We start from the raw sequence: 72089 nt of genomic DNA on the forward strand, positions 1-72089 counted from the left end.
AACTAGCTATTTAGTCTAGTGGGTGTTACCCAGGTGTGACTACATGTGAAATACAGAAACATAGTCAATATTCATAACTTCAGATAAAAAATGATACATGCATACAAATAGGACAATCATATTCAGCAAATCATAACCTTTCCAATGACACTTCATGTAACTTATCTTGTACAAAATGCATCATGATTATGCCATAACCATATTATAATAATATTACTATGACAAATATGGGATGCAGTCTCACAGTAATAAGCCATAAATTAAGTGTCTCTATTAAGTCCATGATTTTTAGTATCTAGCAAAGTTATGAATTTAAACTCCAAGGTTTGTATTTTGAAGGTGTTGTGCAGGTTTCCAATGAGGACTGAGAGGTCAAATATAGAATAATTTTTCTGTGAAGTGTTCACCCACAGGTGATAGGGTATTTTTGTCTTTTTATCAGCTTTCTGGGTGAGTTCATTTGCAAGTGTAGTGATTGTCTGGTTTCACCCACATAGTTGTTATTGGGGCATTTAGTGCATTGGATGAGGTACACCACATGTTGTGAGATCCATATGTAGGATGCATGGATCTTGAAAGGTGTGTTGTGGGGGGTGTTGATCATTGTAGCAGTAGTTGTCAATTGTGATGACTACGTTAACGAGGCTAACCGACAACTCTCTGACACCACCTACTATAAAGAACTCAAAGAAGACACCACACCACAATTTACCCAGGAATTTAAGGATAACATCAAATCCTTCCCCAGAAAAACTCAAAAGAAACTCTACAAACTCATCTCCCATGAATCCACCATAGGGACCTTTTTAACATGCTTCCCAAAATACACAAACAAGGGAACCCTGGCAGACCCATCATATCTGGCCCCAGCACTCCTACTGAAGGAATATCAGAACTCACAGAAACCATCCTCAAGCCATTCAGCACACAAAGAGCCAGCTTCCTCCAGGACACAACCTACTTCCTCCAGAAACTCAGCAACATTAACAGCCTCCCTCAATACCATTCTTGCCACCACAGATGTCACCTCCTTATGCAACAACATCCCTCACCATGACGGCATTACTGATTCCTCAGATATTTACAAGATAATGGACAACACTCAGATATTCATCTCAAACACATTGCTAAACTCATCCATTTCATCCTCACCCATAACAATTTACATTAAATAACAAAAATTGTGTCTCCAAACTGTTGAAGACCCATGGGAATAGCCCTGGGTACTAGGATGGCTCCCTAATTGCCAACCTCTTCATGGGCCACCTTGAAGAAGAATTTCTGGACTAATGCATCATGAAACCAATAATATGCCTAAGATACACTGATGATATTTTCATCCTCTGGACAGACAACATAAAATCCCTCACAGATTTCCACCACAACCACCACCCGTCCATTAAAGTCTCTCTAGAATACTCTCACACTAGCATCAACTTCCTGGACACCATGATCTGCTTAAAAAATGGAATCCTACAGCCAACTATGTACAACCGATCCAGTAACCACCCCAAACACACCAAGAAATCTGTTATTTGCTGCCAGGCACTCAGATACCACAGAATAGGTTTCAAGGAGAAAGTCCAGGATATTCTCCTTAACACACTTAAAACTGTCTTCACCAGACAAGGAAATGCCACTAGAGAAATAGATTGCATCATGGAATGAGCCACACAAATACCCCATGAGAACCTGCTTCAGTGCAGAAATAAAACCCCTCCGACCACACAACCCGAGTTGTCACCTAAAACCCCACACTGGAACCCATACAGGGTATAATCAAACAATTACAACCCATACCCAATGGGGACCACATCCTTAAAGAAATCTTTTCTGAAACCTCCTCTTCTGGCCTTCAAACAACCCCCCAGCCTCTCCAAGCTCATCCTCAGAAGCAAGCTCCCCACAGACCAGAATAAACCAACTTAAAGCAGCACCATACCCTGCCGGAAACAAAAGATACATATCTCATCTGCTATAATGATCAATACCCCATAAAACATACCTTTAAAAATCCATCGGTACTACATATGCCTATCACAACATGTGGCGTATCTCATCCAGTGCACTAAATGCCCCAATAGAAACTATGTGGGTGAAACCAGACAATCACTACACACGCAAATGAACTCACACAGAAAAATGTTAAAAGACAAAAACACCATATTACCTGTGGGTGAACACTATCCACAAAACAATCACTCTATACCTGACCTCTCTGTCCTCATCCTCAAAGGAAACCTGCACAACACGTTCAAAAGACAAACCTGAGAGCTTAAATTCATAACTTTGCTAGACACTAAAAATCATGGACTGAACTGAGACACTGGATTTATGGTTTATTACAACAATCTATAAATCACTAATCCCCCCCACCCCACCCCCATGACTGGAGAGGTGTTAACAGGCCTCTTTACCTTGCATGATTCCTTGAAATATGTGTTAACTACTTATGCTAAATCTGTTCCACCTTATATTTAGCTGTGACACTCTGGCTATGTCTACACTGCAATTAAAAACCCACGTTTGGCCGGTGCCAGCTGACTAGGGCTTTCAGGACTTGGGCTAAGGGGCTGTTTCACTGCGGTGGGCTCAGGCTGGAGCCTGGGCTCTAGGACCCTGCAAGGTGGGAGGGTCCCAGATCTCAGGCTGCAGCCCAAGCCTGGAGGTCTACACCCCAATTAAACAGCCCTTTGCCCGAGCCCTAGTCAGCTGGCACGGGCCAGCTGCTGGTGTCTAATTGTAGTGTAGACATACCTGTTACGCTGTCTGGAGTGGCTCACGATTGTGAGTGTCTATCTCAGGGCAGACACCCCAAACTGGTGGTAGGTTCTATAATTAGATTTCACCAAGCCAATAACAAATGTGAATTCTTGTATCAATGTAACAGTCTTACCATGGAGTCACAGACAGTCCCCTTAGACTCTCCAGTCTATCTTGCCACCCATACAAACTGGACTTAGGGCAGGCCTACACTACAAACTTGCATCAGCACAGCTGGGCTGCTGTAGCGCTTCTGGTGAAGACACTCTAAGCCAACAGGAGAGAGCTGTCCCAACAGCTTAATAATGCCACCTGTGCCAGAGGGGGTAGCTATGTCAGAAGGAGAAGCTCTCCCGCCAACATAGTGCTGGTTAAAGTCTTCATGGGGGGTTAAAGTCACTCAGCGATGTAGTTATACTAAAGTAAGTGTGTCATGTAGACCTGGCCTCAGTGATAAATGGTCACTTACATCAAAAATCACACAATATTCAGGTTCCTTCCAGTCCCAAGAGACCAGTCACTTACCCCCAGATCAATTGGTACCCTAGATCTTACATCAAAGACCACACCTGTAGCCAATCCTGTAATAAAATATCTAAAAGTTTATCTACCAGCAAAAAGAAATAAGAGAGGTTAAAGCAATCAAACATACACACCAATGAGTTACCATCTAAATCCTAAGAGTGACAGAGCTGTAGTGATCTGTCAATTCAAAGTGTCTTTCAAGGTAGACCCAGGAGGCAACCCCTGGGGATCTCTGGCTTCAGTTTAGAGTCTCTGGCCCTTCAGAGTTCAAACAGCCAAAAAGATGGAAAAATTTCCTGTGACTTTGTTTTATTTCCTTCATTCAGCTTCCAAGTCCACAGGACGAGCTTCCTTGCATGTAGCATTTCCCAGGTGTGATAGGGCCATTAACCAATCATTTGTATTGTGATGATTCTTGATGACCCATCTGATTTTGATAGTCCTTTTGGATGGATGGGGGCGGTCGGGAGAAGGCAAGGCGGGGTCGGGGGAGGGGAGGGGTTCCTGTGCTTGAGTTCATAAGTGCAGGGCAAACATTTTAAAGTTTATAAAGCAAAACTTACATATTTTCTTATAGCATGGAATACTGACATTACAAGTGAGATTAATTTATGCTATGCAGCAGTTTACAAGCATTTCATAGAGAAGAGGTGGGCAAACTACTGCCCGCGGGCCACATCCGGCCCGCGGGACCATCCTGCCCAGCCTCTGAGCTCCCGGCCGGGGAGGCTAGCCCCCGGCCTCTCCCCTGCTGTCCCCTCTCCTCCACAGCCTCACCTCACCACGCCGCCAGCGCTCCGGCCTGCCACTCCTGCCAGGCAGCACTGTGGCATGGCTGGCTCCGGCCGGGCGGCGGAGCTGCAAGCTCCTGCTGCTCTGAGTGGCATGGTAAGCGGGTTGGGGGAGGGGAGTGGGGGAGCAAGCAAGTGAGCGAGTGGGCGGTGGTTGGATAAGGGGCAGTGGGTCCCGGGGGAGCAGTCAGGGAACAGAGAGCAGGGGGTGGTTGGATGGGGCGGAGGTTCTGCGGGGGAGGCAGTCAGGGGATGGGGAATGGGGGGTTGGATAGGGGGTGGGATCCTGGTGGGGTAGGGGGTCCCAGGAGGGGGCAGTCAGGGGACAAGGAGCAGGAGGGGTTGGATGGGTCTGGGGTTCTGAGGGGGGCAGTCAGGGGGCGGAAAGTGGGAGGGGGCAGATAAGGGGCAGGAGACAAGGAGTCAGGATGTTTGGGGAAGCACAGCCTTCCCTACCCAGCCCTCCATACAGTTTCTCAACCCTGATGTGGCCCTCAGGCCAAAAAGTTTGCCCACCCCGTCATAGAGACTAAACACAAAATACATTCTTACAAGATTAATATCTATTTTGAGCAAAACAAACATACAGGTGACCTGGTCTGGTCTCCAGCCACAAGTTTCTCAACTAATGCCTGCAGTCTGAGCAAGAGCTGACAGCTGGCTGCCAGCATCACAATACCCTTTGAATACATTTCCCAGACCTGAAGAAGAGCTCTGTGTAAGCTCGAAAGCCTGTCTCTCTCACCAACAGAAGTTGGCCCAATAAAAGATATTATCTCACCCACCTCGTCTCTTTAATATCCTGGGACCAACACTTCTACAACAACACTGCATACAATAAAGCCAATGAGTCACATGAGGCATTCCAGTCATTTTAACCATTTAATTCCTTCTCCTCAGGCTTTTTCTGGGCCAAGTGTTTGAGGAGACTGTAAATGTAACATGGGATGCTCTGACGGGGATCCATGTGTTTTCATGATATTTCTCCAGCCGTTGGACTCAGGAATTACCAATAATACACAGTCTTTTTCCTTCTCTTCTCCATCATGCAATTGTTAATCAGAGAGCTACTATTTCTTTGTGGATGTCATGGAGGAGCAGTGCAACTCTCTGGGAGTGTCACAGTCTTTTTCTAAGTGTGGAGATTAGATGATCTTATAGACAACAATTTATTTCCTGAAGCTCACACACTGTACATTTTTAGAGCAGTGCAAGCTTCCTAAAGTATACATATCTACGTACTGTACCATGGTAAATTGCCTGCAAACTTTAGTAAGCCTGACGTGACTAAGACCATGTCTTCACTGCAATAAAGGTGTGTCTTACTTGAGATAGCCAGTTCAATGTAAAATCATAGTAGAGACAATGCACAGTTTTTTATCTCTAAGTAGCTCATCAAGGTAGTCTATATCCAGGAGGAGTATAGAGTTGACATGGGTTCGTTACATCAAAGTAAAAACTACCTGCACCTTGTTTCCACTAGGATTTTACATCTAGATAACTAACTTCTGTTAAGTATCTCATTGTAAAAAGATACCTATTTTTTGCAGTGAAGACATAGCATTGTATCTGCAAAGTGCCTAAGAAACTCAGATTCTGTGGGGTTTACAGCTAATCTGCCTATTAGTTTTTAGATTGTGTCCTCTTGCTTCTTTATGCTAGATAAACAAAAGGCCTGAAAGGGTTTTTGGTTTATTGGTTTTTTTTAAGTATTTTTTCCCCTTCTGTTTTTCTACCTTAGAAATATCAGGAATGTCAAATCTGCTCTCTGGTTTAGCTGCAAGACCTCTGGGGTGTTTTATAGAACATATGTTGTGAGCTCTAACATTGAAATGGAAAATGGGGTGGATCAAAGTGCACTAGGGAATTTTAGGGTGCAGCAGCAGGGTCCACATGGACACTTAGCACATGGCAGGCTAATGCAGGACAGATTTACACCCCAGCTTATTGTGAACAAAGTGTACATGTAGACAAACATAGGCTTGGTCAAAGGTTATTTTTCAGGTTAATTCTTATTACTTCAGCACTAGAATTACAGTCTCTGAGAGATTCTACTGGGACATTAAAAGAATGAGATCCCATTCATTTTCCAGCACATGACAAGCATGTCGTAGGTGACATTCCACTTGGCTATGACATCTGCAATCAACAGTCGGTTAACTCCATTTGTATACTGTGCACCTTAGAGACAATAGAAGTAAACCTTACATTTACAACTGTCTCAGGGAAGATCTGAAACTGATCTAAATCATGGGTATTTGCCAAGACAAATTTCAGTTCCAATGTATATTTTGGATATGGAGCAAACACAAATTCCAAGTAACATGAAGATTCACCAATTTCATAGTTGACTATTACTTGAAATATGTTGACCAGCCTCTGGCTGAATATGGATGGACAGATGGTTGTTCTAATAAAGCATCCTTAATTCAGTCACTAAAAGCTTTTATTTTGTCAGACCCATTGTCTCAGAGCACCATGTGAATAGCATCTTTGGCAATCTGCCTTTTATCATACATGCCCAGAATTTGCTCCAAAACAGGCTTTGCTGTTGAAAGTCTCACAGTACAAAATAACTGTTCTTGTGACTTCATTGTCTGTCTATCTGGTCTGATGTTAGCCCCAGAAAAGACCGCAAGGTGTTTCTTTGTGTCACCATATCTGTAGAAAATGAGTTGCAGTTCATGGGGTTTTTTAAAGAAAATTGGAATGATCACTTGCTGGAAAACTTTTTCACACAGAGAAAACATTGTTAGCAAAAAAAATTGTTCATAAACAGCCAGTAATGAGGTTTCAGTAGTTTTATGATCCACCCAAAGTACAAATCATCCACCCTTGAAATTGGAAGGATGTCCATAACTACAAACCCACCAGGGCACTTCTAATTCTCCTTGCCTCTGAGGAATTGATTTCCAAAGCCTCCTCTGGGATGCATGTTCTTCCATCTCACATTTTCCTGAGCTGTGGATGACTGAAATTGGATCGATATTCTTGAGATGCAGAGTTCCCTGACCCTTGACAGACCTGAATGTGCTGGACAGCTATATGCTTGTACATACCTGAAATGGGGTAGCCTGACACTTGTGTTGCCTTGAGAGATTGTGTTTTGCACTCCTTGCAGTAAACTTGTGCTGGATCAGAGTCATCAACAATCTCCCAGAGAGCACTGCACTTCTTTTTACCCATTTTGTCTTGCAATCAGCAGGGCCTTCATCCCACCTGTGAAATAAGGTGCTCAGAACTTCTTCAATATTTCTCCCAGTCTACATTAAACCCGCACAGTACTTTTTTGCTGTAACAAACTATTCAGCAAATCATGTCTTCTAAAGCATTGTACAGACCTTTTAGTAGTCAGCCATGGCTTATCTCAAACTGTAGAACCACGGTTAGTCTGAAGACCCTGATTCCATTCAATTATGCAGTTGTGTTAGTGGTATAAGCACTAAGACAACTGTTGTGACACTGCAACTGCCACTGGCATCTGTGGGAGTTGCAGGTATTGAGGACCATTCAGGATTTGGCCCAGCCATTTTATTTGTGAAGTCAAATATTGTCTATTATAACTCCAAGGAGCTCTCCAGCAAATACATTCAAGGTTTGACTCAAACTGACACATCTAATTTTCAAATAATGGGTCAAATTCTGTATTTGCTGTAGCAACTCCCACGTGCTTGAAAGGGAGTCAAGTTCATGCATCTGAGGGCAGGATTTGTCCCACTGAAAGTAAGATGTTGTTGGAGTTTGATAGGTCTTCTTTGTACACCCACAAACGGAAAAACAATTGTCAAAAGGTATCAGAACCACCGTTCCCCGCACACACAAACAGGAAAACTAGATTTAATTGCAGTTAACTCACGCAATTAACTCAAAAAAATTAACTGTGATTAAAAAAATTAATCGTGATTAATCGCACTGTTAAACAATAGAATACCAATTGAAAGTTATTAAATATTTTTGGATGGTTTTCTACATTTTCAAATATATTGATTTCAGTTACAACACAGAATACGAAGTGTACACTGCTCAATCTATATTATTTTTTATTTCAAATATTTGTACTGTAAAAATGATAAACAAAAGAAATGGTATTTTTCAATTCACCTCATACAAATACTGTAGTGCAATCTCTTTATTGTGAAAGTGTAACTTACAAATGTAGATTTTTTTTTGTTACATAACTGCACTCAAACACAAAACAATGCAAAACTTTAGAGCCTACAAGTCCACTCAGTTCTACTTCTAATTCAGCCCATTGCTAAGACAAACAAGTTTGTTTACATTTACGGGAGATACTGCTGACTGCTTCTTATTTACAATATCACCCGAAAGTGACTTTTGTAGCCGGCATTGCAAGGTATTTACGTGCCAGATATGCTAAACATTCATATGCACCTTCATGCTTCGGCCACCATTCCAAAGGACATGTTTCCATGCTGATGATGCTTGTTAAAAAAAATGTGTTAATTAAATTTGTGACTGAACTCCTTGGGGGAGAATTGTATGTCTCCTGTTCTGTTTTACCCACATTCTGCCATATATTTCTTGTTATAGCAGTCTCGGATGATGACCCAGCACATGTTTGTTTTAAGAACACTTTCACAGCAGATTTGACAAAACCGGAAGGAAGGTACCAATATGAGATTTCTAAGGATAGATACTGCACTCAACCCAAGGTTTAAGAATCTAAAATGCCTTCCAAAATCTGAGAGGGACGAGGTGTGGAGAATGCTTTCAGATGTCATAAAGGAGCAACACTCCGATGTGGAAACTACAGAACCCGAACCACCAAAAAAGAAAATCAATTTTCTGCTGGTGGCATCTGACTCAGATGATGAAAATGAACATGCATTGGTCTGCTCTGCTTTGTTATCAAGCAGAACCCGTCATCACCATGGACGCATGTCTTCTGGAATGGTGGTTGAAACATGAAGGGACATATGAGTCTTTAGTGCATCTGGCACGTAAATATCTTGCGACGCCGGCTACAACAGTGCCATGTGACCACCTGTTCTCACTTTCAGGTGACATTGTAAACAAGACATGGGCAGCATTATCTCCTGCAAATTATAACCAAACTTGTTTGTCTGAACGATTGGCTGAAGTAGGACTGAGTGGACTTGAAGGTTCTAAAGTTTTACATTGTTTTATTTTGAATGCAGTTATTTTTTGTACATAATTCTACATTTGTAAGTTCAACTTTCATGATAAAGAGATTGCACTACAGTATTTGTTTTAGGTGAATTGAAATATACTATTTCTTTTGTGTTTTACTGTTCAAATATTTGTAATAAAAAATAAAGTGAGCACTGAACACTTTGTATTCTGTGTTGTAATTGAAATCAATATATTTGAAAATGTAGAAAACATCCAAAATATTTAAATAAATGGTATTCTATTATTGCTTAACAGTGTGATTAATCGCGCGACTAATCACGATAAATTTTTTTAATCATGCGATTAATCGCGATACATTTTTTTAATCGCTTGACAGCCCTAATGGAAACACCTCACTTCTAACTAGGAACAAACGCTGGATAAGGGTTTGGGTTAGGATAAGACATATTCATGAACCTACCCTCATCTCGGCATTTCTCCAGACTCTGAATTTGGGCAGAATTAAAAATTAATGCTTTTAAAAGAAGCAAAGTGTTTTTAAAGCTCATTCCTTACCATAAATTAAAGATGGGGCTAGTTTTCTAATTCAATTTATGTAACCAGTGCCTATCACCAATACTGTCTCATTGTTTCCTTATAACCCCCCACCCCCACCCCATCCCCCAATCTGTATCTGTTTCTTCTCTTATACTTAAATTGTAAGATCCTTGAAGTTAGGGCCTTTTTTTTTTTCATTCTGTATTCGTACAGTCCCTGGCAGAATGGGGTCCTGGTCCATGATCAGACCTCCTAGGTGCCATGGTATAATAAGTAATAATAGAAATTCTGATGTTGAATATTATTATGTGCTATTTTCGTATTTATTTTTTTTGGCAGGCAGTGAGGCTAACAGCAAAGAACAAGTCTAGAAACTGAACAGCCTGTGCACTAAATCTCATGCTTTGAGAGGCACAGCCAGCTGCACTTACCAGCACAGCACCTGATCCTGCTCTGCTGAAGTCACTGGGAGTTATACCATTGACTTCAATGCGTGCAGGATCAAGCCCATAGCGTACAATTCGCTTACACCTCTCTAAGTGGTTTTCATTTATTCCTAATCTGCTACATAGTTATTTCAATACAGGATTAAAGCTAAAAAAACATTTGTAATGTACACAAAATTAATTTAATTCTTTACTGTCACACAGGGGTGGCTGACCACCCATATGTAGCACATGATGCTGCCTAGCAACATTGCCTAGCAATGCCATACTACTATCAGATAGAATCTAATTCTGTGTTGGAACAGCTAGCAGGGGCCAACTGAAAATGAGCAGGTTCAATATTATTTATATAGGAAAAATATTAGCTCCAGCACTACTTACCAGGTTTTATTTCAAATCCTTCTCCTTATAGTCCTATTTTTCCTGATTTTGCTTCAGGGGTCATGTTGTGTTTGGTATTTTTGTTTTGGGGAACATCTTCTTTGATGAACATGCCTAGCAAAAAGCAACAGAGGGTCCTGTGGCACCTTTAAGACTAACAGAAGTATTGGGAGCATAAGCTTTCGTGGGTAAGAACCTCACTTCTTCAGATGCAAGTAATGGAAATCTCCAGAGGCAGGTATAAATCAGTATGGAGATAACGAGGTTAGTTCAGTCAGGGAGGGTGAGGTGCTCTGCTAGCAGTTGAGGTGTGAACACCAAGGGAGGAGAAACTGCTTCTGTAGTTGGATAGCCATTCACAGTCTTTGTTTAATCCTGATCTGATGGTGTCAAATTTGCAAATGAACTGGAGCTCAGCAGTTTCTCTTTGGAGTCTGGTCCTGAAGTTTTTTTGCTGTAAGATGGCTACCTTTACATCTGCTATTGTGTGTCCAGGGAGGTTGAAGTGTTCTCCTACAGATTTTTGTATATTGCCATTCCTGATATCTGACTTGTGTCCATTTATCCTCTTGCGTAGTGACTGTCCAGTTTGGCCAATGTACATAGCAGAGGGGCATTGCTGGCACATGATGGCATATATAACATTGGTGGACGTGCAGGTGAATGAGCCGGTGATGTTGTAGCTGATCTGGTTAGGTCCTGTGATGGTGTTGCTGGTGCAGGAGGCTACAACCTGCTACAAGACAGGCCCAAAAAAGAAACCAACAGAACTCCACTGGCCATCACCTACAGTCCTCAGCTTAAACCTCTCCAACGCATCATCAGTGATCTACAACCCATCCTGGACAATGATCCCTCACTTTCACAGACCTTGGGAGGCAGGCCAGTCCTCGCCCACAGACAACCCGCCAACCTTAAGCATATTCTCACCAGCAATCACGCACCGCACCATAACAACTCTAACTCAGGAACCAACCCATGCAACAAACCTCGATGCCAACTCTGCCCACATATCTACACCAGCAACACCATCACAGGACCTAACCAGATCAGCTACAACATCACTGGCTCATTCACCTGCACGTCCACCAGTGTTATATATGCCATCATTTGCCAGCAATGCCCCTCTGCTATGTACATTGGCCAAACTGGACAGTCACTACGCAAGAGGATAAATGGACACAAGTCAGATATCAGGAATGGCAATATACAAAAACCTGTAGGAGAACACTTCAACCTCCCTGGACACACAATAGCAGATGTAAAGGTAGCCATCTTACAGCAAAAAAACTTCAGGACCAGACTCCAAAGAGAAACTGCTGAGCTCCAGTTCATTTGCAAATTTGACACCATCAGATCAGGATTAAACAAAGACTGTGAATGGCTATCCAACTACAAAAGTTTCTCCTCCCTTGGTGTTCACACCTCAACTGCTAGCAGAGCACCTCACCCTCCCTGACTGAACTAACCTCGTTATCTCCATACTGATTTATACCTGCCTCTGGAGATTTCCATTACTTGCATCTGAAGAAGTGAGGTTCTTACCCACGAAAGCTTATGCTCCCAATACTTCTGTTAGTCTTAAAGGTGCCACAGGACCCTCTGTTGCTTTTTACAGATTCAGACTAACACGGCTACCCCTCTGATACATGCCTAGCAAAGTGTCTCTCTCATGGGGCTTTCCTGTCAGCAAAAGACAGCCCAGGTTATCTCTGCATCAGAGTGAGTGAAAGGGCCAGTGGCACTGGCAGCTGTTGGACTGTAGGGGTACATCTACACTGCAGTAAAAAGCCTGCAGTAGCAACGCTCAGAGCCTAGGTCAGTTGACTCAGGCTTGTGGAGCTCAAGCTGTGGGGCTAAAAATAGCAGTGTCTGTATTCAAGCTCAAGAGGGAGCCCAGACTTCGAGACCCTCCTGCAGGAGCGCCGGAAGCTCCCTAGAAGCGGGGGAGGGACCACCAGTGCCTGAACCGTGGCCCTGTCCTCGCTCTACCTCTTCCTCCCAAGGCCCCACCCTCGCTCCTCTCCATCCCCTGCCCCCGTCATTTGCCCTTAAGGCAGTAAAAAGTGATGGTGCCATGGCCCCTGTTCCTGGCCCCTGCCCTCCCATCTTGGGGGGAGGAGGGTCTCAGAACCTGGGTTCCAGCCCATGCCGAAATGTCTCTACTGCAATTTTTAGCCCTGCACCCTAAGTCCCATGAGCCAGAGTCAACTCATCTGACCAGCCACAGCCAGGTCGAGGCTCTTTTATTGCAGTATAAACATTTATGAGCCTTTTGGAATCTGTTCCTACAAAAAGAGGGGTTGAGCAAGTCACCCATTGCACAGAAGCCACAAGGACCAACCAGCCTCTCCCTGAAAAGTCAGGGTGGGATAATGTGCCCAAAGCTAGATACCCTTAGACTCCAAAGGAGGCTTGAAGGCCTCTCTGAGCCTTCCACAGAACCTCAGCATATTGGGAGAGGGGAACTTGTGGAGAAAGTTGGTCTTGCATGTGGATTACGCGGAGGTTATTTCATTGTACCTGGACAAAAGTCTCTCAGTGTCATGTCCCATAGTTGTAAGTTCATCATTTATAAACTTTCACCTGTAAATCAATCTCAAAGACACTAACCTCCCCCAAATTTGAAAGCATTCAGCTTTTTTGTATTTGATTTACAAAGGGTTAAAAAAACCCAGCCTTTCAATGAGACCATGGCTGCAACCTCTCTAAAATAATGGACCAAACCAAAAACTCAGGTCTGACCATCCTCACACTCGGGGGAAGTTCAGATTCAGAACTCGGTAGCGTCAGTAATACAGTACACAGTGTCAAACTGGGTACATTTTCTGGTGCTTCCTGAGATTTGGCCAATCAGAAAACTGAATTTGATCAGAATTATCCAGCATCAGGTCATATCTTCATGATAATGATGCACATTTGGTAGATACTGGGATTCAGTTCACTGCTGGCATGAGTGCAACTCTCATGGACTACAATGAGAGTTGAGCCTGCTCACTCCAGAGCTAAATTGAGCCCTTATCATCCTGTTCTGGAAGCTTTTCAGTATTTTAGACAATTGCTTATTGCTACACCTCATGCAAATTCATTAACTTTTCTCTGTAGTATCAGCAGAAGCAATGTGTGAGCTAGGTTTGTGCATCTCAGTGAATAGAGCCTGCACTTAAAGATCACACCAGACAAACCAGAATGTCACCATATCAACATTAAAATTCTCAGATCTGAGTGTTTTTAAAATAAGTAGTGTAATTTAGACAGATTCCAATTCTGGCTGATAAAACCTCAGACATAACGTTGTGAAAGGAAATAACTTCCAAATTAGAAATTGGGAAGAGTGATTATTTATGTGAAATATCACAATGGATCAACACACCAGATCTCTGGAGATGAGAGTTCAAACACGGATTTTGTCATTAGTGAAATGGGTTTGTTGTGTTAATTGTTGACACCAGCTGACATCGCTCTGCATAAAAACACTATTCTACTACTTGGCACAATTCAGTATAACTGGCAATCTCAGATGTACGTGATTGGCATATAATAACAAGGAAGTTGCAGGTCAGAAATTAGCTGTATGCAGAAGGTTCACAAAACACCTCTGTCTGGTATGCCTCCCTTTTCACTGAATAAAATCCAGAAAACAAAGAAGATATAACAGAAGCCATATAACCATTTTTTCCGGTCAAAATCAGCCAATGGACACACACTTTAGCCCAACCCCAAAATTCAGCTTAATTAAGATTCTTATTAATATTAATAGCACTGTCAAACCTGCATATATGGTGCTGCACAAAACGTAAGTTTTCCAAACTACTATTAGTGCCCTGTCCCAAAACGCTTACATTCTTAAAGGAAAAGAAATGCTTTTACAAAACGACACCTCTACCTCGATATAACGCTGTCCTCGGAAGCCAAAAAATCTTACCGCATTATAGGTGAAACCGTGTTATATCGAACTTGCTTTGATCCGCTGGAGTGCATAGCCCCGTCCCCCTGGAGCACTGCTTTACCACGTTATATCAGAATTTGTGTTATATCGGGTCGCGTTATATTGGGGTAGAGGTGTAATTGCAGTACATATTTTATAAATTTTAAAATATATGGTTGAAATCATTTCTTATTTAAAAATACCCCTCCCATGTTTCCTGTCCAGACATTTTAGCATTCATCCCTTAATGGTGCTGCTCTGGGTTGGCCCAGAAACATAGTCGAACAGCACCCCACTTGTATGAGTAAAAATTCAATTAGATATTATATTGTAATATCTTGGAGGCAGGGATTGTCATTTGCTCTATGTTTGAGTATTGCCCAGGACAATAGCTCCTGGATGAGCAATACAGGCTTGTTCATAGTAATAATAAATGAATAAAATAATAATTAATAATACTAGTTGAAGTGATGTTACATATGCAAGGATTTTAACCAGATTCATGCCAAAATGGAAAACTTATGCTGATGTACACGTATGAAATAGATTGCTTGTGTTTCCTTTAACATTGTAATATAATTTGCTTTGAGGAAAAGGAAAATGGCCACTTTAATAAATGAGTTTACCATATGAATAAATACTGATAAACAGTTGAAAATGGCACCGTTTCCCTTTCTGTTACCAAAGTGGTAAGTATGTATACCAATATCATAAGTATAGCAATATTTAAGCAACTTCACTTCAGAGGAAACAAGAGCTGTATGATTTTTCCTGAAAAAATATGACAAAGCTATCTATCAACCTATCCCCGAATCTTTCAGTCTATCTATGTAATTATGTAGCCCTCAGTGCATCTGCTGAGCAAAGTACCAACTAATCTCTAACCAACATGACTAATGGAAAAATACAGGCTGTTAAATTTACTTTATGTGTACTGAACATGTCATGGTTTATTCTGATGAGGGCAAGTCATGTCACAGTTCCAGCTGCCCACATTTTTGTTCCTAAAGAAGAGATTGTGTATTTGGTAAAGACATCATAATACTGAAGGAACATACTGTGAAGGGTCTTGAGCAATTCATACAGTATGCTGTGTTACTGTCTGATAGGCTCAAATATGTTGCGATACAGTGGAAGGTACAAGAGACAATGAAAAGAGCTGACAGTTTCTTGTTGGAGGGCAAACTCCCAGTCTGATGTGATAAAAGAAAAAAAAGTCCTGCTGTTTCCAAACAAAGGACTGTCTCAGTATGAAACAGATTTCTTTAGCTAATGAATTCATGTACTCGAGCAACTGTCTTCTATGTAGCCCTTTCAACAACAAACATGATGAAAGATTATCCAAGGCAGTTTACTTATCAGTGACGCAGGATCAACATGCTGATTTTTCAGTTTCTGGAAGTGTTTGCTGATTTTTATCATGTTTAAGTGCATCTTACTTGAAAAAGTTCTGGCCAGGTGGTTGTGACCCAGCATCCGGGAGCTGCTCTTATGAGAATGGATAGCTCAGTAAAATAATTCAGCTGAACTAAAAACTATTGAGATGATGGTCACAAAATTCTCTGCAGTTTAGAGCTTTTAAAAAAGTTTTTATACTCCTTTACAAATATGCTGCATGTTTTTAAATGTTTTGCTAATACTTTGCTACTTTTGGTTCCTGATCTGGTTGACTTACTTAAGATACAGTAGTTTCTTTATTTTTTTCTTTATTATTTTTTTCTTTCTAAAACAGGTTGATCCCCTGATGCTAGAACCATTTTGCTGGAACCATGTTGAAACTGTGTTTACGCAAGATTCTCAAACATGGTCCCTACGTTTGAATCACTACTGCTGGATCCTGTACAATAAAATAGAGTAAATTAGATACATAGATTAGTTAAGAAATTGTTGAGATCATGGATTCTCTTAAGAAGTCAGAGTAGAAATGGAATACAAACTAACCACTAACCACACAGTTCTATATCTCCCGATCTCAGATTCCTCATATAGCATCAGACAGCTTCCAACCAGTCATTCTTCACTCCCCCTACTGCACACTGTTGTGTATTCTTACTGCCACAAAAGGAGTGCATCCCAGAAGGCCAAAAATAAATCAGTCCATTAAAATAAATCTTCCTAGGTTACTCTGTATTGCACATCTTCCAGTCACATTAAGACCTAATTTATAAAACAAATCTAATACTCTTAAGGGCAGAACTTGATGGCCCTATGTCACAATGTTCTTAAAATTATATGCAAGTTAAAGCTTCTAGAGCAGGGGTGGGCAAATTTTTTGGCCCGAGGGCCACATCGGGGTTGCGCAACGGTATGGAGGACCGGGTAGGGAAGGCTGTGCCTCCCCAAACAGCCCGGCCCCTGCCCCCTATCTGCCCCCTCCCACTTCCCGCCCCTTGACTGCCCCCCTCAGAACCCTCAACCCATCCAACCCCCCTGCTCCCTGTCCCCCGACCCCTATCCAAATCCCCAACCCCTGAGAGCCCCCCCCGGGACTCCCACCCCCTATCCAACCAGCCCCTGCTCTGCCCCAGCCCCGCTCCCACTCCACCCCTTCCCCTGAGAACTGCAGCAGGACTGCCCTGTACTCACCAGGCGGTGGGAAGGGGAACGACCCGTCCCCAGCCCGCTCCGCTCTGCCAGCTCCCAGCCGCGCCGCCGGTGAGTGCTGGGGGGTGGTTCCCCCTGCCCCCCCAAGACCCAAGGCTGGGAGTCAGGGGAGTAGAGCGGAGCGGGCTGGGGCCGGGTCACTCCACTTCCCGCTGCCCCATGAGTGCGGGGTTGGGCCTGCCCTGCAATCACCAGGCGGCAGGAAGTGCAGCGACCCAGCCCCAACCCGCTCCGCTGGCTCATGCTGGGGGGCAGTTCCCCTCTACCCCCCAAGCCTGCTCCTGTCCCCCCGTGGAGGTCTGAGGCTATCATCCCCCCATGGGGGGACTGCGTAGGGCAACAAAATGGCTAAGGACAGCCCTGGTTCCAGGCTCCACACTTTTTTCTGAGGTGAGACGGGTTTTTTAAACTTTTGGGTGGGAGGAATAAGCAACCCATTCGCAGGTTTTTCATGTGTAAATACATTTTAAAAATGTGTATTAGGAATCTGAAGTTTAGATGCAATTATTTAATTCCTTATCATTTACCAAATGCCTTTTATCTTCCAACTGGTCAACAATAGATTACTATAGTTACTCCAGGAAGTTCCCACATCTTCACCATGATGTGAGTTAGAAATGACAACCTTCCTGAAGTATACAGCACTTTAATGAAGAAAAAGATAATATTCCTATAGTCCTGCAGGTATGTCATTAAAAACTGAAAATTGTAATGTCTCCCCTTTACCTTCCATCTCTATTGTAAATACACTATAGTCTATGTGACTCCAAACATCTAAACCAAGTAGGAGGTTCTGAGAAATTTAGCTGAAAAAAAATTAATAAATATGGACATTGCCTTGCAAGCAACATGATGTTTTTCAAACCCTAGGAGTGCCTGGTCTGTCCTTTCCAAGGATAAAGCAAGTTGACAGATACTGACTCTAGACCAGATGTGGGCAAACTACGGCCCACGGGACCGTCCTGCCCGGCCCCTGAGCTCCCGGCCGGAGAGCCTAGTCCCCCTCCCCCGCACGGGCTGCGCTCTGGCCTGCCGCTCCCGCTGGGCAGCGTAGGGAGCGCAGCTGGCTCTGACCGGGTGTCACAGCTGCGAGCTCCTGCTGCTGGTAAGGGGCGGGGAGTGGGGTGGTTGGGTAAGGGAGAGGAGGGTCCTGGGGGGCAGTCAGGGAGGAGGGGGCAGTTGGATGGGGCGGAGGTTCTAGGGGGGCAGTCAGGGGATGGGGAACAGGGAGGAGTGGGAGTCCCGGGGGGGGGGGGCTGTCAGGGGGCGGGGATGTGGATGGGGTCAGGAGGGCAGTCAGGGGACAGGGAGCTGGGGGGGGGGGGGGTGGAAAAGGGGGTGGGATCCCAGGTGGCAGTTAGGGGCGGGGGGGTCCCAGAAGGGGGTGGTCAGGGGACGAGGAGCAGAGGGCGGTTGGATAGGGGGTGGGAGTTCCGGGGGGGGGGGCTGTCAGGGGTTGGGGGTGTGAATAGGGGTTAGGGCAGTCAGGGGACAGGGAGCAGGGGGTTGTCTAAAAATACACATTCCCAAATATTTTAGAAAATGCTGAATGTTCCTCATAATTTCGTTACCAGAACTGGAAAACAATGTAAGGATGAGTTACTGTATTTCATATCCTCTGTGATTTTGAATTAGACTCTTTACCAACATCCTAAGAGTCTTTAATGAGAAACGGAGATTGGCACATAGGGCACAAGTCCTATCCTTTCCTATCCCTATTTTGATGGAGATGATGAAAACATAGTAGAGCCCTAAACAAGAGCACTACCGCCATGGCATTATTCTGCTCCTGCCATTACTCTGTTCTCTGAAACCACACCATGTGAGCAACACAGGGTTTGGGTTGCATGGTAAGATAGGGGCAGGTAGAAGAGGAGCAGGGTGGAACAGCAGCTATCTGCAGCAGCTTATCTCCTCCCCCGAAACCACACAGGCCCTCTACAGGTAAATTAATGTTGATACTGCTCACATTCATTTAGCTAAGTTCTTCCTCCATAGATAGAACTCCAGTCCCCACAGCCCAAGCTGTCTGATGCTCTAAAGGGAATCTGACATAAGGGGGTAAGCATTCTTTGCTGAACTGGTAGTCTTTTTACCTAGAGAACTGATCTTTCCAAACTGAAAGGTAGCAGATAAAATAATGTGTATACAACTGAAAATATATAGCACTCTTTGATAGAGGTCTCTAAAACCCTACTGAAATGTGGGCAATAAAACATTAAGGGACAGTGCCCCAGTATGGCTAAGCGGATATCTTACAGACCTTAGCCTGCGGGCTTTGCGTTTCCATCCTTCTTACTTAGATATCTAATACATACTTATCCCTTCTAAATACTGATCAATCTTATACTTAGAGCCCTACCAAACTCACAGCCATGAAAAATGCATTACAGACCGTGAAATCTGGTCTCCTCCTGTGAAACTGGTCTTTTGTGTGTTTTTTTCCCCTATACTATACAGATTTCACAGGGGAGACCAGCATTTCTCAAATTGGGGGTCCTGACCCAAAAAGGAGTTGTAGGGGGGTCATAAGGTTATTTTAGGGGCATTACAGTATTGCCACCCTTATTTCTGCGCTGCCTTCCGAGCTGGATGGCCAGATAGCGGCTGTTGGTCAGGCGCCCAGCTCGGAAGGCAGCGGCCCGCCAGCAGCAGTACAGCAGTAAGGGTGGCAATACCATACCAGGCCACCCTCTCTTCTGTGCTGCTGCCTTCCGAGCTGGGCAGCCAGAGAGTGGCAGCTGCTGACTGAGGGCCCAGTTCTGCAGGCAGCAGCGCAGAAATAAGGGTGGCAATACCATCCCATGCCATCCTTACTTCTGCACTGCTGCTGGCAGCGGCTCTGCAACCACTGCTCTCCAACTGTCTAGCTCTGAAGGCAGCACCACCGCCAGCAACAGCGCGGAAGTAAGGGCAGCAGTATCGCAATGCCCCCTAGAGTAACCTTGCAACCCCTCCACCCCCAACTCCTTTTTGGGTCAGGATCCCTAAAAATCCCCTGAAAATTCAGATTTTAATAGCTGAAATCATGAAATTTATGATTTTTTTAAATCCTATGACTGTGAAATTGACCAAAATGGACCATGAATTTAGTAGGGCCCTAATTATACTCCTACAACTTAAATCTATTTAGCATACAATGATTATATACGACGTTAGTTAATCATAACATCACACAATAAATGAATGATAAAATGAACCAATTAGCTACACGTTCCAAAAGAGGCAAGAACAAATAGAAGTTTGGGGACAGATACCTACAGCCATGTTTCATTTGTTGGAGCAAATGAACATGGAATTGGTTCACCAAATGCATTAGTACAAGGATGTTGTATTTCAGGAAAGTAAATTCTGGGGAATCAAGAATTCAGGACATAAAGTGCAGTGGAAATGTGACCAAAGAGTGACTCTATGCCACAAAATGACAGGAATAGCTGTACCAATGGGTGATAGTGAAAAATGAACCACAAGATTAATGTCACACATTTTTCTAACATGCACCCTAACCACAGGGTGCATTATGTGCATAAATACTAATGAGACTAAAAGGAACTATAAACAGCCTATGAAAAATGGGGTACCCCAATATTCTCGGGGGACACTGCAAATAAGGAAACAGGGTGGACTCCTTCACGCACATGCACGGACTATATGTGTAGTCAGTATCACAAGATAAAAGAGGGCTCCCAGATTGGGTAAAATGAGTTCCCTAAGGGAAAACTCCAGCAGGAACCATCCCTCTACTGATTATCAATTGGCAAGGCATCCATCAGACCCTCTGAATATCATTAAGGATGTGAGTAGGACTATATTTGTAACTTATGCATAGGTCTCTAGAGGATTTCTATATGCTTGGGTAATCATAACTTTAATTGCAACTTACTTGTAAAACACAGACTGGACAGTGTACTTGGAAATCTATGTGTGGTCACTACTACTACCCTTGGTCTTCATGTGTTCATAGAGGCTCTAAATCTAAAGCAGGTAGCAGAGGTGACTTTCATTCTGTTGAGCTTGAAACTGTAGCCACCAGAGCCAACCCCATGGTGGTGTAATACCACATTACTAAACTCACTTTAAATAAAATAAACGGCTACAAGTGTGAACTCCCCAGCACAGGGACTAACTGTTTTTATACAGTATCCAATACAATAGGACTCCAATCCTAATTAAGAGAAATCCATGTGTAATTAAGTTACCAGATGTCTTGTCAGACAAAAAGGAGACATTTGCCCTCTCTCTGTGGTAGTATGACTTTCAAATAGTTATCAGCCTCGATACCAAGAGTTTTCAAAGAGAGAAAAAGGATGGGTGGGTGAGGTTGTGGCCTGCAATGTGCAGGAGGTCAGACTAGATGATCATTATGGTCCCTTCTGACCTTAAAATCTATGAGTCTATGATGCTGCTGTAGCCTACTACCTAAAGACAGCACTTTTACTCAGGGCTACATATCCAAGACACCACAAAGCATGTATTTAGGCTCTCTTGCACAACAGTTTTAAGTGCACCTGGCTAGGGAAGTGAAAAAAGAGCAAGTGGGCTAAAAATCATTCTATCCAATATTGAGGGAAACAGATAAGTGAACCAGTCCTCACTCAAGAGTTTACAGTATGCAATATGAGTAATCCTAATTGTAGCTCAGATATATATGCATGGGGGGGGGGGGGCAAAGAGAATGGGAAAAGGCTATTCAGTGATCCAAAGTTGGCTGATTACATGATCTTTCCTGTGGAATGCCATATCAAAGAGGTGGAGCAATCTACCAGCACACTTACCACAGTATGTTTTAATGACCAAGTGCATTCACATATGTTATTTCAAATATTTTCATGTCTCACAAATTTTGTTCCAAAACAATTCTCTGATGCAAGATTTTATTTTTTACCTATATTGTACAGTATGTAAAATTCCATTTTGAACTATTGTTATACCACTGTTTATTCAAAACCATTCAGAGAGCTCTTTATAATACTTCATGACAGTGCCGTGTTGGAGGGGGGGAGGGAAGAGGAATAGAGCATACATTGCTTCAATTTACGTATACAAATTTTATTGCAAGACCTGTAATTTGTAAGTCTACAAGCAAACACACAATGACCTGTGACAGAAATGCTTCAAAACCAGCACAAACAGAAAAATTTAACAGTTCATTCAACACCAATGCCAAATAAAAGTGACAAGGGACTCCTCAATAGCCAAACAGGAAGCTTTCCAAATATTCTCTCTCCATGAGCAAACAAAATCCTCCATACTTTTGGTCCAAGATGTATGTTTTAAACTGGCAGACATATGGATGCAGTTGAGTCTATGAGCGAGTGTACTTGCCCCAGATATGCAACATAAATACAGAAGCAATAAAGAGGAGACTCATAACCAAAACTGGAACAGGACCACTAGAAATAAAGAAAAAAAGTCAGTTAATCTCAGCAATACATAAAGACATCTTGTTCAGAAGATTAGGTAGAACCAGCCAAATAAATTACTCAAATACACAGACTTAATACCAAAGCTCCTTCCTGCTCTCACCCCACACCCCCGACCAAATTAGTGATGGGATTATTTTGTCATCTATTGCAAAAGCTTTAATACAAACATTACTGGAATGCAGCTTTTAGTAGTACAAGTTAACCCTTTCAGTTTAACAGAAAGAATCATTTTCTCAGAATTGGTATCTGCCACATTAAGTTGGAAATCTAAGATTTAATTTTTAATACCTCAGTTTTGAATTGCTGAAAGGATATGGATGCTTCCATTTGTACTATAATAATTACAGGGAGTATTTAGTCACTCACTGCTAATCACTTGTTGAAAACAGGATCTTAATACTCTGATTGTAAACTTTATCGCCACATTTTTCAATTCAGGTTTCCGCCTCACATTCTGGTGGGTCTGCTACTGAGTTAGTGACCTGAGCATACTTGTACACAGAGAATAAGAAACAATAGAGTCCCCTAGCAGCTTGTCAAACTTAGGTTCAAAATCAGAATATTTTAGCTTGGGAAGTAATTTACAGCCAACTCTCCAGTTTTTAAGAAATGAACAGGATTTAAAATGCAGCGAGGCAACAGATATAATCATTTTTCAAGTAGGCTTTTTACAGTTACACCAGTTTCAGTTTGATTAAATTTACTGCAAGTGACACTGAGGAGAGGAAAAAAAAAAAAAAAAAAAAAATCACACGTGGAAGTTCTGTCCATTATCAGATCTTTATCTAAAACTCCCAATCTGAACTTCGTGTTGGAATCTTTCATGCTCACTAATTCTATTTTTAAGAAATTATAATTAGAGTATTTTTTTTTGGAAATCTTCTCATACTTTCAATTTTAGACTGTGTTAAACTGGCTGATCTATGCAGTGACTAGTCCAAGCAGGTTAACGTAAGTGTTTCATTACACAATAAAAACACCATTTTCTTACTGTGCATCTCATAACTAGGGCTGTCAAGTGATTAAAAAATTAATTGCGATTAATTGCATGATTAATTGCACCGTTAAACAATAATAGAATACCATTTAAATATCTTTGAATGTTTTCTACATTTTCAAATATATTGATTTCAATTACAACAATACAAAAAGTGTATAGTGCTCACTTTCTATTTATTATTACAAATATTTGCACTGTAAAAAACAAAAGAAATACTATATTTCAATTCACCTAATTCTCAATTACTGAGGAACAATCTCCACTCATTGATATATTTTGCTTTCCACAACCAAATCTCTGTACAACTTTTCATGAATGATGTATACGAGTATTCGGATTCCGATATCTAAACTGTATTGTTAAATCTATTCACCTAAATTTGGGTTATTGCGGATTATGTACTCTATGTATCATATGACTTTTAAAAACAAACTTTGTATTTGTGGATAATCTAAGCACTATACCCAGATGTACAAACACTCTTTTCCCAACCTATGTATTATATAATTTTTAAAAAATTAGCTTTAATAACACTTTTACATCTGGCATGTAAATTCCTTGTAACGCCAGCTACAGAAGTGCCATGCAAATGCCTGTTCTCGCTTTCAGGTGACATTGTATATAAGAAGCAGTCAGCAGCACCTCCCGTAAATGTAAAACTTGTTTGTCTTGGCAATTAGCTGAACAAGAAGTAGGACTGAGTGGACTTGTAGGCACTAAAGTTTTACATTGTTTTGTTTTTGAGTGCAGTTATGGAACAAACAAACTCACTCTACATTTGTAAGTTACACTTTCAGGATTGAGATTGCACTACAGTACTTGTCTGAGGTGAATTGAAAAATACTATTTCTTTTGTTTATCATTTTTACAGTGCAAATATTTGTAATAATAATATAAAGTGAGCACTGTACACTTTGTATTCTGTGTTGTAATAGAAATCAATATATTTGAAAATGTAGAAAAAACATCCAAAAATATTTAATACATTTCAATTGGTATTCTATTATTTTAACAGTGCGATTAATAGCGATTTTTTTTTAATCGCAGTTAATTTTTGAGTTAAACGCCTGAGTTAACTGTGATTAATTGACAGCCCTGTGCATTACACAACACTGTACTTGATTTCCCTTTATTACAGGAAGCACCATGACAGATTTCCAAAAGTATGATTCATGCTATAGAGTTTTTATGATCAAGCAGATCTTACTTGAACACAATGTAAAAATTAAACTGAAGCAACTGATCTCTTTCGCGCTACAGTCTTCAAGATTTTTCAACTCGTCAGGCAATTTTCTGATTCACAGGCTTCTGAACATCCTCATCTCATAAATGAGATGTTTTAAATCATAATTGCTATCTACTATGCATAGCCCAATTTGGCTTTTTGTGCAGAATCCTGAATTTTATATAACAAGATATAGATATGTAGATGTATTTAGCAATCAAACTAAGTGTAAATATGCAATATATTTTAGTTTGCAATTCCACAGTGCAATTCCATAGGAAACGCTTAGCTAATCCATCATTTCCCCCCCATCTTCAGAATCTACATCCAGACCCCAAAAGTATAAATATGAATACATAAAATTAATGAAGCTCTAGGTTCTTCCACAATCATAAAAAAACAAAAAACAAAACACAAAAACTAAGAGGAACTCCCCACCAATATATCTGATTTGCCACTTGAATCAATAAATCATTCTCACCCTTATTAAAATACAAATCATCTTCAGACCATTCCTATTTCTCATCCTCTCCAAAAGTACAACAGGTGATCTATTCAGTGAACAACTATAATTTATCTACCATATTTCAGTTAGGACAGATTGGCTCTTCTACATGTATGATGACAATCAGAGACTATTTTCTCCAAAGCTGATTTCTAATTGTCTCTGGTCTCAACAGAACTTTTTATTTCATTTTAGACTTGTCCAGAAGCCTAGCTTAGTCTTAAGTTTTTTAAACAGTGGGAAATATTGCAAAGCAGTTTTGTTCTTATAGTCTCAGGATCAATACCACATGAAATACTGGTTTGTTTTTTAAGAGCCCATTGATGTAAATTCACAATCAGGAAGATTTACAAAACTGATCGAAAACAGCTACTCCTACGGGTAAATGTGTACATGAAAAAAACAAAAAAAACAAAAAACAAAAAAACCACCTCTCTCTCAACTGACTAAACTGAATTATGACAAACACCATAACCAAAAAGAGTGTAACAAGACAGTCCCATGGTCATTTATAAAGGATTTTGTGTAAATGTATGTGAAACATGAAGATAAATTTAAGTTAAGATTATTAAAATCCTCTGGTGGGAAAGAACTTTGCCATATTGACAAAGACTTATGTTTTTTTATACTGGCATTTTATGTTTTTAATCTTACTTTGGTGCAAGTACATTAGCATATAGTGGCAGGCAAAATGGACCTCCTTAAAGCGGACAATTTTGTTATGGGTTCCCTCTTTATGAATTTGCATGTGACAGAAATCTTATATAAGCCCTGTCTCTTCATAAATATATGCAAAACCAAAGACTCTCAAGTGCATTAGTCTTCATGGAAGAACTTGGTACCTTACTAATTATCACTGTTAAGAAGTACTAAACTTCAGTAAAGAAAAAGTGTACTTCAGAAAAATTAGTAAACATCTGCTACATAAATTACAGACTTCATTATGCCACGACGGTAACACACAGGAACATTACTGGCTACAAAGAGACCAAAAAGCCTGCTGCTATATTCTACAGATTTTACAGAACTGATTACAAAAAACCCCAAAACAAACGACACCTCTACCCCGATATAATGCTGTCCTCGGGAGCCAAAAAAATCTTACCGCGTTGTAGGTGAAACCGCGTTATATCGAACTTGCTTTGATCCGCCTGAGTGCGCAGCCCCCCCCCCCTCCCGTGGAGCACTGCTTTACCGCGTTGTATCCGAATTCGTGTTATATCGGGTTGCATTATATCGGGGTAGAGGTGTACTCAGTACTGACAAATCATTACATTTTCCATTGCACTTCCTCCAATCCCATGGAAGGTGAGCCTAGGAGATCAACCATTCTCCCCATCAACACACACGCTTCTTCTCACCCTCATTAAAGCTCAACATTTTTTCTAACTAGCCAGATGAATTCCTTAAGAGTAACAACGTTAAATAACCACAGCAGTGACTCCATATCTAGAGCTCCCTGCAGTCAATAACATTTGAAGTCAACTTGGATTTTCTACCAATCTAGTTTTATCAGAACCAAACCATTCTGCTCAAGATTTCTATTACATAGTCATGACATTCTCACAGTGATCAGATTCAGAGTGCCACAAAAGGAGGGCAACAAGTCTCAAGCGAACTATTGTGCTCTGACTATCCTTCCCATTAAAACATTCCCCCCCATTCCCTTAATAGCCAAGACATTTTCAACTTTAGCCCATTGCTCCTTGGTAACACTCACAATCCAATTTCAACAGCTCGTTTTCTTGTGTTGCTTTAAAAGGTTTGCATTTAGTTATTTCTCCAATTAAACAGGATCATTTTCTCAGGACAAAAATCCACTTGGTTGTCCATCTTTTAATTGTTACTATTCTGGATTTAAATGCAGACAATAAAACAATGCAATATATTTCAGTAGCAGAACTACCAACAGAGTAAATATGTCATTTCACATGAATGACATTCTTTCATCATAATGAAAAACTAGTTATGCTATTTATGGCTGAAGTAGCACTTTCCTTTTAAGCTGTTTACAGTGATTTAGAACTCTTCCTAAAATGTTTAAGCCTTCAATATTTCATGTTTGTTCCTCAACAGTAGTTGATGTTATTTGAGACCACCCACAGAAAAGGTGTTTCAGGCGTTCAGTGAAACCGTTCAGAAGCTATTTTGTATTCAAACTTGGGATTTACTTGGACTATGGTCCACACACCAGGGAACATGCTTTTTAAAAAGGAACCTCTGCTGAGCCACTGAAGAACTGCACCTGGGTGCTGCTGTGCCAGTGTAGTCCCAAAATAATAAGGGTTCTTCAACCAGAGTGAAAGGGAGAAGCGCTTCAGAAACAGGGCCTTGAAGTTTGTCTGCTGAACTAGTGACTAGCAGAGAACACGGAGCAGGAGTTGATGAAATTTTGATGATGCAGGTCATAACTATGAGGCAGAGAAGGGGACAGCACTGACCTGTGTATACTGGAGAAGGGCTTATGTTATTGAGTAGTGACCACTAACACTTAAAAAGGCGAGACATCAAAGGTTCATGAGCGAGTTTCTTTGTAGTGGCTGTTTTGACCATTCTCCCTTAGATCTAAATACTGTCACCACCACATGCTGAAAAATTCCTCACTCAGACATCAGAGTTCATATCTTTACTAAAATTGTCTGTGGAGGTCAGAAACAGGCATAGAGAAAAGAATAATTTTTCCTTCTGGATAAGGGCTTTGGTCATTTTGATGAGGTTGGAACAAAATCCCTTCTATCAGGGTTGGCAATTTCCTGGGAAAAACTAGTTTAGGACACAGTGCTGGTAAATACCAGCTTAAACCAGGAAACTGAGGGAAACGATATTAGAATATACTAATGAATATTACTGAAAAATATTTAGCAATTTGATAATAGTTTTGCAGTAATGCCATCTGTTTAATTTAAAATTAAGGAAAACAAAACAAAACAAAAAAAGAGCCTCAATCAAAAGCTGTATGCTATTGTTTGAAACAAAAACTTCTTAATCTGGGAATTTCCCCTTTATTTAGAAATCAAGATGAGATTTGTGTAGCAAAGAAGGGGAATTCCCAGATTCAGAAGTTTCAGTTTGTTTGAGGTAAACTGCCAAACTAACTGTCCAGGCCAGTACTCTGTCTCTATCTGGCTCAAGTGCAACTGCTGTAACTGAACTCTGAGTATAGAGACTCAAGTCAAAATATTTCAACATGAGCAAAGGAGGAAGATCACCTGACACAATTCATGGTTATTTTGAGAAAGTTCATGAAGATGGCAAAGAGAGTCTTTGACGCAGAAATTGAAAGAAAAAGTGAGTGGGAAGACAGACCATATGAGGAAACATTTTGCAACATGCAGTGGAAAGAACAAAAACACCAGAACCACTGACTCTGGCTAACTGTATGCAAGTATTAGAATCAGATTCTCAGTGCGAAGGTCCTGTTAAAACTGCACTGCCAAATTCATCAGAAGAAAGCCAGATCCAAGTCAGCCAAAGACTACAAGGAGAAATGATCATTGTTTTTCAACCACAAATGCATATGTTTCCAGAACTGAAACATAAGATATAAAAAAAAATTCTGTAATTTTCAAGTCTGGCTGTAATAGTGCCTTTTCTGTTATTGATAGGGCCCTACCAAATTCATAGCTATGAAAAATGCGTCACGGACCTGAAATCCGGTCTCCCCCCGTGAAATCTGGTTTTTTGTGTGCTTTTACCCTATATTATACAGATTTCACGGGGGGAGACCAGCATTTCTCAAATTAGGGGTCCTGACCCAAAAGGGAGTTGCGGTTGTGGAGGCTCACAAGGTTATTTTGGGGCGGGGGGAGGGTCACAGTATTGCCACCCTTATTTCTACGCTGCCTTCAGAGCTGGACAGCTGGAGACGGGCGGCTGTTGGCCGGGAGCCCAGGTTTGAAGGCAGAGCCGCCGCCAGCAACAGCACAGACATAAGGATGGCCATGCCATCCTTACTTTTGTGCTGCTGCTGGTGGCAGCTCCGTCTTCAGAGCTGGGCTCCCAGCCAGCCACTGCTGTTCTCCAGCTGCCCAGCTCTGAAGGCGCCACCAGCAGGAGCACAGACGTAAGGATAGCAGAACTGCAACCCCCCCCCCCCCCCAATAATCTTTCGACCCTCCCACAACTCCTTTTCCAATTACAACACCATGAATTTCATGATTTCAACTATTTAAATCTGAAGTTTCACAATTTTTAAAATCTAATCACCATGAAATTGACCAAACTGGACTGTGAATTTGGTAGGGCCCTAGTTATTGAGCATCAAACTTTTCAAAAAATGATCAGCTGCCTACGGTCAGGCTACAAAGCACCCAATCAAAAAAGCAGGTAGCAGGTGAACTGTTAGACACTGATGGCATGAGGGTGGAAGTAAGTAACAAATTACATGGAAAAACAGTTACACTAATGCAAGATGAGAAAAAGACGCCAAGTATAAGAAGTGATATAGAACAAGATGACGACAGTTTGGTGTTAGGATATAGCTATTCAGGCCTGTCTGCAAAGGTCTATACTTTAAGAATTTAGGTGTATTCTTATCACTAAGCTAGTTATAGAGGTATAAAAGAAAGAATCAAAATCACTGTCTGCCGGTGTAAGGGCCTTCTCTTACCGTGACCATCTGAGGCCCTGTTCTTAGGCTAGGTAAGGCCTTTGGCTAAGCAGCATTGGCAGCCATAAGCTGGGAAGTGAACGGTCACTTCCTCACATTCCAAACTAGTCACATTGAAATAAGGCAGTCTGGGGCTATTAGAAAGGTGATCCGATCTATTACCTCCAGAGAAAGGGAAGAGCCTAAAAGATTTAAAGAAAACTTAGTTTGATAGCATCCTGCCTGGCAATAACTCACTTATCAACAGCTGGGGTGTAAAATCCTCATTTCTGTATTATTCTATCACTGTAGTCTTCACTTCCCTATTGTTTGTCTGGTTCTGTGATTGTTTCTTTCTGCTGTATAATTGGTTTACACCCAACAAAATTAATTAAGGTGGTGGGATATAATTGGTTAAATAATCATGTTACAATACGTTAGGATTGGTTAGTTAAATTTCAGTAAAATGACTGGTTAGGGTATAGCTAAGCAAGTTTTACTATATAGTCTGCAGTCAATCAGGAAGTAAAGGGGGGGGGGAGAATGGGAATCATGTTTTGCTAAGGGGGAGAATGGGAACAGGGACACAGGCAAGGCTCTGTGGTATCAGAGCTGGGAAGGGGGACACTGAGGAAGGAAACTGGAATCACGCTTGACGGAAGTTCACCCCAATAAACATTTAATTGTTTGCACCTTCGGACTTCGGGTATTGTTGCTCTCTGTTCATGCAAAAAGGACCAGGGAAGTGAGCGAGTGAAGGAATAAGCCCTCTAACATCTGGTTACATATTAATGTGCATCACATTGGCTAAATCTACTTGGACAAGACCTTATACCAAGTGCTTTGATGAAACATTGTAGATTTACAAAAGTATTTTCGTAATCACCATCAGCCTGGAGCCTGGTTAAAAGAATACCAAGGATCTGTAAAACCCCAAATCCGTGGTGACATACGATGGAACAGTCAAATAACATGCATGGAAACCTATATTAAAAACCGGCCACGTTATCTCAGGATTGCGAGCAGTCTTGAGGAAGAACTTGAAGATTGATTATCAGTTATACTGACCACTAAGAGTTTTCCGAAAAGCAAAGAACTTGATCAGTCAATTGAAAGCAGCGGTTGTGGCACCTGACACACTTTAAAGGGACACATCAACAATTGCTGTTGCGTGCTAAGTATGGTTGAACCTAATGATAAATGAAGATCTTGCACCACCGTATAAAGCAAAAGTACACAAAGAGTTCATGAGGCAAGTATTCATGTACACATGTTGGCCAACCTCCTTCATCCAAAATATGCAAGAAAGGAATTGTCAGCTTAAGAAAAAATTGCAAGGCAGTGATTACTCAGCAAAAAAACCCTCCACTTTCTGCCATATATACTTGCATTTAAAGTAGAAGCAGCTCTGTATCAAAACAAAAAAACCAATATTTTCATCTGCTATCAAGGAAAAAGTTTCCCCTGTAATATGGTGGGGAAAATCTGAATGCTGATATTCTATCTGACTTAATAGAATTGGTGGTGCAATTTCAACATCCAGCAAGCACAGAACTAATCTTTTCAAACATTGAATACATCCATTCAAATCTGGAGAACGGGCTTGGTCTAGCCACAACTAAAGTTGATCTCCTGCTACAGAATGCAGTATGCCCAAGTGGACTTCAACCAGTTGTCTGCAACTATGCACGCTTCTGATTGCTTAATGCTTCAAACCTGAAACTCTGCATTGTCGTAATTTTCATCTAATCAAATGTTTTTGACTTTTGGTTACATAACAATGAAAACTGAAATTAGTTGACATGTAACTTCCTTGAGAAAATACTGAACCAAACTGTACAACATTCCAATGTTCAGTATTATAATTATATACACCTCTACGTCGATATAACGCCGTCCTCGGGAGCCAAAAAAAATCTTACTGCGTTCTAGGTGAAACCGCGTTATATCGAACTTGCTTTGATCCACCAGAGTGCGCAGCCCCGCCCCCCCGGAGCACGGCTTTACCATGTTATATCCAAATTTGTGTTATAACGGGTCGCGTTATATCGGGTAGATGTGTACTATTATGCCCTCTGCAGTTTTACTTTTTATTTGAACAATTCTAAATTAATCTCTGAATCTATTGCCTCATGTAACCACAATTTGAATATGTAGCTAAGAGGTGTGCATTAATGAAACAGTTTTTAAAATGCCTTAAACTAGGACTAACTAGTTTCTCGCTGGGTGTCAAAAACCACGATTTTACCTGGTAAAAACCTCCCTGCCTTCTGTTTCCATGTGACAAGGAAACAGGCTTTTTCTTTCTATTTCTTGACTGTATTTGCCCATCACCGAAGCCTGGATGAGGGTGGAAGGAAAGAGCCCCTTGATGGTGGGATCTATCACTTTTTTGGAAGGGACGAGGATATCTTGAAGAATGTCAGGAGCGCCTGCAGAAGTGAGAAATCTATAGGTCTAAGTGTATAGAAGAAGATGGTTTGTGAATGGGATGATATTTTAATAGCTCTATCAGAATGGCCTTTTTGTTTTAGATTGCTTTTGCTGCTTGCTCAGGAAGCTCTCTCTTTTACAGCCAGCTGCAGCACTTAAGAAGGTGCGTGCTGAAGAGATGGTGTAATGGGCAAAGGGACTGGTTGAGATCGCCTGCGTTTCTTCATCCCTACAACAGAAGGCCAAGGAAAGACAGGGCTGAACCACTAAAACAAATCTCTGACATAGGCGTGAGCCAAGGCTGAAAAGGTTAACCTTGTAACACCAGGGTGTCTTAAAATGTTCTTCAATTCATTATGTTTAACTCAGGACCTGTGGTTAATGACCTCTTTAGCAGTGAGTTGCTTCTGACCATGTGTATAACTGCAAACGGTACATATTGATGTGTAATGTTTTTTGGTATTTCTGCAATGTGTTTTTATTGGCATAAAAAAAAACAGAAAAACTGTAGATAATGAAGTCTTAGGTCCCAAGCCTACAACCACTTATGCATGTGCTTTAGTACTGTGAGTAACCCCTCTTGATTTCTGTGGGAATGTTTATGGTATACAAGAAAAGCACGTGCATGTCTGCAGGTTTGGGACCTTAGAGAAAAACAATTCAAATAGTCATCTTGACTGTACTGTGTTAAACATCTACCTACAAGATTGATCTTTTATATTTTTATAACCAAGTCTCCTCAAGGCATTCTTTCTGATTTATCTAAGCAATTGTGGTTTTTCCACATTTTCATGCATAATGTGCAGATCAGAACAAATGACTCATGGAGCCTGGATTACTATATATAGACTTAAAATAACACTGTCACCCTCTTGCTGCTTTTTGGACTTACACTTTGAGCCCAGGGGAGTCTTCCGTGTAGAACCTCCACATGCCACCGGTGCCTGCTGACGTAGTACGGCCTGCACTCCTAGTCCCACAGCTAGCGTTTTTCCTGCGAGGGAAAGACACGGGAATCAGAACCTGCATTAGCAATCAGCTGAACACTCCAACCACCAACCTTTCTAAGAACTCACTAAGAAACCCCTCACCCCACACAACCTGTTTCTGGTCTCAGACTTTGGCCCGAAGTGACCATGCTCAGAGCTGGGGTGAGGGCCACAGGGCGATGCCAGGCTCGGTTCAGAGCATGGTGAGAAGTTAGCTGACACCCCCCCCCCCCAGCCGCCCGCTCCCAGCCTGGCACCGGGGGCAGCGATGCCCATCGAGGTTTCCCCCAGCTCAGTTGTCAACCCCGAGGCGGGCGGGCGGGGGGCAAGAGGCGGCGCTATCACGCGGTGTCGCCACCGGCGGGCGGTGTCTCCATCGGGCCGAGGCCGGGCGGCGGAGCCAGGCTTTACCGAGCCCCGAGCTCGGTGTCCGCCCCCGCCCGGCTCCCGAAGTGGGCGGCGCGGCAGGTACCTTTGCCGGACGGTGGATCCCGCAGCTCGAGGCGCCACCGCTTTGCTGGGGGAGCGGCTAGAGGCGCCGACATTGGTGCCGCTGGGGTTCGGGCCGGGCTGCGGAGAGAAACAGCGCGTGAGACGGGACCAGCGCGAGCCACGGCTCGTAGGGGGGATCGGGGGATCGCGCTCTCACCATGGTAGCGACTCTGGGTTCAGGGAAGCGCGCGCGGGTGTCAGAACTCTGCCGTCTCCAAAATTCGCTGCGGCTGCTGCAGAGATATCCCAGGTCCAGCTGCCCCGCCCCTAGGACCGCTCGCCTCCTGGGCCTGCCAAGGCCCCGTGGTTGACTAGGACACTGCCTGACTCCAGCCCCCTCTGAGGAGACAGTTTCCGGAGCAGCTAATCGAGCTCAGGGCTCCCGCCGCCAGAGTCCTGGCCCCTGCCTGTGCCCGAACCCCGCCTGAAACGGAGACACCACAGGACGCACGGGCTAAGATAACCAGGCAGCGCCGGGACACCTATGGGGAACTAAGCTGATGTGTCCCTAGCTGGTAGCAAAGCGAGAGGGCGGAGCTGCGCATGCGCTCTCCGCACTGACACGTGGAAAAGCCCAGATCCCAGGATCACTGGTTCGCTCAGAAGAAGCGGGCTCCGCCTCCTCTCCGGCGGATGTGAGCCGGAGGGTACCGGCGCCAGCATGGCAGGAGGGCTGGGCTCGGGCCCGTCTGTGCTGTTCCTGCACCCGGACCTGGGCCTGGGCGGCGCCGAGCGGCTGGTGGTGGATGCGGCGCTGGCGCTGCGGGCGCGCGGCTGCCGTGTGCAGATCTGGACCGCGCACTACGACCCCGCGCGCTGCTTCTCGGAGACGCGCGGCCTGGCGGTGCGGAGTGTGGGGGATTGGCTGCCCCGCAGCCTCTTCGGGCGGGGCCACGCGCTCTGCGCCGCGCTGCGCATGGCCTACGTGGCGCTCTACGTGCTGCTGCTGAGCGGGGAGGAGATGGACGTGTTCGTGTGCGACCAGGTGCGGGGGCGGGGCCAGTAGCACGTGCTGGGCCAAGCGCGAGGAGCTGGCGGGGCCGCGCGCCACTAACGGCCGGGGTGGGGCGGGGCAGCGACCGTTACCCGGGGTGCTCGCGAGCCCGCCCCGCGGTCACAGCTCGGGACGAGCCTGCCCTGCCGTCCGGTCGGTCTCCGCACCTCAGAGCCCGGCAAGGGCCCACTCCCTGCTGCTCCGAGCCTGGGGCCGCGCTCCCGTGGGGGGGCCCTGCGGCGAAGATCCGGCACCGAGGGAAGTAGCAGCTTGGTGCAGCCCCTGGCCCGCCCGGGGCCTTCACACACCCCACCTGCGAGGCTGGGGCCTGGCAGCCCTGCGGAGCCCCGGGCGTCAGGGGAAGGGGTTAACATGGACCCTGAGCTAGTAGGGCACTGCTGATGTGCCTCCCGTAGCTGGGAATGGGCTTCAGCCCCGGTACGAGCACAGGTTCGCGCCCACGTGCGGACCGTGTCGGCACAGTGCCCTGACGCGGTGCCCTGGTCTCTGCCTATTGGTAGCGTAGGTGGGGCTGAAAGTCGCACAACCAAATGTTTTGCTGGTCAACGAGGGAAGGAGAGATTGCAAGGAGCCTGCCCTTTGGGTCACCCCTCCCTAGAGCAAGGCAAGCATGAGTGACGGTTTGTCACCATCATCTGAAGTCCCCCTTGCAGAAGCCCATAAGTGATAGTAAACACAGATTCATTAAAATTGACCAGACACCCACATTTTCCTCACCCTTAAAATTTTGGTTTTGAATCCATAGGTGTAGTTTATTGTAGAAACTGGGATTAAATAGACAAAACTTTCTCTTATTCTCACCCCCACCTCTTGGTTTATCTAGGTGTCTGCTTGTATCCCAATTCTCAGACTGACCAGAACTCCTAAGAAGGTTTTGTTTTACTGTCACTTTCCTGATCAGCTTCTGACCAAGAGAGAATCTTTTCTTAAACGCATCTATAGAGCTCCACTTGACTGGTTGGAAGAGTATACTACTGGCATGGCAGATTGCATTGTTGTCAACAGCAATTTTACAGCAAATGTCTTCAAGAATACATTTAAATCCTTAAATCACATTAAACCAGATGTCCTATACCCTTCCTTGAATGTCAGTACCTTTGAAACCATTGTTCCTGCAGATATAGCTAGTATAATTCCCCAAGGGAAAAAATATTTGTTTCTTTCAATCAATAGATTTGAAAGGAAAAAAAACCTAGCATTAGCTCTGGAAGCATTACATGATCTTCGTGGAAGGCTCGATGCTCAAGAGTGGAATGAAGTTCATCTAGTTTTAGCTGGTGGTTATGATGAAAGAGTTTTGGAAAACGTAGAACATTATGAAGAGCTGAAGACTATTGGGACCAAGCTTAATATTAGCGAGCAAGTCACTTTCGTGAGGTCTTTTTCAGATGAACAAAAAATCTCTCTTTTCAATAACTCTCTGTGTGTGCTTTATACGCCAAGCAATGAACACTTTGGCATAGTTCCTTTGGAGGCTATGTATATGAGATGTCCAGTTATAGCAGTTAATTCAGGTGGTCCTTTGGAATCTGTTATAAATAATGTTACAGGATTTTTGTGTGATCCTCTTCCAACACAATTTTCTGAGGCCATGGAAAAATTTGTGAGAGATCCTGCCTTAAAGAATACAATGGGAGCAGCTGGAAGAGCAAGAGTTACAGAAAAATTTTCATCAGAAGCATTTACTGAACAGCTGTACCAATACATATGTAGATTTACACAATAACAAATACACTCCATAGTGTAATTTACTGCTTTGTCATGTTTCTGATTTGTACATGAGACAGTTAGTTAAACTAACATCTAGGCTAGTGCAAGGATGCTGAAATATTTAGAAAATTTGAATTAATCTTTAAACTACACTTTTGATAGTATGTTTCATGCCAGTTGCCACAAAATAACAAGATTTTAGTTGAGGTTAGATTTGTTTACCACTGACTACATTGAATTTTTGCTGTGTTTCATGTACTCGAAAATATTTTAATAAATTTATTAGACTTCCTAGTTTAAACTGGGGAAAGTTAAAATTATGGCAAGTCTGACTTCAGGTTGTATAAGATGATTAACTTTCTTATTTAACCTTTCTTCTCTACACTTGCTATGAATTAACTTTACAGTGCAAGTCTTTTGTTGTAATACTCTGCACCCTAATTTTCCTTTTGAATGAATTTCTACTGAAAGGCTCTGCCAGATCTCCACCAATTCTGGTGTGGATGGGGTCATTGAAAATACAGTGAGCTATACATATGCAATAAAGTCCCAAGGGTGTTTTTTGTTTTTTTTTTTTTAAATGCCAACTAGTGGTCTGATGATCTTGAACAGTCTTAAACTGTCTATTTGTCTGTGAACTCCTGTCCTTAATGTCATAATCCCAGTAATTAGCTGTTGTTCTTGGAGCAGTAGCAGAGGGAAGAGAGAGAAAGAGGAAACCAAGGATGTCAAAATCCCTCAGACAAAAAATGGGGCCAACATTTAACCCCATTTCTCTCAAAAGTCCCTGAAATCTTCTTGAATATCAGCCGTTGTACTAAATGTCTACATCTACTGAATTAAAGTGCTACATTTCATTTTGTCTATTAGAAGCATTTCTTTATACAGTTTTCCTTTGCGGATTTGCTGATCCCCCACATAACCAGGTAGATGTGTGGAAAAAATCTTGACATTTTTCTTCCATTTCTTTTAAAGTTGTATCTCATAGTCTTGGGTTGTGCAAAAATGGTAATTTGAATGAATATTTCCCACAATCAAAATGTCAAAAAATGAGTTTTTAAAAGAGAAGGTAGTATGTTTGTATGGTCCATCTCTGCATAAAAGTTCAGTTATGCCTTTTAAAACTAAGATGGTGGATGAAGTCATAGTGAGAAAAGTGTACAGTCCTCTGTTTTGGTTTTTAGAAAATCACACAAAGAACAAATTAATGCATGAAGTTAAAGAACAGCCTTAGATATAGATTCTGCAAGCTTCTCTGTGCAGGGAGATTTCAGTGTGGAGCAGGCCTTAGATATGTTTGATACATTGTACTCTATGAGAGCCACTATATATCAGAACATCACTTGAAAAGATTCTAAGGGACTGTATTTTGTTAGTGTTATAGTGGCTTGCTAGAAATTTGCTTCTAAGTTTATATTTTATGCACTGTATACAAGCTAAAGTTGTATTTTGGTCTGAAATCCTATTAAGGGGGGTGAATATTAACTCAGTAATCTGAGGATAAGGAATATCAGATTTTTATAAATACCTCAAATCATTTTACTGATCTTCGCTGGCCCAATTCACTTTATTGAACTTTGTCCTATATGGTTTTTCATCTACAATATACTATTTGTATGTGATGGAATAAAATTGAATTTAATTTTGTAAATGGATATGTAACTTGCATAATTCGCTCATTCTCTGAGGTTTAGGTTCTGTACTTACTCTGTATGTGCTCTCTGTGTATCATAGTGTGTATACACTTTTGGGATAGTTAACCTTTATTCCAAGGTGTGTCTATAAATTCTCCAAATTTTAGAATTGAATTGCAGTTTGAATTATGCAGACATTTTAATCTTTCCATTGTTAAGACTGCAGCCTAGATCCTACTGTAACACATTTTGTTTTACCCTTCCTCACTTTTTAACTAAATAAAATCCACTGGAGGCTGCATGCTGCAGTAGCTAGGGCACTGGAATGGGAGTCAGACAACTTGGATTCTATTTCCAACTCTGCCACTGATATGTGAAGTTCCAGTAAGCCCCCACCATGCTGCCAGTAGTCTGCTGTCCCTTAAGCCTCAGCCTTCCTTCTTCACCTCTTTTCCATTCACGGACTTTTTAAGCTGACAAAGTTTAAACATGCAAAGTTTTCAGAAGGGAAAAATTCATCCCTTTAAAGTAACAGTGAACGAGTGAAAAGGACTTATAAGAGGAAGAAGGGGAAGCTGGTCTCTAGTGCTCTGCTAAGCAGGCACCTTTTCCAATGAACTGAGACCTTCAGGAGACAATTGATATGGATGGTGAGAGAGCTGAAGAGGAGGAGAAAGTTTGGGGTGGTTGGTGCCTATTTCCACACAAATCCAAGTCCCTGCTGCATAATTTAGGTCTAATGAATCTTACAGGGCCTTGACAATAAATAACATTGAGTGTTAAGTACACCAATATCTACTAGATAGCATTCATTGATGGCAGCTTCAACTTTAAAATGATTAGCATTTTATTGAACTCACTAATACAAGTCATGCAAACTTGTCAGTGGTGTATATATACTTAGTTGAAATTGTTTGCTGGACTTTACACCAACCATGGTACGATGTTGCATCGGATTTTCACTGACAGTTGCAGTGATGCTGGGGTGATGTATTGCATTGCGTATAAACTGTTACCGTCTTTCTGTGACAATTGCAAAGCCACCAGGGAATAGTTAATGTAATGAGAATTTAATTACAAAGTCCCCTGGTATCTTTAAAAAAAACAACCTTATGTTTTCAAAATTTTAAGATGGACTCTTGGGAGGAAAAGGGCTTTTTCCTGAAATTTTGAAGGAAATTCAGTTTACACTTTTCCAGCTCAAAAGATTTTAAATAACTTATTAGAAACTTCAAAAAATTTCAAAAATATTTTCTTGTGTTCTTATTTCCTAAAAATAAATATTTGAGGAATTAGTAAATACTTCCCCCCATAGGGTGTCAGTTTTCAAGCAAAAGGAAATTTTCACAGCTAGTATTTTTCAAAAACCAGGAATGAAGCCACTAATGAAAAAACGTGTAAAGGGCTAGTATTTTTAGTATGAAAGCCAAAAGGAGGAGGGGAAAAAAAACCCATGTCAATTCAGAAAATTTTTGTTGTCAAAGCATACGTCTAAAATTTCTGTGTGCCTTTTCATGTAAAAAGCATTATGTGAGCAATACATTTGTCAGTGGGTGTGAGCAGGTATAACTTCTCATTCCCATTGGTTTAGGCAGGAAAAGCTTTGTAGGTACAGTGATTCCTCTATCAGGACTTACACACTCACTCACTCACTCACACTCTCTCTCTCTCTCTCTCTCCTCCCCCCCCCCTTTGTTCTGTGTTGCCACTTCTCAGACAAGAATTGCCCTTGGTCTCTATTCTCTCCATGCTAACCCAAGTCTATGTGATACTTCTCACATCCTTAAGGACTGTTGTGGAACTTGACTCAGCAGACCCAATCTATGGCATACTTATAAAATCAATAATGGTCCATGCTGAGCTTTCAATCATTATATGGCTACAGCATCTGGGATGGAGCATGGACCAAGGACTTCACACTTACCTTTAAGTGGGAAGGCCTATAGCATCTAGAAGGGAAGGAGGTCCTGTCCCAATTCAGCTCAGGAAGCTGTTGGAATTGAAGTAGTTTAATTTAACATAAAAATAACAGGAGTACTTGTGGCACCTTAGAGACTAACAAATTTATTAGAGCATAAGCTTTCGTGGGCTACAACCCACTTCTTCGTATGCATCCGAAGAAGTGGGTTGTAGCCCACGAAAGCTTATGCTCTAATAAATTTGTTAGTCTCTAAGGTGCCACAAGTACTCCTGTTATTTTTGCGGATACAGACTAACACGGCTGCTACTCTGAAACCTGTAATTTAACATAGTGTTCTCATCCAGGGATTGAAAAATTTCCTTGACACCTACTAGCCCATTTGAAAACATCTGTCACTGAGCCTCTGAAATCCCACGATCCCTGCAATTTAAAGGAACAAAACATCTGTGGACTCTTCATAACTGTAGCATTGTCAATCAACTTTCTATTAAACTTTTTACAAGTACATTTCTGTCTCCTGATCTTTTATTATATTGTTTCACTCTGCTTTATTTCCTATTACGGATCGTGTAGCTTTTTATGCATTCTCCACCCATCATATCCTTTTGCTCCCCACTATGCTGTCTTCTGTTCTCTACTGTCTCTCCTACACATTATGTCCCTCCCTCTTTATCCCCAAGCAGTTTTCTGTCTGTCCTATTGTAACAGGGCATACTCACCTCTCATGAGCGCCCCCTTGGCCGAGTGTGTGTGGCTGCACTCTCTCTGTCCCTGCTCTGGGATAGAGCGGTGCCCCAGGACTCCTCCCGGGTGACAATGTCTTCGCTTTCTCGGTCTTTCTGGCTGCAGCTCTCCAGCTGGGCCACTGCAGTTCAGTTCCCTCTCTGCTGTGCCTCAACGTCCAAGCCACTTCCCCCCCACTTCCTTCTTTTGTAAGAGCAGCAAACCCATGACCACTATTTACCAGCTTACTTATTTGTCTCAGGAAGAGAAGCCAGCAGCTCCAGGTGATGTGGCCCCAGTCAGCCCACTCATCCCCTCCAACTTTCTCTCTGCCATGAGTTTTTCAAGTTTTGCTGTTATGCAAATAGGGAACAATCCAGTAAATACTACTGAGTGCAGAGATTGCTGCCAGGACTACTACTTCTGGAAGTAAGTACTTGTGATGGGCAATAAGTTGTTTGTAGGATCAGGACCATAAATATACTGTAGGCTGCGAGGCTGTCCCTCCCTGTCAGTCTCTGAAGGAGGCCACACCTCTTCACTGTCACAGACCTGTAAAAGTGAGTTCAAAGGGGGGAATTAGCTACACCTAGTGCTCCAGACCTCCTCACTACACTTGCACTGAAAAAATAAAATCAGTACCTACAGTAGTTTTATGCAACAATACTTTATACAATGAACAGATTTCATCACATAAATACTTGTGGTTTATATGCTTTTTAACAAGAAACACTTTCATGGGCTGTATCCTCCCGCAACAGCTGCCAAAGACTTCTCTAGCTGAAGTCTGAGGAGCTGTTACTATGCTGCCTACCAATCTTATTAAAGGACCCTAAACCCTTCAGAAACCTGAAGACAAGTTTACTTGACCATAAGACTGGCCATACTGGATCAGACCAATGGTCCAGCTAGCCCAGTATCCTGTCTTTGACAATGGCCAGTGCCAGATGCTTCAAAGGGAATGAACAGAACGGCAATTTCAAGTGATCCATCCCTTGTTGTTCAGTCCTAGGGCTGGTCTACACCCAGCCGCTAGTTCGGCGGCTGGGGATCGAAGTTCTGGGTTCGACTTATCGTGTCTGGCCTGGACGCGATAAGTCGAACCAGGAAGTGCTCGCCGTCGACTGCGGTACTCCAGCTCAGCGAGAGGAGTACCGCGGAGTCGACGGGGAGCCTGCCTGCCACGTGTGGACCGCGTCTGAACCGCGGTAAGTTCGAACTAAGGTATGTCGAATTCAGCTACGTTATTAACGTAGCTGAATTTGCGTACCTTAGTTCGACTTGGGGGGTTAGTGTAGACCAAGCCCTAGTGTCTGGCAGTTGGAGGTTTAGGAACACCGAGAGCATGAGGTTGCATCCCTGACTATCTTGGCTATTAGACATTGATGGACCTGTCCTTCATGAAGTTATCTAATTCTTTTTTTAACCCAGTTATACATTTGGCCTCCTCAACATTCCATGGCAACAAGTTCCAGAGGCAGACTGTGCAACTTGTCCTCAGCATTCTGCCTGAGGAAAAATATGTTTGTCTTGATTCCCTCTCTCTGCTCCCCCACAAGATCTGCCTTCCTTCCCACATCTTGTTCCCTCTTGCCTTGCAACGAAGACAATGGCTTACTCCAACATCCCAAGAAAATCTGAAATAGAAAGAGCTTCACTTCTCGCCTGCTGCCAGCCTTGTCTTCCTACACAGGGTCAGTTGAAGCTCTGCATCAATTGTTCCCTGCCCTGTCTGTCATGATGTGCATATCTAGCCATTGTTGGTGCCCAGCCTAGAGATGGCATTGATAACTAGTAGGAAAGGAGAATGGTACACTGGAAGGGTAGCTCTAGGGAGAAAGGAGGATTCTCCTGGGGTGCAAGCATGAATCCAATGCAGTGCCCCTTCCCAGCAGATAGAAAACTTTCCTGATGCCCAGCACAGTGCCACAAACTAAAAAACCTGGAGATTAGCTAGTCCCTAAGGCCTCCTCTTCACTAGGCTAAAAAGGTGTGTTTTTAATTTGAGTTAACTCACTCAAGATAAAATCCTAGTGAAGAGAAGGCAATTTGTAGTTTACATATGTTAACAGATAGAGGTAAAGAGTAGGCTCCCTCACAATCTGTACCTTGACCTGCTAATTCATCTGCAAACTACAAGCTGCATTGTCTTCCCTAGGATTTTACCTTGAGTGAGTTCATGAGTTAAGAACACACCTTTTTTTCCTAGCAAAGATGAGGCCTCTGTGAAATTCACACAGGAATTATGTGGTCTTCCAAGGGTGAATCAGTAATCTATTTTATTATGATTAAACACTTCCATATGAGTCAGAGCTGTTCCATGGACATCATTACTGTGGGGAAATTCTCTGCTCACTCAGTGTTTTCTGACTGACATCACATTCAGCAGCCGAAGGTATCTTGTTGGCTTTCCTCTTTTTTATTTTCATTTTTCCCCTTCTTGTCACTATATAATGCAGAGGACCCAGTTCAGCATTGCCCTGCGGCCCCTTAGTGCTCCCATTCCCCCCCCCCCCGGTGCAGGGAGCCTCTGTACTGCCACCACAGCAGCCCCACACCCACCTACCCCAGGCACAGAGGGGTGGGATATGACAGGCCAGAGGAGAAAGGGGGCAAATCCAATGATGCAATAATTCATGTCTTTCATTTCTTCTGTAGCAGTAGATGCTGACAGTGCAACATTAATCAGACGAGCAGGACAGGTAATATGTAGCAGCTCCAATTTCTGATTGAGTTTAATCTCCTGTGCAAATTTAGCCGTGTAGGAAGAAGAATCTGTGTTAGTTGGGGCCATGTTTTCCCAAGTTTGTTGGTACATCTCACACATCTCAAACATACAGTTATTGCTGCGTCGACTAAACGGGTGTCAGCCGAGGGTATGAATGTCACATCAGCACAAAATAATGTGGGTTTATTCATTTTGAAGTCAAAAAATTAAAACAAAAGGCCAAGAATTGGACAGTCCAAAGCATCAGGAGACTCATCAAAAATCAGACTAGACACCACATTTCCATCAATTCATTCCATCAGTTTAGATATAAAGCATCATCATTTTCTTCCAGGTACTTATGAGTGAGGCTGTCTGCACTAGGAAGGGTTTTTGCTGCTGGACAGTATTGTCGCACAAAGTCACCAATAAGCCCCTTTGCAATTAACTGCGGTTGTCCAGCGAAACAAAGAGCACACACAAATTCATTGACACAATCGTGCTGTGTCCTCTTTTTCATTAAAGCCCTGGTGCAAGCTCCTGATACTGACTGTTTATCCCTAAGCTGACTGTCTTCTTAAAGCTTCTTGTGTCACTTGCTTTCGGCATGCTCCTTTATTCTGTCAGCGCGAGCACTAACCTCAGTGCTGCAGTACTTGCAGCGCAATGCATCCTCTTCACTCCCCTCTTTACTTTTCTTGAAAATTTCTAAGCACTGATCGTCTTGTTGGTATTCAGGCATAGATTGTGTTTTCACCCCATGTTTCCCTTTTTACCTTATCTTTATCTGTAGAGGACTGATTGCTTAAATTCGGTGCCGCAGTAAACAGACACAAAGAAATAGTGCAATGTTAATGTTTGATTTCCTGACCTCCACCATGTGTGTGTTCTGTGTTTTACTCTGTAGAACTGCTTCAATCTCAGAGCTGCAGGACACAACAATCATGTAAAGCATTAGTGTTTAACAAAAATAAGTACCTGAAAAAAATATTGAGTGGATTGATAGATGGGCATAGGCGATCTGGCCTAGCGGTCACAGCTGGGCTGAGGTTTGCTCATCAGGGCAGGAGTTGGAGGAATTGCAAGAGCCAGGTCCCATAAGCAGTAGTCAGATTCAGCGTCAGGCCAGGGTCAGGGATGAGAGGTAGTACTAGTGTGGAATCAGGAGGCAAGAGTCAGGGTCAGTGTCAGGCTGGAGTTGGAGACCAGAGATCAGGGGCAGTACCAGGCTAGAATTAGGAGGCAGGAATCAGAGTCAGACTCAGGCTGGAGTCAGAGACCAGAGAGCAAGAGATCAAGCAAAGTCTGGCATTACAGCACACCAAAGTCTTTGTGGTGGCCCAGACAACTTCCTAGGGCAACCTCTGGGGTTAAACAGGGTGCTTGGCCAATCAGAGGGCTGCAGGGTGCCATCACTCGGGGTCTCTTGGATGGTACTTCCTGTGGTGCCTACTCTCCACAGTACAGTACTACCTGGCTGTACCTCTGCATAGCCACCTGGTGGCATTGTGGGAATATCTGCTCTCCCAGGTTCTGCAGACCCAGGCTCTGCGTTCCCAGGTCCTTATGGGGACCCAAGACTACAGTTCAGAAATGTGCATCCTTTATGCTCATATTTTCTCTTTTGTTTAAAGGCTTAAAAATGAATAGCTTCTTACACATGCCAAATACATTTGTTAGATGACAAAAAGGAGACACAATAAGACCACATACCATGGAGAGGAAGAATGAGTAAAGGCACAGAAAGACAGAGGTTCTATGGCAGGAGATAATCCCCAAACAAGGCGCTGATATTAATAAGGCCCAATTTTGCCATGGAAGGCATTGGCAGTTTTTTGAAAAAATCAATGTAAGATCTGACCAGGGACATAGCCATGGGTGGGCCGTGGCTCACCCACTTAGCATGCAGGCCCAGACCCCAGCTCTGCTCTGGCTCTGGCAGACCCTGCGCCCTGACCCCACTCCCAGGCTGGAGCACTGGTAGGGCGGGCGGAGTGGAGCAAGCCCCAGTGCTCCCACCCCACTCCCCAGTGGGCAGAGCGGGTAGGAGTGTGGGAGCGCCCATTTTTCCAGGGCCCCAGGTTAGCCCAGTGGCTAATTTGCCACTGGGAGGAGGGCGAGCGAGCGGGTGGCCGGCGGTGGTAGAGGACATCTTCAAAAAATGTAGGCCCACCGCCTGGGAGAGCCGGGCCTGGCATGGGGCAGTGGGACCTGGAAGGGAGCCGGTAGCCATGCACACTGGAGAACAGCGTCTCCTCCCAGAGCTGGGTGCATGCCCAGGGCCCTGGGGAGCCCCTGGTCAGAGGGTCCATCCATCGCTCCCCGTATATTTACAGGGAGGCTGGGTGGGCAGGCTCCCCATCCCTCCTGCCCCCCCAGCCCCCCCCTTAATTGCCCACTCAAATATCTCATGCTGGCTACGCCACTGGATTTAGCCTTTAATAAAGGATTTAAATTCACTCCCCACACCCCATATAAGAGCTGACGGGTGAGAAGATGAAACAAGAGCAAAGTAGTTACAAAGGGAAATCCCCCAACTCATATATTTGCCTGAATACAACTGGAACCCCAGTTGATTAGAAGAGACCAACAAAGAGAAAACGCATATTAAGCAGAATAAGGGGATAACTATTTGGAGGGGAAGTAGGAGAATGTTTTCTCACTGAGTGGGTATGCGGGGGATGCTGGAAGTGAACAAAGGAAAGGAAGAGAGTGAGAGAGAGCAATTTGGTTTTACTGTTTCTCCACTTCCTAATATCGTGGTCTGCAGTTTTTCTTAGTTTACTTCTACCATTGATGGTAAATAAGATGAACTATGAAGAAACTATTCAAAATACTTATTTCTATACACCATTTTTCAGACCATGAAAAGAAATTGCAATGTGGAGTAATCACACACTCAGGGTTAACATTGCTTTCTTTTTTCTTTCGTTACTGTTTTGTGCAACTTTTCACAATATAAAAATTTTATAGATTTTAACATTTACATGGAGGCTATAAAAACTTCATGCTAAATTATCATATTGTTAAACTTTATTATGTCTTTATTATTCTCTCTAATGGATGAAACTGCTGATATTTTATTTTGAATTGTAAATTATTATACAGCTAATATCACAGAGGGATTGTTTACTGAAACAATGGCTATAGAATACAGAGAAAATATGGTATATCCAATAACATGACTATTAGCACAGATAGCAAAAAGATATTTTAATTATAGTCATCTTTGTATGTATTTATGATTAAAGCAGCACATATGACCTGAAAATAAATAAATCAGGGGTTAGTTTATATTGGTTTATGAAAGTTCAATTCCACACTGCTGTATATTTTAAGTAACACAGATTAAGCAAGTTAATTCCAGGTTTTAACACTATCTATTATGAGGAAAGGCCATCAAGTTTCCTCCTATGAATCTGAGATGAGCTAACAGAAATATAAAAAATAGAACTGATCATAAATTGAAAAACAGAAACGACAACCTTAGAGCTGGTCTACACTACATAGTTAGGTTGATGTACGGCATCTTACGTCAACCTAATTATGTCAGAGTCTATACTACATCCTTGTCCCGCCGATATAAGTGCCATACTACACCGCCCTAATAACTACCTCCACGAGAGACATAGGGCTTATGTCAGTGTAGTTAGGGCGACGCAGTGTCTGTGTAGACGCTGTGTTACTTATATCGGCTGTTAGCTCTCTTGTCAATTGTATATCTCTGTGCCCAGAAAGCCGGGCAGCTAGAGTTCAGCTGCCCCTCATACCCCTGGAGAGCTGGTGGCTGGATCCCACTTCCAGATAGGAGCTGGGGCAAGAAGACCGAGCAACTGGACCAACTCCTGGCTGGGAGCTGGGGCGAGAAGCCAGGGCAGCTGGACCCCACTCCCACAGGGAAAGGAGAGCCAAGGGGGTAGGGGAGCCAGCCCAACTGGGAGTGTGTGAGGCAGCCAGGTTCCTGGCAGAGAGCTGCCAGTGAAGTTGAGAGACAAGGCTCTCAGCTCCCCACACTGCCCCTCTTAGGTCAGAGAAAGTGCTCCTGGTGAGGATGCGCACCACCAACCCAAGGAGTGTGTACATGCACTACCGCACTAATTACTGCGGTGGCTGTAAGTTGACCTAATATAGGTCAACTTAAGTTTTTAGTATAGACATACCCTAAGAATCACACAATTGCCAATTTTTCAAAACTTTACATGAGACATTCAGTTAGACACTGGGAAATAAGCATACATGTATTTATTCAAACAATGAGTAATAAAATTAAATGCACATACCATATTTTAACTTAATACAAATTTATTTTTACAATTATATGAACACATTTCTGCACTGTGCAACAAAAAGTACAATGTATGGACAATTATGAGGCTATCTTCATTTATTCCCAGGCAAAGATAAATGAAGTATAAATCTTGGCATTGCATGAGTGCATAAATTCAATTGTAAGAGCCTCATGTCCTTTTTTCATTTCTATTCAGTACTTTGGTTTTGGCTTAGGGCCAGATTCTGAAATCAGGTTTATTGCTAGATAAAGGCAATGGGGCTATACCTAGTGGTAAGCACTAAGTCCAATCACAGTGTTTGTAGGATCAGATCCTTAACCCTTAGCTACACTGGGTAAATTTTACAAGAGAATGAAGGAACATATTATGAAGATATATGCAATCTAGTGAGAGTGCCATCTCATACTGGTACCACAAGTGGGTGGTGCTTGGGTACCATCACTTTTTTTACTCCAGCAGCACAAAGCAAAGCCCAAGGGGACTAGCAGAACCCAGCCAGAGTGAGACAAACTGTGGAACCTAGCAGGGCATTAGAGTCCCACCAAGGACAGACAAGTCCAAAAAGTCCAGGAGAGCCCAAGAATGTATCTGAGCCTCACTGAGGGGAAGCCAATCCCAGCAAAGCCCTTCAGAGCATGCATGCTCATATTTTGAACCGCAGCACAATCTAATTTGCATGATATTTCATTTTTTTGTCTTCAGTGGGCAGAGCTTAGTTTGTGGGTGGAACTTGGAAGAATACCACTACTTTTATCTTCCCAATTCAACCCCTGACAAAAGTGATCTAGCCAGTGATGGTTTTACCTTTTCTGCTGCCCTAGATCAAGGCTCCATGTGTTCCAGGGCAAGCTGGACCTAAATTTTGGAATCTGGAGAGGTGGGGGTGCAGTTTGGGATTGTGGGTTATGTACGTTAGCTGGATGTTTCAGAACATAACATAATAATGGCCAGCCATACTAGGTCAGACTAATGGTCCATCTAGCCCAGTAGCCTGTCTTCTGACAGTGGCCAATGCCACAGGCCTCAAAGGAAATGAGCAGAACCAGGCAATTATCAAGTAATCTATCCCGTCATCCATTCCTGGCAAACAGAGGCAAGGGACACACAGAGCATGGGGTTGCATCCCTGACCATCTTGGCTAATAGCCATTGATGGACCTATCCTCCATGAACTTATCTAGTTCTTGTTTTAACCCTGTTATAATGTTGGCCTTCACAACACCCCCTGGGGCAATGAGTTCCACAGGTTGACTGTGTGGTGTGTGAAGAAATACTTCCTTTTGTTTGCTTTAAACCTGCTGCCTATTAATGTCATTGGGTGACCCCTTGGTTCTTGTGTTATGTTAAGAAGTAAATAACATTTCCTTATCAGTCCATATCACTCCATATCAGTCAAGATTTTATAGACCTCTACCATATCCCCCCCTTAGTCATCTCTTTTGCAAGCTGAAAAGTCCCAGTCTTTTTAATCTATCCCCATAAAGAAGCTTTGCCATACCTTTAAAATGTTTCTGCTAAAATGACCAACAGTGAAACAGTTAACATTGGATTTTAAATGTTCATTTTTAGATTTTAGAGTTAAGCAATACATTGAAATGAATGGGAGATTTCACGTGTCTGAGCTGTTGTTTCAGGCTGTCTTCAGACTCAGGGAAGCAAGACTGCATCAGTTTACACTTGATTCATGTTTTCAAGATTAACTTCACAAATATTCTGGCAAGAAAGATTTTTTAATAATTATTAGGTAATGAAAGCTGCAATTCTGGAGCATACTTCTGATTCAAGGGATGAATTCCAGGGAAAATTCCATGGCTATGAAATACACAGGGCTCTGCCCCAGATTTCAAAAAAGGTATCCCCTCCCCCAAACACACACACACGTCTGTCTTTTCCACCTAAGGGTACAAAGTTAAAAAGGGGACATTATGACAGGTTCCCCCCCTGGGTGCCAGTTGGAGCTGGGGTACCACTGACCCCACCTGACCCACCAGCCTGGGTCCCTTTACACTGTACTGCTGAGGCAAATCAACCAAGCCCTCCCTCAGGCTTCAGACTGCACTTTACCAGCACACACACAGGTAGGGACACATCCAGCTGCAGCTATACACACAGATGCTGAGATCAGCTCTGCATGGGAAGGCTCAGTTAAGGAATTGCCCAGCACTCAAGTGCACATCCCCTCTGGAGTGTAAACCCAAAATTGTAGCGTCTTGCGCTCCACAGAGAACTGTACAGCGTCAACTCATTAAATTCACCCCTTCCCTCCATGTGGAGGAAGATACGCACAGCTTTTTGCCCCCAGTTATGAATTCTACAAACTGGTCTTAGAGAAAACAAAAACAAGTTTATTAGCTACAAAAGATGGATTTTAAGTGATTATAAGGGATAGCAAACAGATCAAAGCAGATTACCCAGCAATCTAATCTTAAAATATTAAAGAAACTGGTTACAAGTAGTAATTTTTCACCCTAAATGTTGTTTTAGGGAGATTGCAGGGATTCTTGAAGGCCAGCTGCAGTTTAAACCTTCAGATATTTCATTCGCAGGCAAAACAACCTTCCAGCCTGGACTCAGTCCTTCTCCCCTGGTTCAGTCTTTGTTTTTTAGATGTTTTCAGCAGTCACCTTGGGCGGGGATTCAATGAAGAATGAATCATGATTATGTCACTCCCCTACCTTAAATAGCTTTTATATATGGAATCCTTTGTAATTCCTTTGTAAATTCCTTTGTCTTTCAATTTACACCCACCCCACTCTTATCTTCAATTCATTCTAATAAGTTGGAGTGTTGTCATGGAATCTCTCACTCAGCTCCAAAGAAGTAATTACATTTTTGTCTGATTTTTCTTAAATTCCTCCAGTAAATTCAATTAGATACTGTAATATTCTTCATTTCCTTCCCTGTACTATTGTATAGTGTTGCTGTAGGCTGTTAGGCAACTACGATAGAGAGAGTTGCTTTTCAGTGGTGAGTGAAGGTTATAAAGTGTTTTGTGAGATTAAAAGGCAGTAGAGAAAGAAAAATTCAATGCACAAAAAGCAGTCAATGTGGCATTGTGCACGAGCACCCAGTGAGGGTGAGTTTTGGGTACCCCCCACCCCAGTGCACACTGTGAGGGGAAATTGTTACATTTATTTCAACATGTCATGTTTTCTTGTTCTGTCTCTCTCCCTTCAGGTCCTCCTATCTTTCCAGTTTACATTCCTCTTCCCCTCATACAAACAATCCCCCATCTCCTCTGTAGCACAATGCAAGATATACCGCTTTGTTACTCAACAAAGGAGGCTACAAAATGGCCAGTGAGATTTTTCCTCTCCTCAACGTATTCATCCTAGAATGAGCTGTATGAATATAACCTAACTAAGACAGGAGCAAGAAGATAGTCTCAGGCAACAATAATACTTCATTTTATGGTGTTAGGAGCACTAAAAAGACAAGCAGTAGTTGTCATTTAAAAGTCAACATTTACCCACAGCTACAACACAGTACACCTCTACCTTGATATAACGCTGTCCTCAGGAGCCAAAAAATCTTACCGCGTTATAGGTGAAACCGTGTAATATCGAACTTGCTTTGATCCACCGGAGTGCGCAGCCCCGCCCCCCCCCGAGCACTGCTTTACCGCATTATATCTGAATTAGTGTTATATCGGGTTGCGTTATAGCAGGGTAGAGGTGTAGTATTTTTGATATCTCATTTATTTCCCATGCTAAATATAGGGAAAATTCTATGGAATTCTGATCCCATGTGTGGTAACTGTGTGCGAATGCTGACTTTTTAGTGGCAACCATCTAGATAGATAAGTAGATGATCAATGGACAGGCCAGAAGGCAGGCAGACAGATGTATGTTCTCCTCTTAGGACTTCATTCAGATCTTTTTTCTCTCTTGCCTCCAGGATATCCTTCAATTTTCTCTCTCCTCCCAGAATCCTCCTCAATCTCTTTCTTTCTTTCCTCAGGACACCTCACCCACACAAAAGGGAAGAATGTTTACCACAGTCATAGAAAGTACATTAGAACTGATAAGGACAGTTTATGTTTCAGTGAGATACAAATCTTTAAGAGCATTAAACTGGTGATTTATGTCATTAGACTTTCACACTGGATTTTAAGGTAGCTGCTTCCTCCAGACGATGGTGCCTCGAAGGTTCTGAGTTTACCAAAGAGGTAGATAGTTAATAATTAATGCACAAAAGACCTATAAGCAAAGTGTATCAGTCCACCACCCAAAGCTTATCACTGCCCTGCCTTAGTACAGATTCCACATCACAGGGACAGGCTGTACCTGGCCCCTGTGTGGTTGTACACAGATAAGTGAAAAGAGCCTCTGTCCCTCAAAATCCCTAAGCAGGGAGTCAGCCACAACAGCAGTCTTTGCATTCCCCTAAGTACACAACTGTTCCTGCCTGTCACCTCTGGTTGCACTAACTGCCTCAGTAGAGACAGGGAGAAGTGTGGGAGAGAGGAGAGCCCATGGCCAGGAAATGCTCTGTTAGATGAAACACAATCTGGCAAATGGAAGCCAAACTCACCCTTACAAGCACTTTTGTACATGGACACGAGGTGTGATACAAACATGGCAGGTGCTTGCAGTGCCAACGTTTTGTAGTGTAGACAAAGGTTCAGGCCCTTGTTCCCATACACTGAAGGTCAACGATAAGCAAATATCACAGCCTCCCGTCCCTGGCCTTCCTGCCTACCACTGGCCTTGCCGATGTTTTAACAGATGGCTGGATTCCCATTGTGAGGTTTTATTTGGAATAGCCATACTAACCAGCGTTATCATTTAAATTGCATCCCATAGGCTTTGAAATTCACATGTCCCTGGGATGAATAGGGTAGGGAAGAGATGAGTTCATACCTTTAGAAGAGTCACTGTTCCGCTGGTGACAATTTCACAGGCCAGGTCCAGATTTATATTTTCAATTTACATTAAGAGGAAGGGCTAGAAACTTAATTTTTAAAAAATGATATCTGCCCTGCCCCTGCCCTGAGGCCCCACCCCTGCCCTGAGGCCTCGCCCCCACTCACTCCAGCCCCCTCCCTCCGCCACTCACTCTCCCCCACCCTCACTTGCTTTCACTGGGCTGGGGCAGGGGATTGGAGTGCGGGAGAGGGTGAGGGCTCCAGCTGGGGGTGCAAGCTCTGGGGTGGGGCTGGGGATATGGGTTTGGGGTGCAGGAGGGGGCTCTGGGGTGGGGCTGAGGGATTTGGAGTGTGGGAGCGGGCTCAGGGCTGGGGCAGGGGGCTGGGGTGTGGGAGGGGGTGCAGGCTCCAGCTGGGGATGTGGGCTCTGGGGTGGGGCCGGGGATGAGAGGTTTGGAGTGTGGGAAGGGGCTCAGGGCTGGGGGTAGAGGGTTGGAGAGCTGGAGGGTGTGCAGGCTCTGGGAGGGAGTTTGGGTGCGGGAGGAGGTTCTGACCTGGGGCAAGGGGTTGAGGTGGGGAGTGTGGGGTCTGGGAGGGAGTTAGGGTGCAGGAGGGGGTTCCAACCTGGGGCAGCGGTTTCGGAGTGTGGGCTCCGACTGGGCAGCACTTACCTCAGGCGGCTCCCAGGCGGTGGCACAGTGGGGCTAAGGAACCCTGCCTGCCCTGGCTCCCCACTGCTCCCGGAAGCGGCCAGCATGTCCGGTCCCTAGGTGCAGTCGCGGCCACTGGCCAGGCGGTGCTGCACGGTGTGCACTGCCCGCACCCACAGGCACTGCCCCCGCAGCTCCCATTGGTGTGTTTCCTGGCCAATGGGAGCTGCGGAGCCAGCGCTGGGGGCAGGGGCAGCACGCAGAGCTTCCATGATTGCCCCTGTGCCTAGGGGCCACAGGGACATGCCGGCCACTTCTGGGGAGCTGCACAGAGCCTGCCTTAGCCCCGCTGTGCCACTGACCGGACTTTTAATTGCCTGGCTGACCAGAGCCTTTAGGGTCCCTTTTTGAAAACTGGAAGCCTGGCAACCCTAGAAGAAGTACTTCCTTATGTTTGCTTTAAACCTGTTGCCTATTAATTTCATTGCTTGACACTTGGTTCTTGTGATGTGAAAGGGTAAAAAATATTTCCTTATTCACTTTTTCCACACCACTCATGATTTTATAGATCTCTATCGTATCCCCCTTCGTTGTCTCTTTTCTAAGCTGAACAGTCCCAGTCTTTTTAATCTCTCTTCATATAGAAGTAGCTCCAGATTTCTAATCATTTTCGTTGCCCTTCTTTGTACTTTTTCCAATTCTGAAATACCTTTTTTGAGATGGGGCAACCAGAATTGCACTCAATATTTAAGATGTGGGCGTACAATGGATTTATATAGTGGCATTATATTTTCTGTCTTAGTATCTACCCCTTTCCTGATGGTTTCTAACATTGTTAGCTTTTTCGACTGCTGCTGCGCATTGAGCAAATATTTTCAGATAACTATCCATGTTGACTCCAAGATCTCTTTCTTAAGTGAGAAAGGCTAATTTAGACCCTTCCATTTTGTGTGTATGGATGAGATTTCAATTTAGAAAAAAAATTATTATTATTGAATTTTCTGTTTTTGTAGCCTCTCTGATCTCCCTTAGCAATTCACAATCATTGTTACCCTCTTGGTCAGTATATTCCTGCTGTTATACTCTGATTATAATATTGAATAATTATTCAAGCATAGAATTTCTATCCATAGAGCTTCTGTGGTACAGTTTGTTTCATTTAAGATTTTTACTATATTTGATTCTCTGCTTTCTTTCACATATAGTGCCACTCCCTCACCAGCACCATTTACTCTGTCATTCCTATATATTTTGTACCCTGTGTTACCATGTTCTATTGATTATCATTGCTCCACCAAGTTTCTGTGAGGTCTGTTATGTCAATATCCTCATTTAATACCAGGCACTCAAGTTCACCTGTCTTAGTATTTAGACTTTTAGCATTTGTATACAAGTATTGAAAAAAAATTGTCAATATTTAGTTGGCTGCCTTCATGTGATGTAAGTGAATGGGACTCTTCCCATTTGACTGTTTCTCTTGAATTCCTACCTGTAGTTTATCAACTTCTATCCTCTCCTCTTTACTAGGTATAGAGTATCTCCTCTAATAAATCCTCTTCTAAGGGATATCTCTGCCAGTATCATGTGGTTTCCATATCCATTGGCTTTCCCCCAGCCCTTATTTTAAAAACCCCTTTATGACCTTTTTAATTTTACATGCCAGCAATTCCATTTTAGTTTAGATGGATGCCATTATTGGTCCCCAACAGATTGTTCAAAGCCAAATTGACAGACATGGAAAAATCCTGATTGTTATGGGATATGCACATTATGGGAGTGTTGCCAATTGACTTCATATTGGCAACAAATATGTCTTATTGTCAGATGTTTTTAACATCCAAATTGACCATTCTGTTGAAATATGCATGTTGTATATTATAGATAATATTTCTGTCCTGAAACCACATTGCAGAAGATCCTTCACTGCACTGATAATAGCTATGCAAATTCTAATAATATTTTAACTCTGACACTTTATTTTCTTGTAATGAGTGGCTAACAGTATTATCCCTGTAGCACCATGCAAACTATTTGTAGTAAATAGTTTATCTGGGTCTGTAGTGAGGCGGTGTGGCTCCCCGCCACCCCGGAGAGGGTCAAACCCGTCCGGAGGCCGGAGTGGGCGGAGCTAGGGAGCTCTGAGCCCGCCCCTCAGAGGGTCAGGCGGCGACCCGGAAGTATAAAGGCTCGCCCTCAGAGCTCAGTAAGGCCCCAGCTGCCGGAGAGACCAGATGTCTCCAGCCTAGCCCGTGACTGGGAAAACCCCATGGCCCAAGACGGCCGCCAGGACTGGCCAGCCCTGCCCTGCGCCCACTACCCGGAGGAGTTGCCGGCCCTGCCCTGTGGCCGCTACCCGGAGGAGCTGCCGGGCCTGCCGATCGCCCACTGCCCCGAAGAACCCATGGTCTTGGACCCCCCCGAGGACAACACCTGGACCCAGGTACGACCCAAGGGGGAGTTTGGAAGTAGCCCGGGGGCAGCCGACCCTAGTCTGGCTGCAGCACTGCCAGAGCCCATGTCAGTGTGTTGCGGCCAGGATCCCCACTGACTAAGCAGCGGGTCTTCTGCCGCTGCTAGGGCCCCGGGCTAGGACGCAGTGGAGTGGGAGGGCCTGCGTCCCCCCTGCCACCCAACTCGTGGGTGGCAGTCTCCCCCTCTCCCAGGCCTTGGGAGGCTTGGGGCCTACTGTTGTTGCTCAGCCCTGCCTGAGGGCCTGAGCCCTGACTCTGCACTGCCCCGCCCTGACCTAGGCCCTGGGCTTGCTAGTAATTGTACTGTTGTTGCTCAGTCCTGACTGTGGGCCTGAGCCCTGAGGCATTGTTGCCCCGCCCTGACCCAAGGCCTGGGCTCCTCACTGTTCGTACTGCTCCTGCTCAGCCCTGCCTGAGGGCCTGAGCCCGTGACTCATTGTTGCCCACCCTGACCCGGGCCTGGGTTTACAGTGTTTCTTTCAGTTACCGCAAGGGCTGCCGAGGGAGACTCCCGTGGACAGACTAATTCCCCCGAACAATAACTGCATGTAGTGAGCCGGTGTGGCTCCCCGCCGCCCCAGAGAGGGTCGAGCCCCGGTTAACCCTTGTACAGGGTCCTGATTAAAGCCCACCAAAGTCAATGGAAATCATAATTCACTATTTGTGCTGTGTGATTGGTCACATACTCCAAGACAAAAGGTGTCATATCTCCTCCATGATTGGATGACCTAAGCTTTATAAATGGGAGGGATCTCTTTTCTCTTCAAGAATCACCCACAAAAATTTGGAATTGTTTGACAAACCTATTGTTTCCACTTTTAACCAAAGTGGTTAACCAATAATCAGAGCCTAGTGGGTTGTTTCCTTTAGAAAAAGAAATTAATGACGGAGTCAGATATTTCTTGGATACAATCTTGTTTATTTACAAAGAATGTACATAAAGTCCTGTTTCCCTGAACACAGTAGGAATTAAACAGCAGGGGACAGTTTCTTTGCTCACAGTTCCAAGCTTCTTTCCAGCCAGCACTCAACCAAAACCTCTCTCTTATCTTTTTCTCAGGGTCATGCTACAAGCGCTTCTAGGGCTGTCTTCAAGGCTTCCTTCCACCTTCCCTCTGTGCTTCTGTAGTGTTTTTGCTGATTCTCTGCCATATACACACAGCTCCATCCCAAAATTAATAGGCAGCAGGTTTAAAACAAACAAAAGGAAATATTTGTTCACACAACACACAGTCAACCTGTGGAACTCCTTGCCAGAGGATGTTGTGAAGGCCAAGACTATAAGAGAGTTTAAAAAAGAATTAGATAAGTTCATGGAGGATGGGTCCATCAATGGCTATTAGCTAGGATGGTGTCCCTAGCCTCTGTTTGCTGGAAGCTGGGAAAGGGCGACAGGGGGATGTATCACTTGATAATTATCTATTCAGAAGACAGGATACTGGGCTAGATGGGCCATTGGTCTGCCCCAATATGGCCGTTCTTATGTTCTTATGTAAAATATCCAGCCCCCTGTGTTTGCATTCATTTCCAAGTGAGACCTCTTCTACCCACATAGCTCAGATTCCTGACCAGTGCTGCATGGCCTGTGTTTTGGGCGATGGCTCCTATTGTTTCAGCTCTCTATTCTATTAAGGAGCTTAAATGATTTTTTTACATTTACCCTGAATGAAGGGCAGTGATTATGCCCACCAGTTTCAGTGAGATTTCACCCATAACGGTATGAATTCGATCAACATCTTTTCAAATGGCCACAAGAGCACTTCCAGTGCGAATACTCTGACAAGTACTTACCTGTGTTAGCATTAGCAATATACCTATCTACTGCAGGTACTTATATGGCCTCCATTACTATAACAACTGAGCGACTCACAATTTTTAATGTACTGATGCTCACAACACCCCTCTGAGGTAGGGAAGTGCTATTATCTCAATTTTACCGACAGGCCCAGATTTATAAAACTATTTAGGCACTGCTCTGCTCAGCATTGCAAGGAGTTAGAGGCCTAAATATCTTGAAGATCTGAGCCTTAAGTGCCTTTCCCAGTGAGACTTTCCCTGTGAAGTTCCTCAGTCAGTTTTGAAAACGGGACCTAGCTGTCTAAGGGCATGTCTACACTTACCTCCGGAGCGATCGATCCAGCAGGGGTCGATTTATCGTGTCTAGTGAAGATGCGATAAATCGACCGCCGAGCAGTCTCCCATCAACTCCGGTACTCCACCGGAACGAGAAGCATAGGCTGAGTCAACGGGGGAGTGTCAGCAGTCGACCTACCGCAGTGAAGACGCCGCGGTAAGTAGATCTAAGTACGTCGACTTCAGCTACATTATTCACATAGCTGAAGTTGCGTAACTTAGATCAACCCCCTCACACACTGTAGACCAGGCCTAAGTCACTTGGGTCCAGAACCTCAGATGTGTTTAGGCATTGCTGCATTCGGCATTGCAACACCTAACCCCCTAGCTGGGCTGGTGGCTAGTGGGATCCTCAGTCCTGAGCTAGGTGCCAAGGCTTCCTACACAATGCACAGGGAGAGTTAGGAGCCTCACAAAGGGATCCTCAGAAGCCAGCTGGCTGAGTGGGGAGCTGCGTATGCTAGCCAGGAGTGGAATGCTGAGAAGAGGGGATGGGAAAGGAGGAGGGCTTAGGTGCGTAAGCATCTGACCTGGTGTGCCTGGCTGGTGGTCCAGAATTAGGTGCCTTCCTTCACTGGGGATTCTCAGTGGTGAACTCTCCCCTGGAAGTAGCACCTAGACCAGGTCAGACGCTCAAGCAGCCCATGCCCTGGCAGCCAAAACCATCTGTTCTCCTCTGTCACCTGCTCTCACTCAATACCTCTCTCATACTTGCCTTACATTTCCCTGTGCCCCCAGCTGTTTTTTGTGAGGTATTGTGCTGTCCCTCTCCCTATCAGTGGGCTGCATCCAGCCCTCCTGTTGTAGGGTCTGACAGATATTAGGTCATAGGTATGCTCAGAGCACACTTACAGGATTGGGCTCCTCTGACGAGCTAGGCATTCCTCCATGTAGTTGAAAATCCCACTTCAGGGCCTGTGTGCTTTGGCTTGAGCAGTGGCTCTGAGTTCCTCATTAGCTGTGGGATGGCATCAGGGCTTAGGCTCCTTTGTGAGTGCTGACTGGCAGAAATTCAGGCACCTATGGGATTTAGACACCTGTGGAGTTAGGAGGCAGCTGAGCAGCAGTTTTGAATGTCCATGGTGCCTAATGATGTACTTAGGTGTCTAATAAGGCAGATAGGCACCTAGATACCTTTGAGGATCTGGGCATTTGGCCTTGCCACACTGAGTAGAGCAATGCCTAAATACCTCTACAAATCTGGGCTGGCGAGACTAAGGGACAGTTTTTAAAGGTACTGAGATGCCTAAAGATGTAAATAGATATCTTGCAAATTTTCAAAAGTGCCTAGGCACATAAACTCAATTAAAATGATTGCTGAACACCCCTAAGCCTGGTGTACACTAGTACTAACACTCTAATGCCTTTGCTAGAGAGTCAGACTTCCCCTTCAAATTCCTAATGTTTGTTACATTGTGCCATATCCTTGGGTTACTCATCCAGTGTCTGTGAACTAATGAACTCTGGTTTTAAAGGCTGTTATAATTGCAAATAGTTATGTAATGTTCACAATTAGCATATTTGGCAGTGGGTTACATTCAATAAACAATTTTGATTATATTTGAATAGCAGCAAGGAGTTCAGCACTCTTACAAGTAAGTAATAATTTACCTATTAATTCAGTTTCTTCACCGTTTATATTTATTTCCACCACATTTCTTGCAGAGAAAGCTTTATAATGTCTTGGGGGAGAGCTACAACCAATTAGCTGCTTATATATGTAATCTTCTGGCTTCATGAGCTTGCCCTCTAGGTTCCTGAAGGATTTATTATCATAATATCATTGTTTCACTCTTGTCTCTTCCTGCAGATTCCAGGAACTGACTAATACATTTTTTCTTTCAAATATTCTGGCTATAAGCATGCATATCACTTAAAGCTAGAAGTTTAGCTAAGAGACTTTCATATGAGGGAAGAGTATAATCCAGTGACCAAATGGAACTTTCAACCAGCAGATTATAGTTTTACAAGTTTTCTGCCTATTAGTATCTAGATGTTCCTTTGACACTAGCAGCGAGCAGCGGCACCCAGGAGCCGGCAAACAGGGCTGCTAACAGGGGAGTTTAAGTGGGAGTTTACAGGGGGAGGTGGAAGGGGAGGCAGGAGGGCGCGGCGGTCGGTGTGCTCTGTTTCCCCAGAAGCAGTGGGCTGGGACCACAGCAGCCATGAGCCAAGCAGCGGGGGACACAATGCAGATGATTGCATGTGGCAGCTGCGGTATGTACATGATACTAGCTGGGGCGTCTGACCAGAGGTATGTCTGCATGAAATGTCGCCTAATTGACCTGTTAGAGGAAAAGGTTCGGGGGTTGGAGATGCAGGTAGAGACCCTGGTGGAGTTTAGAAGGGGATTCGAGCAGCTGATGGAGCAAAGACAGGGAGTGGCGGAAGGGGAATGCTCGGGGGTGCAGGTAGAAGTAGGGGCTATGGTCTGTGAGGTGGGAATGTCGGGGGGAGAACAGGAGCAGTGGAAGCATGTGACCGTAAGAAGCAGGCCAAGGAAAAGGAGGGCTAGTGAGGGGGAAATAGAACTCAGGAACAGGTTTGGGTGTTTGGATAACGAGGAGGGAACGCAGCAGGTGGTAACTGATGGTGGGAGGCAGAGGAAGAAAAGAAGGGCAGCTAGTCCAATAGAGAGAGGGGAGGAGTTGATGGAGACAGCATCAATACTCAGCCCCAGGAGGATACAGGATGGCACTAGGGGGACTATAAGGGAAAATAGAGACAGACAGGAGTTACGACTGCAGGGAACAGGGGATAGATTGGTAGATCGCACTGTCACCAGGCAAAGGCAGGTTTATGTGATTGGAGACTCCTTACTGAGGAGGTGAGACAGGCCTGTGACCAGGGCGGACCCAGAAAACAGAAGAGTGTGCTGTCTGCCGGGCGCTAAGATACGGGATGTGGACCTGCGGTTGAAAAGGATCCTAAAAGGAGCAGGTAAGAACCCCTTGATCATCCTTCACGTAGGAACGAATGACACGGCTAGGTTCTCGCTAGAGAGAATCAAGGGAGATTATGCCAGGCTGGGGAAGACGCTTAAGGAAGTTGAGGCTCAGATTATCTTCAGTGGGATTCTGCCTGTTCCTAGAGAAGGACAGCAAAGGGCTGACAGAATTGTGAGGATAAATAGCTGGCTAAGGGAGTGGTGCTATAAGGAGGGCTTTGGGATGTATGGCCACTGGGAGGCTTTCGGGGAAAGACAGCTGTTCTCACGGGATGGACTTCACCTGAGTAGGGAAGGAAATAGACTTCTGGGACGGAGGCTGGCTCATCTCATCAAAAGGGCTTTAAACTAGGAAATTGGGGGAGACGGTTGGGAGATGTCCAGTTAATCTCCACGCCAGGTTCCAACACTGAAAAGGAGGGTGAAGAGATAAGCACAGATATAGGTAGGGGTAGGGGATTGGACATGAGAAGGAGGGGGCGGTTGGACAGTACGGGGTCCGTACCAAATTGCATAACTAATGGGAGAAAGGATAGACAGCATACGGTAAGATGCTTATACACCAATGCGAGAAGCCTAGGTAACAAAATGGAGGAATTGGAGCTCCTGGTCCAAAAAACGAAACCTGATATCATAGGAATAACCGAAACGTGGTGGAACGGTAGTCATGACTGGAGTACAGGTATGGAAGGGTATGTGCTGTTTAGGAATGACCGGAAGAAAGGTAAAGGTGGGGGAGTGGCATTGTATGTCAATAATGAGGTTAAATGTAAAGAAATAATAAGTGATGGAATGGATAAGACGGAGTCTGTCTGGGCAATAATTACACTGGGTAAAAGAACTACTAGAGCCTCCCCTGAGATACTGCTTGGGGTGTGCTATAGACCGCCAGGATCTAGCCTGGATGCGGACAGAGAACTATTTAATGTTTTTAGGGAAGTAAAAACTAATAAGAACTGTGTAATCATGGGGGACTTTAACTTCCCAGATATAGACTGGGGTACAAATGCTAGTAACAATAATAGGGCTCAGATGTTCCTAGACGTGCTAGCAGATGAATTCCTTCATCAAGTAGTAACTGAACCGACGAGGGGGGATGCAATTCTAGATTTGTTGCTGGTGAGTAGTGAGGACCTCGTTGAGGAAATGGTTGTAGGGGACAACCTTGGCTCGAGTGACCACGAGCTAATTCGGTTTAAACTAAATGGAAGGATTAACAGAAATAAAACTGTGACTAAGGTTTATGATTTCAAAAAGGCCAACTTTAATAAATTAAGGCAACTACTTAGGGAAGTGCATTGGGCTAACATACTTAGGGATCTAAAGGCAGATGACGTCTGGGATTATTTCAAGTTGAAGTTGCACGAGCTGTCCGAGGCCTGTATCCCGAGAAAGGGAAAACGGATAGTAGGCAGGAGATTTAGACCTAGCTGGATGAGCAGGCGTCTCAAAGGGACGATTAAGAAAAAACAGAAAGCGTACAAAGAATGGAAGAGGGGAGGGATCAGCAAGGAAACCTACCTTATTGAGGTCAGAGCATGTAGGGATGCAGTGAGAAAGGCCAAAAGCCGTGTAGAGTTGGACCTTGCGAGGGGAATTAAATCCAATAGTAAGAGGTTTTATAGCCATATAAATAGGAAGAAAACAAAGAAAGAGGAAGTGGGACCGCTGAAGAATGTAGATGGAGTGGAGATTAAGGATAATCTAGGCATGGCACAATATCTAAATGAATATTTTGCATCGGTCTTTAATAAGGCTAATGAAGGGCTTAGAAATAGAGTGAGCAGGACAGAGGGGAATAAAGGAGGGGGGATTGACATTACAGCATCAGAAGTGGAAGCCAAACTTGACCTGCTAAACGGGACTAAATCGGGCGGACCGGATGATCTTCATCCTAGAATATTGAAGGAACTGGCACGAGAAATTGCAAGCCCCTTAACGATAATTTTTAATGAATCTGTAAACTCGGGGGTGGTACCGTTGGACTGGAAAATAGCTAATGTGGTTCCTATTTTCAAGAAGGGGAAAAAAAGTGACCCGGGTAACTACAGGCCTGTTAGTTTAACATCTGTAGTATGCAAAGTCTTGGAAAAAATTTTGAAGGAGAAAGTAGTTAAGGACCTTGAGGCGAATGGCAATTGGGACAAATTACAACATGGATTTACGAAAGGCAGATCGTGCCAAACCAACCTGATCTCCTTCTTTGAGAAAGTAACAGACCTTCTAGATAAAGGAAATGCGGTGGATCTAATATACCTCGATTTTAGTAAAGCGTTTGATACTGTGCCGCATGAGGAATTATTGGTTAAATTGGAAAAGATGGGGATCGATAGGAAAATCCAGAGGTGGATAAAGAACTGGTTAAAGGGTAGACTGCAGCGGGTAGTACTGAAAGGTGAACTGTCAGGTTGGAGGGAGGTCACCAGTGGGGTTCCTCAAGGTTCGGTTTTGGGTCCGATTTTATTTAATCTATTTATTACTGACCTCGGAACCGAATGTAGGAGTGGGCTGATAAAGTTTGCGGATGACACAAAGTTGGGAGGTATTGCCAATTCGGAGAAGGATCGGGATATTCTGCAGGGAGACTTGGATGACCTTGTAAATTGGAGTAATAGTAATAGGATGAGATTTAATAGTGAGAAGTGTAAGGTGATGCATTTAGGGATGACTAACAAGAATTTTAGTTATAAGCTGGGGACGCATAGGTTGGAAGTGACGGAGGAGGAGAAGGACCTCGGAGTCCTGGTTGATCGCAGGATGACTATGAGTCGGCAATGTGACGTGGCTGTGAAAAAAGCTAATGCGATCTTGGGATGCGTTAGGCGAGGTATTTCTAGTAGGGACAAGGAGGTGCTGCTTCCGTTATACAAGGCGCTGGTGAGACCTCATTTGGAGTACTGTGTGCAGTTCTGGTCTCCTATGTTTAAAAAGGACGAACTCAAACTGGAACGGGTACAGAGAAGGGCCACTAGGATGATCCGAGGAATGGAAAACCTTTCCTATGAAAGGAGACTCGAGGAGCTCGGTTTGTTTAGCCTAACCAAAAGAAGGCTGAGGGGGGATATGATTGCTCTCTTTAAATATATCAGAGGGATAAATACCAGGGAGGGAGAGGAATTATTTCAGCTCAGTACTAATGTGGACACGAGAACGAATGGATATAAACTGGCCGTGGGGAAGTTTAGGCTTGAAATTAGACGAAGGTTTCTAACCGTCAGAGGGGTGAAATTTTGGAACAGCCTTCCGAGGGAAACGGTCGGGGCGAAAGACCTCCCTGGCTTCAAGATTAGGCTAGATAAGTTCATGGAGGGAATGGTTTGATGGGATAACGTGATTTTAGTAAATTAGGCTGGTAAAATGAGGGTCCGGCTGGAGATTCTTGCCTGTATGCTCGGGGTTCTACTGATCGCCATATTTGGGGTCGGGAAGGAATTTTCCTCCAGGGTAGATTGGCAGAGGCCCTGGAGGTTTTTCGCCTTCCTCCGCAGCATAGGGCAGGGGTCGCAAGCTGGAGGATTCTCTGCGACTTGAATTCTTTAAATCACGATCTGGAGACTTCAACAGCTGAGTTAAGGGAAAGTGGGTGGGTCAGCTTTTGTGGCCTGCATCATGCGGGAGGTCAGACTAGATGACCACAATGGTCCCTTCTGACCTTAAAGTCTATGAGTCTATGAGTCTATGAGACAGACTACAGTGCAATATCGTTCTCTAGTCAAATGCATATCAGCTTTGTGAGCATTCTTAATTCTCCTTATCTTTAGATTTGGACCTCAAAATAAAGACACATTACTGCTTGCATTTATTTGAAAGCAACTGAAGCAAAGATATAGTTAATACGTTGGCAAATAAATGTTTTCGTTTTAAGGGAGGGAGTTTTAGGGGGCGAATAATGGTCTTGTGGTTGAGACACTGCTTGGGAGTTAAGGTCCAGATCCTCAGATGTATTAAGTCCACCATTTAGGCACTACTGACATTTTCAAAACCACTGTTCAGGTGCCACCTAATCCCATAGGCACTTACATCCTCTAGGTGCCTATGTTTCTGCCAATTGGCATTCTCAAAGCTGCCAAAGCACAGATGTGGCCCAAAGCTTATGATTGGCTAGGAGCCATAGCTCAATCCAAAGACCTGGAGGCCCTGAAGTGGGATTCTCAAATCTGGGGTGCAGAAGATGCCTATCAGGTTCTGATCATACCTATAACTTGATACCAGTCAGACCCTGCAGCAGGAGGACCAGGTGCAAGCCACCAATAGGTAGGAGAGGCAGGGCCAGCTCTACCATTTTTGCTGCCCCAAGCAACCGCCCCCCCCCAAAAAAACGCTCAGACCGCCGCCCGAACTGTCGAAGCGCAAAAAAAAAAAAAAAAAGCTGCCCGGACTCTGCCGCTGTGACGAACTGGGACTGTTCTTACTGTGGTCTGTGAATGCTGACAGGGGTGTGTGGCTAGGATAGTCTGCATTGGGGGATGGGAGACTGACTGAAAATACCTGAGCCTGTAACATGAGAACCCAGGAGGGGGCTGGGGCGAGGTGACACCTTTGCCCGGGAAACTGAACAAAGGCTGTGGGAGGGGGCGCTGAAGGCAGAGTCTGGGAAGCTGGCTGGTGAGGTGGCTGGAGGCAGGGAGGGCTCTGACCTCTGGAGGGGGGCTGGGGTGCCCGAGGACCCCAAGATGGACCTAACTGAGGGGTATCCTGTTGTCTGTGTCTGCAAGACCTGTCTTGGACTGTATTCCCGTCGTCTAAATAAACCTTCTGCTTTACTGGCTGGCTGAGAGTCATGGTGAATCGCAGGAAGCCGGGGGTGCAGGGCCCTGAGTCCCCCCATACTCCGTGACAACTGGTGGTAGCGGTGGGATCTACTGCACCCCGTGGACGGCGCTTCCTGCAGTAAGTGACTGGGGAGAAGTAAAACGAAGGGGGATTGACGGGGACCAGGCGTGCTGAGGAGTCAGAGAGAGAGACGGTTATCACCCCTGGGAGTGTGTGACCAGCGAGAAGGACTTTTGCAGTAACAGGGTCCCCCGGGGGATCGCAGCGAGTGGTCCCAGGGGCAGAGGAGTCTGCAGCTCGACCCTGGCAGAGAGGTGGTGACCTCGAGAAGGGCTGGCACACTAGGGGTCTCCCTGGAAACTGGGGAGCGGTGAGCACCCAGGCCTGTGAGTGGCCAGCAGGAAGATGTATGCCAAGCGGCTTAAGAGCGACCTGGTGGAGCTGTGCAAGCAGAGGGGGGTGCGCATTGGGAAGCTCACCAAAGAACAGCTCATTGCCCAGCTGGAGAAGGGAGATCGCGCGAATGAACTGATCCCTGTCTCTGAGGGAAGCAGCCTGGCAGATGCAGCGCAGGCCCCAGTGTCTGTCCCATCTGGGAGTGGTCAGCCGGCTGCTGAGGGCTTCCCGAGACCCCTCCTTCCTATGCCTAGGGGAAGGGTGGGGAGGAGCCCAGCAAATACCGAGGGCGCAGTGACCCCCCCGGCCAGCAGGGGACCCTCCCGGCCACGCGCAGCATCCGTGGAGCGGAATGGGCTGGAATGGGAGATAGAGCTAAAACTGAGAGAGCTGGAGGATCGTGAACAACAGAGACAGCATGAACGGGAGGAGAAAGAGAAACTGAGGCAGCATGAACGGGAGGAGAATGAGAGACAAAGGCAGCATGAAGAGAGAGAGAGGCTGAGGCATCATGAACTGGAGCTGGCGAGGCTGAAGGGCCGCGAGACCCCGGCTGCGGTGAGTGAGGGGGGACCCAGGACTGCACGGAACTTTGATAAGTGCATCCTGGCCCCACGTAAGGAGGGGGAGGACATGGATGACTTCCTGGATGCCTTTGAGACGGCCTGCGAGCTGCACCAGGTTGATCCTGCAGACAGACTCCGGGTTCTCACCCCCTTACTGGACCCCAAAGCAGTGGCCTTGTACCGCCAACTGGAAGAGGCGGAAAAAGGGGACTATGAACTATTCAAAAAGGCCCTGCTACGTGAGTTTGGGCTGACTTCTGAGATGTACCGGGAAAGGTTCCGGAGTCAGGATAAAACCCCTGAGATCTCATACCTGCAACTAGCCGTCCGCATGGAAGGATACGCCAGCAAGTGGGCAGATGGGGCCCAGACGAAGGAGGACCTGGTTAAACTGCTGGTACTGGAGCAACTGTATGAGCGGTGCCCATCCGACCTGAGGCTGTGGTTGGTGGACAAAAAGCCAGAGAACCCGCGACATGCAGGCCGGCTGGCCGATGAGTTTGTAAAGAGCCGGTCAGGGGATAACAGGGAGGAGTCCCAAAGGAACAGTCCCACCACAACGCAGAGCGAGAGTCACCATGGGCCATCCCAGCGGGAAAATACGGAGAAACCCCACCAAAGGGGAAGATCCAGCGTCAGGTCCATCCAACCCACTCGAGGGGACCCCTGGGACATGGTCTGCTATCACTGTGACCAAAGAGGTCACATATGGGCCCAGTGCCCCAGGCTCAGGGACAGACTGAGCAGACCAAACCCACAGAGGGTTGACTGGGTAGAGACCCAGCCGGGCGAGAGGCAGCACTCCCAGGGAAGGGGGGCTGTCAGAGTACCACCTGCTAAGGAGGGAGGAGAGCTCCAGGCCTGCTCCTCTGCGGGGCGGGATGCTCCAAACTCAGGGTTTTTGGTTTATACGGTGGGCGCGGGGTGGTCCCTCCGGAAAGAGTACCTCGTTCCCCTGGAGGTGGATGGGAGGAAGGTCGATGGATACTGGGATACGGGCGCAGAGGTGACGCTGGTCCGGCCCGAGGTGGTGGCCTCAGATCGGATGGTGCCCAACACCTTCCTGACTCTGACGGGGGTGGGTGGGACCCCATTCAAGGTACCTGTGGCGAGGGTACGCCTGAAGTGGGGGCCCAAGGAGGGCCCCAAGGACGTGGGGGTACACCCGTATTTGCCCACTGAGGTGTTGATGGGGGGGGACCTGGAGGACTGGCCAAGCAACCCCCAGAATGCACTGGTTGTGACCCGCAGTCAGAGCCGGCGAGGAGCACTGCGCCCTGACCTTGGGGAGGGTGCCTTGCCCGAGGCACAGGACCCTAACCTGGTGGGGAGGGAACGCCCAGGGACACGGCTCAGGGAGGCTGCGGCTTCAGACCCAGCCGGCGAGAAAGAGCAGGTGGCCATCCCTGTCCCAGCTGCTGAGTTCCAGGCCGAGGTGCAGAAAGATCCCTCCTTGCGGAAGATAAGGGACCTGGCCGACCTCGGTGCGGTACAGACCATGGGGAGAGGCGTCCGGAAAAGGTTCCTGTGGGAGAAGGGGTTCCTGTACCGAGAATGGGCTCCCCCAGGGAAAATGGAGTCAGGGGGGATCAGGAGGCAGCTGGTGGTCCCCCAGAAGTATCGGCGCCAGCTGCTGTACCGGGCCCATGACACCCCCCTCTCAGGGCACCAGGGAACCTGGCGTACCCAGCAGAGGCTGCTACGGAGCTTTTACTGGCCTGGGGTCTTTGTTACTGTCCGGCAGTACTGCCGATCCTGTGACCCCTGTCAGAGGGGGAGGAAGGCCCGGGACAAGGGGAAAATGGCTTTAGGACCCTTGCCCAGCATAGAGGAGCCTTTCCAGAGGGTGGCCAAGGTTAAAGGGGGGGCTCTGAACCAAGAGAGCCCGAAGCACAGACCTCCAGACTGGAGTGCTGGGAGGAGACCCCGGCCCAGTTGGAACCCCAGGGGTATTGGGGTGGGAAAAGGGCACAGGCCGCATAACCCTTCCCCCATGCGAACGGCGAATGCCCTCGAGCAACCCCGACCTAAGGGGGGGCGTGAAACTGGAGGGGCCTGGCGTAATTCTCACCAAGGAATGGGAGGGATGCGGGGGCATCCATGGGAACGGGGGTAGGTTCGAACTTCCCCGGGTCACTGGCTGAAGTGACCCCGCTCAGTTCGGTCTCGAAGGGGGGAGATGTGACGAACTGGGACTGTTCTTACTGTGGTCTGTGAATGCTGACAGGGGTGTGTGGCTAGGATAGTCTGCATTGGGGGATGGGAGACTGACTGAAAATACCTGAGCCTGTAACATGAGAACCCAGGAGGGGGCTGGGGCGAGGTGACACCTTTGCCCGGGAAACTGAACAAAGGCTGTGGGAGGGGGCGCTGAAGGCAGAGTCTGGGAAGCTGGCTGGTGAGGTGGCTGGAGGCAGGGAGGGCTCTGACCTCTGGAGGGGGGCTGGGGTGCCCGAGGACCCCAAGATGGACCTAACTGAGGGGTATCCTGTTGTCTGTGCCTGCAAGACCTGTCTCGGACTGTATTCCCGTCGTCTAAATAAACCTTCTGCTTTACTGGCTGGCTGAGAGTCATGGTGAATCGCAGGAAGCCGGGGGTGCAGGGCCCTGAGTCCCCCCATTCTCCGTGACAGCCGCCCCAAGAATGGACGGAATGCCGCCCCTTAGCATGTGCCGCCCCCAGGCACGGGCTTGTTCCGCTGGTGCCTGGAGCCAGCCCTGAGGATAAGGCAACACAGCAGCCACACAAAAGAGGGAAATATAAGGTCAAGCATGAGAGAGGTATTGAGTATGATCTGGAGCCAGAGAAAGAGAGCACACAAAATGGTTCCAGCTGCTAGGGCACAGGCCAACTAAACATCTGACCTGGTTTAGGTGCCTAACTGCTGGAAAGGGTTCACTGCTGAGGATCCTGAGCAGATGGAGGTGCTCGCTCTGGCCTGTCAGTCAGGTGCATTATGTGCAAGTTTGTGATTAGGGATCTAATGCAAAATGTATCTGAGAGCAAGAATAAAGTTTGTGGTGTCTTTGGAAAAAACAGAGATGTCTACATCAATCTCAGAGTTTCTGACGATAGCCTAGAAGTAGCCACTAAGCTATTCTATTCCAAATGTACATTTTTTTCCTGCTTTTCAGGTATGAATCATTATAAAGTATCTGCTTTCATTCATGTGTAGTGTTGGTTTTGGTGGTGACGTGATAAGAACAGAAATGAAAATCACAAAGCACTATTTGTATCACACCAGACTACAATTTTAACCTTTTAGCTCAGGCATAGTTCCATATTCATATTTTTAACAACTATTATTAGTATTTTGTCATTTTGGATTACTTTTCTAGTATGTTTTCATAACAATCTTCCTACCTTCTCCCAGTACATCTGCATCTTTAAAATTATATAGTTTTGTAACTAACAAAACATGTGCCATCTATGTTTGTGAAAAAAGAATGAAAACGTATTTTTGGACATCTCAAAACAGCTTTCTATTACCATTTCAAACGGAGTGGTCTACAAGTGTCTAGGAATATATACCTCAGCTGCATATGGCTTATATCTTTCTTATCTTGGGTAAAGTGAAAAATTTAATTATTTGGAAAAAATGCAAATTACTGCCAACTCTGTTAACTATGAGAGAGTTGTATTATCTTCTAACATAAATTGTCACCAAACTGAAGAAAAGAGACTTTGGAAGCTGATCTGATTACTGTCAGTGTGAGTGCTCAAACTCAACTGTTGGCGAATGTCCAGTACCGATCATTGAATAATCATCACCTCATCATTCAGCCTTCTCAACTGACATGCAAAACAACATCCAAATATTCATTGCACATCTGTGCCGGACAGATTATGCATTAGCAATTCAAATCAATTCAACGTACAGGCAGTTTCTGCAAAGGCGTCTGTTTGGGTGAGATGCCTTGTTGTCTAGGATGGATAATAAGGCAACTCTGTCTAATCTTGGAGAACAATCAACCCATCTTGAGAAGGTGACTGACTACGTATGCTCTTGCCCTGACAGCACTAGAACAATGGCCCCATAATGCACTTGACTCAGCTGGTAATAAAATCTACTTTTGATTAGCAGCCATGGCTTGTGTCAATCACTGTATGATGCACCATTGTCCTCTGCTCCTGAACACAGTTTATTTACAGAGAAACAAAGGCTTTTTGGATATGGCTGCTGCCCAGAGATTGCAAAATAGATTGAGCTGTCAGCCCCACACACTAGATGAAGATTAATGAGTTGTGCAGACAATAAATATGAAGCAATGACCATAAATATGCTAATAGGTATTATCCATATACACTATAATTGCTACAAAAATTAAAAGGTAGTGTGAAGGAAATAGGTCACAAGGTGACAGATAGATAATCTTGGATGCTGGAGATCTTTGGTGTAGTTAGATTCTCTACAGGTTTAGTTTCTCCAATTAAACCCCTCAAAAGACTAATTGTTTAAAAGCTGTTTGAATAATCTCTTTTTAAATAGAGGTTTATGGAGAAAATGTTTATGAAAAAGTGACTTCAATGAAAGTGTTATTAGAATGAAAAAGGTGACTATCAAAAGCAGGGTATGCAGAGATTAATATTTGCGATCAGCTGCCAAGCTTCATTATGAGAAAAATATACGTAAGTGGCACATCAATCAGGACTTCAAGGAAAACATACTAAAAGGACAACAATATATTTCCACACACATACAAGTGAATCAGATCATTCCTTGGGGAAATATACAAGAACCACATGTACATCTGTTTCCTTTGCTATTACATGTTTGAAGAAACCAAAGATGGAAAGGATGCCTCTGGGTAAAATTTTCCAAGTGGTTTCGACCAAGCCTCTGATTTTGCAGTCTCCATAAAAGAGAATGCACTTTTGATGGAACATATTTTTAGACAGCCAAGAACTTGGTTTTCCATGTGACAAAGTGAAATAGTTAGATGTCCAGCTACTTAGTTTGCAGGTATAAAAGTTCCAGTGCCTGGAACTGCACATGGAAAAATGTGGGTTCATACATTGAGAGGCTATTGTTCAAAATTTGGTCCATAATATTTAAAGATCCCAACCCCCTTTGTTTCAATCTGAGAATCTAAGAGCTTTTTCAGTACATTTGCTTTGGAAATATAGGGTCTCCACAATATAATTGATCAAATAGATTTTTAAATTAAACTCTTTGACTATCACATTTTCACAGGTGCTGTAGCACAGATTGAGAAGTAGGACATGACAAGGTGAGTGATCACTTCTGTAGAGAAACAGAAGATGTATTGAGAACAGGGGTTGATTTGAAAAAAAAAAAAGTGAAGCTGAACTCTTCAAAGCCCTGCCCACAAACGAAGCTCCACCCACTTGAGATGCCATTCACAGAAAATTTTACAGATGTTTAAATACAGGATTGGCTCCCCCTCGGTAAGGCTCAGATGTGCCTCTGGGCTCTTTCGGGCTTCTTAAGTTGGTTCAGATCATATGTTCCCCTCTCCTGTGCTCTTCTTCCTTCTGGCTTGTTGGCTCCAATGGTCAGACTGGGAAAAAAATAAGT

General features: G+C 44.5%; 2 protein-coding genes across 2 annotated transcripts; one reads left to right on the top strand and one right to left on the bottom strand.

The window, feature by feature from the left end:
• Window positions 1-21951: 21951 nt before the first annotated feature.
• Window positions 21952-34035, bottom strand: SEC61B (SEC61 translocon subunit beta). Its single transcript, XM_065398333.1, has 4 exons — window positions 33906-34035; window positions 33729-33826; window positions 33160-33261; window positions 21952-22483 (listed from the first exon to the last, which is right to left on the bottom strand). The coding sequence occupies exons 1-4, from the start codon at window positions 33906-33908 to the stop codon at window positions 22396-22398; spliced, it is 291 nt and encodes a 96-aa protein (XP_065254405.1). The 5' UTR covers window positions 33909-34035; the 3' UTR covers window positions 21952-22395.
• A 374-nt stretch (window positions 34036-34409) lies between these two features.
• ALG2 (ALG2 alpha-1,3/1,6-mannosyltransferase) lies at window positions 34410-37328 on the top strand. The gene is made up of 2 exons (XM_065399181.1): window positions 34410-34733; window positions 35587-37328. The coding sequence occupies exons 1-2, from the start codon at window positions 34410-34412 to the stop codon at window positions 36487-36489; spliced, it is 1227 nt and encodes a 408-aa protein (XP_065255253.1). The 3' UTR covers window positions 36490-37328.
• Window positions 37329-72089: the final 34761 nt, after the last annotated feature.

Source organism: Emys orbicularis, chromosome 2, assembly GCF_028017835.1.
Source record: "Emys orbicularis isolate rEmyOrb1 chromosome 2, rEmyOrb1.hap1, whole genome shotgun sequence".
Taxonomy (NCBI): Eukaryota; Metazoa; Chordata; order Testudines; family Emydidae; genus Emys; species Emys orbicularis.

Coding starts and splice junctions, on each gene's coding strand:
- ALG2 (XM_065399181.1), top strand. CDS start 34,410: ATGGCAGGAGGGCTGGGCTCGGGCCCGTCTGTGCTGTTCCTGCACCCG. Junction 34,734..35,586: donor ACGTGTTCGTGTGCGACCAG/GTGCGGGGGCGG, acceptor TGGTTTATCTAG/GTGTCTGCTTGTATCCCAAT.
- SEC61B (XM_065398333.1), bottom strand. Junction 33,262..33,728: donor GGATCCACCGTCCGGCAAAG/GTACCTGCCGCG, acceptor TTTCCCTCGCAG/GAAAAACGCTAGCTGTGGGA. Junction 22,484..33,159: donor GACTCCCCTGGGCTCAAAGT/GTAAGTCCAAAA, acceptor CTTTATTTCTAG/TGGTCCTGTTCCAGTTTTGG.